The 72,089-nt window shown below is 32.1% G+C and overlaps 6 protein-coding genes and 1 long non-coding RNA gene across 9 annotated transcripts in view; 3 read left to right on the top strand and 4 right to left on the bottom strand.

Annotated features, from left to right (window-relative positions):
• Nucleotides 1-612, bottom strand: part of LOC131648438 (clavaminate synthase-like protein At3g21360) — a 2,447-nt gene extending 1,835 nt beyond the window's left edge. The window contains exon 1 of the mRNA XM_058918195.1: nt 1-612. This exon is cut by the window's left edge and continues 180 nt beyond it. Within this exon, the coding sequence (XP_058774178.1) occupies nt 1-572 (572 nt within the window). The 5' untranslated portion in view covers nt 573-612.
• A 2,747-nt stretch (nt 613-3,359) lies between these two features.
• Nucleotides 3,360-5,847, top strand: LOC131651552 (uncharacterized). Its single transcript, XM_058921210.1, has 13 exons — nt 3,360-3,427; nt 3,517-3,655; nt 3,767-3,836; nt 3,948-4,034; nt 4,116-4,206; nt 4,320-4,447; nt 4,567-4,660; nt 4,744-4,882; nt 4,998-5,119; nt 5,220-5,340; nt 5,421-5,591; nt 5,665-5,724; nt 5,821-5,847. Exons 1-13 carry the CDS (start codon nt 3,360-3,362, stop codon nt 5,845-5,847), a joined length of 1,317 nt encoding a protein of 438 aa, XP_058777193.1.
• Nucleotides 5,848-16,465: 10,618 nt separating this feature from the next.
• Nucleotides 16,466-17,379, top strand: LOC131651551 (uncharacterized). The gene is made up of 3 exons (XM_058921209.1): nt 16,466-16,775; nt 16,862-16,996; nt 17,096-17,379. Exons 1-3 carry the CDS (start codon nt 16,466-16,468, stop codon nt 17,377-17,379), a joined length of 729 nt encoding a protein of 242 aa, XP_058777192.1.
• A 4,746-nt stretch (nt 17,380-22,125) lies between these two features.
• On the bottom strand, nt 22,126-23,016 carry LOC131648437 (uncharacterized). 2 transcript variants are annotated; one of them, XR_009298150.1, is made up of 4 exons: nt 22,720-23,016; nt 22,566-22,616; nt 22,389-22,429; nt 22,126-22,299 (listed from the first exon to the last, which is right to left on the bottom strand). It is a non-coding gene; the product is annotated as an uncharacterized LOC131648437 (long non-coding RNA). The 2 variants fall into 2 exon arrangements; XR_009298149.1 differs by having other exon boundaries at nt 22,126-22,282; nt 22,720-23,011.
• A 325-nt stretch (nt 23,017-23,341) lies between these two features.
• Nucleotides 23,342-34,622, top strand: LOC131654173 (MMS19 nucleotide excision repair protein homolog). 2 transcript variants are annotated; one of them, XM_058924594.1, is made up of 20 exons: nt 23,342-23,585; nt 23,679-23,741; nt 23,868-23,922; nt 24,826-24,923; nt 25,491-25,649; nt 25,916-25,975; nt 26,845-27,033; nt 27,298-27,351; nt 28,551-28,637; nt 28,765-29,458; nt 30,825-31,204; nt 31,387-31,460; nt 31,668-31,773; nt 31,914-32,785; nt 32,981-33,056; nt 33,149-33,260; nt 33,469-33,545; nt 33,894-33,974; nt 34,128-34,207; nt 34,307-34,622. In XM_058924594.1, the coding sequence occupies exons 1-20, from the start codon at nt 23,514-23,516 to the stop codon at nt 34,341-34,343; spliced, it is 3,426 nt and encodes a 1,141-aa protein (XP_058780577.1). In that variant the 5' UTR covers nt 23,342-23,513; the 3' UTR covers nt 34,344-34,622. The 2 variants fall into 2 exon arrangements, with proteins under 2 accessions (XP_058780577.1, XP_058780578.1); XM_058924595.1 differs by lacking the exons at nt 23,342-23,585; nt 23,679-23,741 and having other exon boundaries at nt 23,905-23,922; nt 25,495-25,649.
• Nucleotides 34,623-36,599: 1,977 nt separating this feature from the next.
• Nucleotides 36,600-37,731, bottom strand: LOC131648436 (histidine-containing phosphotransfer protein 4-like). Its single transcript, XM_058918194.1, has 5 exons — nt 37,610-37,731; nt 37,382-37,512; nt 37,218-37,286; nt 37,068-37,139; nt 36,600-36,971 (listed from the first exon to the last, which is right to left on the bottom strand). The coding sequence occupies exons 1-5, from the start codon at nt 37,667-37,669 to the stop codon at nt 36,851-36,853; spliced, it is 453 nt and encodes a 150-aa protein (XP_058774177.1). The 5' UTR covers nt 37,670-37,731; the 3' UTR covers nt 36,600-36,850.
• A 9,953-nt stretch (nt 37,732-47,684) lies between these two features.
• LOC131651549 (uncharacterized) lies at nt 47,685-48,644 on the bottom strand. The gene has a single exon (XM_058921208.1). It carries the CDS (start codon nt 48,642-48,644, stop codon nt 47,685-47,687), a length of 960 nt encoding a protein of 319 aa, XP_058777191.1.
• Between the last annotated feature and the right edge of the window lie 23,445 nt (nt 48,645-72,089).

The raw sequence follows: 72,089 nt of genomic DNA, 5'->3' as shown, positions 1-72,089 counted from the left end.
ACAATCGGCGTTTCACCTCCGGCACCCGGCTCAACTTCACAGAAAAAGAACAACTTCGACGGAAACTGCGGAACCTGAGCCATCTCGTGATGAAACGGGATCTTCTGATCCGGCGGAGACTCGTTCGCGGTGAAGACACGGCCGATTACATTAGTCCGCGGCGCGGCGCCGCCGACGTAGGGAAGCTCGGGGTAGTCGAAGGCTTCGACGACGTCGTTGAAGTGGGAGGCGGTTTGGAGGGGGAGGCCTCGGAGAATGAGTGCGCCGGATTGGAGGAGGAGGGATTCGAGATAGGGTTTGTGGGTTTTGATAGAGTGTGTTGCGGTTAGAGGGAGTGTAGGTGAGGATGTGGTGGAGGGAGATAGTATGGTGGGAAAGCGAAGGCCGTTTGAGAGAAGCTTTTGCTCGGGGATTTGGATTTCTTGGAATGGTTGTTCTGTGGACATGGTTGAAGATGGGTTTTGGGAACGGTGGTGATGGTGGTGGTGATTCGGACTCTGATGAGTGTTTCTTTCACCTTGACGGAAATTGAGACCAGGTTCAGCAGCGCCAACGGCTATTGGACAAATCATCAGACGCGCAACACACGTGGGCTATATGACTTTTGACTAATTTAATATACAATTGTCTTAAGTAATGATATTGCGCGCTTTCTAATATACTACAAGGATTTTAGGATTGTGATTGTAAGTAACGCATTTACAACAACAATCTACATAATAACACAAAGATCTGTCTAATTATATATCTTTTCCAACCGTTGTTAAATGTTTTTTTTCATAGTAGTGAATTAAGAAACTTCACGCAGAATTTGAAGTGGCTTATGCAACTTTACTGAAACGCATTGTTGGTTAGAATATTAACACAAAGAGGTCTAGAAGGGGAGTTGAATAGACATTTTTCTTTAAAGACAAATTCAAAAAATTTTAAGTCTCGTATACGAAATCAAGGATTTTAAGAAGCGCGAAAGCAAAATACAAAAACAAGAGAGCTTAGAAGCATCTTAATAAATTAAACCAAATGAAATAATACATTAACATCATACTAAGTGCTTGATTGCTTCTAATGCAAGTCAATCACAAGAAAACTTAAGTCGCTTTAAACAAAGCGATTTAAATGATCTTCACATATATGTTCCATCGAAACATAATTGGATTCATGATAATTCAATAAGATTGATACACCACAGACCTAAGCTTATACATAAAATCTTTATAAGCATGGTCTAACTTATGTGGCCTACAATCAATACAACAATGCAACAACAAAACTAATGCATATTGGAAAATTAAAAGAGAGAGGGGAAGAAGAAAAGATACAAGGAGATATATAGTGGTTCGACGGTCGTCCTCGCTTTGCCTACTCCACTCTTTAATGGTGTTAAAACACCATTGAAAAATAATCACGATCTTTCACTATTTTGAAAATTTTGATACAAACATTTTGGTTACAACGAACTATTAAACGATAATTCTCTCTGTTGATGCAAACACTCAAATTGCAAACAAAAATAAGATCTTTAGAGATCTTGATCCAATAACCTCGTTATCTATAATAATCTACTCCAAGTATTTGTATGTGGCAATCCACTTCATCCCACTGATTTCTTGTCTAAGCGATTGCTATTAACTAAGCGTTGATTGAATAACTTCTAACTTTGTCTGTGAGCAATCTTTCTCCAACTCCACCAAAGATGAATAACTTCCAACTCTGGCTTGGAGTTACTTCTGTTAGTTTGTCGTATTGTTAGTGAGTCTTGCTCTGATTCTGTAACATTAGGATGTGACTTATTTCGTTATGTTTGAATTTCTTTTAAGTTAATTCCTTTGTTTTGTCGAAGTTAATAATTGATTTGTTGAATCGTTGGAGAATTATTGAGAGTTGAATAATACAACTCCTTTTGCTTATGTTATGGAAGTTGAAATTTATGAGACTAAATGTCTTGAGTTGCAATATTGTGTATATTTGTTTTAATGATGATTCCACTGCGATGATACCCTAAGTGGAGGTGAGCATGCGATGACAAATTCTAAATTGTTCTGATATAACCCGTGTTACGGAGCAAGCTATGTGTGATGGTGCGTGACACCTTAAGTGGTTGCATTGTGTTTAATTAAATTCTATGATAAATTATATTGTGGGGTTTAGGGTGTTACATTAGTGCTATCTACCTATCTGAAAATCATGTCCAACATCGTCGTACTAAACTCAATGACATGGACATTCACTTTGTTCGGGAAAAGGTCGCTTGTGGTTAAACCCGCGTTTTTCATGTTCCTTCCCGACACCATATTGTTGATATCTTTACCAAAGGCCTTCTTAGAGTTCTTTTTAATGATTTTCGGAACAGTCTAAGCGTCCGTCTGCCTCCCGCATACACTCTAGAGTGTGATGGAATTATTCTGTATTTATTTTTTAATCAAGGAAATATGTATTTGATCTGCTTGTAATGAAAAATACACATACAATTCATTTATCTTCAATTTGGGTTGGTTCCAACAGTGATTTTCTTGTCTCTATTGCCATACTATACGGGTGTTGTTTTGGAGTTCCCATATACCTTGAAGATTCATAGTGGTAAATTGACTCAACATTTTGATAGGAACAATGAAGTTGTTTTGGCCAAAATCTTTGGACATAATTGGTGTACTATTATTGTACCTTGGAATTGGATCCATCACTTTGCAACAAAATTAATTCAATCAAATTTAAGATCCAATAAGAGCAACTATGTTTTCTTGAATGGCTGCAGTGATATCTGTACACGTGCACTAAAAAAGGATAACAAAACATTGCAACGATAAATATACAATTTAGGGACAAAATTACTTATAAAGGGGTTGTAGTTCAGTTGACAATCGCATTTGTCTCATAATCTATGAGGTGTAGGGTTCAAACCTCTAATTAAAATATAAGATAGACAAAAAAAAATCTATTATTAATATATAAAAGCAATAGTACTTGGAATTTCCATTAAAAGCCCTCTGACAAAAGTACTAAAACTTTTCTTATTCCACGGGTATACAAGTTTTTTGTCAAAATAACACAATAATATTGATTTGGCATTTATTGTTGCTGATGTGCAAGTCTCTTATTTTTTGTTGGTATTTTATGTTTCATAATTGGTTTATTTATTTTCAAAATATACACGTTTTTACAATTACAAAAAGTAAATACCCTAATACCTACTATTAAATTAGAGTTGAATACCTATGGTTATTTCTTCATTGGATGGATAGGTTTTATTTCTTTGAAAACATCAATTCCTCCACTACCGAAAAAATCAATTACTCTTGCCCTTCCAGTTTTCTATATGTTTCTGCCAATACTATTTCTCACGTTATATATCACCAGTAACAATGGAAGACCACTATTCACTTTCTCTTTTACAGGTTTTCAATTCTTCTCCATTTTTGTTTTCCAATATGTACGATTTTTTATTTGTTATCTGTTTTGTGTCTTTTTTATTTAGGTTTTATAATGCCAAATCAAATGAAATCTGTTTTCTTTTTGCAGTCTTTTAAGCATTCACATGGCTCGCCCAATCGATTATGTGAAGGACATCAATGAGTCGAATGATTTGTGGAAGATTGTAGTTAGTTGTAAGCATATATGGTCTGTAACAAGTTCTTCAGACAAAGAACACATAGAGATGGTTTTAGTTTATTCGAAGGTGGTATTTTGTTCCCAAGTTCTATTGTTTATCTCTTACACACTGTGTTCTGCCTTATGATTAACAAATATTATTCTATTTCTTTTTTTGAAGCGTGATATGATTCAAGCCATTGTCTGTACTTATTTGGTTTCCAAATTCAAGTCCGAAATTGCAGCTGGAAGTTCTTAAAACATGCAGAATTTCAAAGTTTCGAAAAATGACTTCTCTTTTAAGTCGACGAATCATTCTTAGAAATTGGTTTTATGTGGATCAACTTCTGTTAAGAAAACAGACCTTCCTGACATTCCTGCTTACTACCTTAACCTTCTTAGATTGGATGCCATAGTTGAAGGAAGGTTTCAGTCTAATGTTTTGGTTGGTAAGTTAATTGTATTCTTTGTGATAGATTACTGAATTTTATGTAATATTATTGATTTCCTGATCATTTTATGTTTGTTAGATATTCTTGGAGGTATTACTGAGTTTTCTCAATCTCAAATAAATGGAGACAACAACAAAAACAGGGTTGTTTTTACAATTGCTGATACCAAGTACGCTAAGTTTCATTGACTGGTTATAATTATTTAATTGCATTTTATTTGTTTGTATACACAAATCGATTCCTATGAACATCCAAGTAACTATTTCGATTTATTTTCATCAGTAAATCTGATGTACAATGTACGCTTTGGGGTCAACTTGCGGTACAACTTTATGAATATTATAAGAATAATAAGGAAGATTCCAATATTGTCATTGTATTAATCATTACAAGGGTTAAAGAAGCTCAAGGTATTTATGTTATTAATTTCAACTACAATGTATGTCTTCCTTGATAATAGTATTTTGTTTTGATTCCCTTTCTTCCCTGTCTTATGTATGCATTTGCCTTAAAAATGGATTTCATGCAGGAGGTTTTCCTGTGAGTGTTTCCAACACGTGGAACGGAACGAAGTTGTTGATTAATGACCTTCGTTTTGATGAAGTTAAGAAACTGAAAGAAATGTAATCTTCCTTTGAGTTTATGACTTGTGCATTCAGTTTTCTTTCTAACTTGATGCAAACATTTTACCTTTTATATATTACAGTCTTGGAAATGATTTAGTGTTGTTATCAACATCAAGTCTGCAAGTTAAAGCAACCCAAAACTCATATTATTCTGACTTTGACAAATTTCTTTGGAAAGCTGAAATAATTAGTCTCTCTGAGATTACAAATCTGCAACATGTAAGAAATTATGATTATTATTTTTACATTATTCTTGTGTGATAATAATTTACATTTCCTTTTTTGGATAACTCTGTAAGAAACAACGTGTGTGACTGTTGCAACTCTTGATAAGTTTGAAGCTGGCCAGATGGGATGGTTTTATGATGGATGTGTGGAATGCACCCGAAGTGTGGCTCTAAAGGATGGAAAGCTGCAGTGTTATGCAACACATGTAAGCTCAGAGCCTGTGCCAAGGTATTGTTTATATCCTTTTGCTATTACCAATTGTTATTGTGTATAGTTGTAGTACATAATTTTAGGTGTATGTGCTCCTGATTGAGAATAAATGTTTTAGGTATAAGCTTGAAGTATTGGCTGTTGACGGTAATTCCAAGGCGAAGTTCATCTTTTGGGACACCGATTGCGTGAAGTTAATTGTAAAGTCTGCTCTTCAAATGAAAATGGATTTGATAGAGGTTGGTAATGTGATATAATTTGTTGTAATGTATGTATGTAAGTTTGAATTATTGGTGTATAATTGTTTCTATCGATATAGGCCAGTGATTACGATCCACTCGAATTCCCTTACGAACTTGATTCAATACTGAAAAAGGAGTTTGCAATTATAGCTGTATTTCAGCCTAAGAATGTCCGACTTTCTGTCATAGGCTTCAAAAATGATGAAGACTATCGTAAGAAAATTAAGGACAGTTTCAAAGGCGAGGAGGTAACCATATTATACTTCTTTTGATGCATTTACAATTTTCTTAAAATGTACTAACATTAGATGGTCTTTGCAGCACACATCAAAACTTGAAACACCTGATCCTTTGTCCCAGGATGATATAATCAGTTGGTCTGTAAGTATTTACTTAATTCTTAATGTTTTTTATTAAAATTTTTAAAACTGTACCATGTTTTAAGAGCTTTTTTTTTGTTTTCTATTTTCATGGCAGGAACCCGTATCTACATCTGCAGATTAAGATCCATCAAATGGAAATTTTGGGTTGACTCCGTCTAAGAGGTCTCTAACTGATGTAGTGGAAGATGTTGATAGTGTCCAACAATTCTCAACCAAGTTGACCAAAGATGTTAAAAAGGAGAAATAATTGGCTTCAGTTTTTTTAAACCATTAAGGATTATTCATGAACTTTTGAACACAAATATCTTATTGTTAATTTCATTAGTGGAAGTTCTTTACTCTGGATCCTGTACTAAGTATTTCATGATATTTTAGTTTTTTATTTTCGTTAATACCTTGCTCTGAATTATTTTTGCTTCTATGCTATCTACTACTGATTCTGATATGTGCAACAGTACTCTATTACGGTTTACAAATGAAATGAAATTGGATAACCAACTTTGATGCCATTGTTATCTAAAGTTAATATAATACATTTGAATATGAAATCTATCTACTTATTAATTCAATACATTTTTTGTCTAAATAGCAAAGATGAAAATATGTTTTGGTATAAACATCTCTCTAAAAAGCTCTCTAAAAACATCTCTAAACAGTTTTCTAAACAACTCTCAATCATCTATAACATACAACATGAATATAAGTTTTGCTAAACATAAGCTTCAAAACAACCAATTATATTACCTAAATGCAAACCGTTAGTTTCACACAAATACCACATTGTGAGTTTTTTTATTTATATGAACAAAGTGTTACCCATGACTCTATGATTCAACTTTTTTAAATACTAAACAGTTAGAAAACCTGTTGTAACAAACCTACTTCCAGTTTATAAATAAATTTTTTAACTACAAACCTACTGCAATCGTACATTAAATAAATTTTTTAAGAGTTGTCTAATTTGATCAATGTATTCTATGCTTTAAATTACAAATTAATTATTAGAAAACACTTTGTTATTTGTTTGATTTCAATCTTCATGAGTCTAATATCAAAACCATGAAGCTTAACATCCCTGATTTTATATTATTCAGCTATCTATTGACTTTACTTTTCTATTTATCACAGGTCCCTATCACTCTTCCTGTCACAAAACTTGCATACATATGTTAACATATATCCACAACACACTTCAATTGAGCGCTCTGACAGGTAATTCGCCCGTAAGTTACATTGATAATCTCATTGAAAAATATTATGAAAATTTACTTTGTATTTCATACATGGTCTTGACTGTGTGTTTGCAAACTTTAATTGAATCTTGATTTGATGACTTATACAATTTCTACCACTTGATACTTCCTAATTTCTTCATCTGAGTAAAGTTATTAACCAAAATCAATTGTCTATTGTTTTATCGTTTTAATTCAATTCCATATTTAACTTCCAAAGTATAATCAGGGATGTTACTTTAAACTTGATAAATTTGAAGGCTATGATCAATAACAATATAAAGGAAACTACTTACTACATTTAGATTAGCACAAACAAACCTTCATTGTGAATGTAAATTAAATAATTTTGACCATGTCCTAACATACCAACTTCAAAATTAAAACTGCCACCAACATCATTACATCACTAAAACAAAATAATATTTTTCATTCACCCTAAAGTATCATTAAACTAAATTCATAAGACATTATCATAAAATGTCATAATTTAAACAAAATATAGAACCTCCTGCATCATTTGAAACTGCCAAGACCTGACCACTATCTTTTAAACATTGTTATTTGCCCTTTTTCGGATGAGCCTCACATATAATATTTCCTGATCTGAATTATAGTCGAACACCAGCTTATCTCCAACCACCGATTTCTTTTCCTTTGAGTATGCATACCAACCATGTCCAACATACATCTCCACGTATTGTCTCTTTGATTTCAAAATCTCACAGTCATAAAAAGCCAAGTTGTCAAGGTCAAACAACTTGCATGCAATTGTGTCTGGTCTTAGAGCTTTCTTTATAACCTCCTGAAGAAATTGCTGCATAACAATTTGTTGTTGATAAAAATGTTAAGAATACTAAACATGCATAGTTTCACTGAAATCAGAAAATGTTTACATTACTTTACACTGCAGAAATCTTACCAAAACTTGATTTCCACGCTTCTGTGAATGGGTGATTATTTTTTCCCACGATATATCTTTCATCAGCTCTCCGTCATTGTTATTCACTTGAGAAGATTGACCAGCGTCAGGCTCTACTTTAACTTCCTTCAAAACAGCATCATGGTTGGCTCGAAAGGATTGCTCAACTTCATACTCTGCTTTCACTTCCTTCATCACATCATCAACTTTAGCCTTAGAGCCTTGGCCAACATCACCATCAGGTTCCACTTGCTTCATCACAGTGTTGGTGTTCCCCTCAGAGACCTCATCATCCTCAGCAGTCATACCTAATATTGCATTGATTTCTTCAGTGTCAAGAGATAAGAACCTGTGTACAAAGATATTAACCATTATATTATGCATATTAGTATAAGCGAATTTAGTTACACTTATAACAGATTGAAAACAAACAAAACTATGAAATTCTATGTAGATACCCATCACTAAATGAAGTAGATGATGACATTTTAACAAGGAGATGTTTTTTCACAACTCTTGGTTGGTATTTAAAGGACTGGATGTATTTTTGATGCAGCAAAGAATAGTAAACTCATACCTTTGATTTGATTTTGGAGTGAGCCACAAGAAGAAAAACTTTAAAGAAATCTTATAGGAATGGCCATGTAAATTGTGTTTGGCCTTTGAAGTGCATGCTCCTGTTGTTACAATTCATTATTTTTCCCATATTTGGTTTCCAATGTTAACCTATAATGATTTTATTTTTTCCCCATTAATTCTCTTTGGTTATTACTATTCTGCAGCAAGAAGTATTTATGGTTTCAAGGCAAAAAATTTATTGACATTCATTGGTTGTGGCCAAAATGTTTTATTATATGAATGTATATAAATTTATCAAGATTTATTGCACAATGGATATTAATTTGTTCAACATAGTATTGATGATGACCTATCGGCTAAAGACTATGCTTTAATAATCCTTTTTTACAGCTATCCCTTTGTAATAAAGGCTATACCATTATTATATTATGCATGTGTAGTGAATAGGCATGAACCCATTTGACATTTTCAATGATTAAATTTAATTAGGCATATTACAGTCATTTATGAGATTAAACAATTAATTGAGATACACTATTTTGGTTAATGAATGGTATAGCCTTTATCATATCTAACATTAACAATATCTGCAAGAAATATAAGCCACTATTCCACACTTCACTTGCTATCGACCATTTTCTTTTCAGGTAGAAGATTTCGTAAATTTCTAACATTCCTATTATGGAATCAGAAATATTTAAGAGGGGAAAAAATGCAGCATTGGCAAGGCGAAAAAGAAAACAAGTTCTTAATGAAAGAAGATTGAAAAGAAATAAAGTTGATGAGAACAGAACAAATTTTTTAGTATGTTTTAGTAGGTACAATCATCCATCCATTGACAACATCAGAACACCTCTATCTAACATCACTTCTTCAGTGATGAATGAAAGGAACCACATTTTGAATGAACAACCAAAAGGGAATGTTATCTCATATACACAAAGTAAGAACAACATGGTTGTGAATCAGTTTGATGAGCATAATCGTTGTTATGCTTCTACATTGAAGTCTTATATAACAACACCTCAATTTAGATCTTGCAGTTCCAAATCAACATGTACTATGGATGCTATGACCCCTAAACAGGTTCCTGCAGAAGCACGTCAACTAAGGAAGTCAATTATTCAACAGAAGAAATAACGGAAAAATCTCAACAATGGTAACATTGTCAACATCACTTCTTCTTGTGAGATTTTCCAGTCTCCTGTCAGTCTCAATACAAGCACACCTATAAGTGGTATAACTTTGTCCTTTCCTAATCAAGTGCACAAGAATTTTAATGTACAAGAAAGTGGATCAATCGTTTCTTCCAGAAAACAATTGAATGTTGATGTTATTCGATCTATGACAACCAATCTATTTAATACATTTTAAAATATTGATAATGGAAATGGGTCTTCATCCACAATCAATTACATACTACTACAAATGTTAACATGGAAACTGATAACTCACTTGAAGATGGTACAACAGATGAATCACTTAGTGATAGTGAATGTGAATTCATAAACGAAAATCCTGACTATGATACAACATCAAGTCTTAATGATGAAGAATATATTGATCCCAACTTTACGTCGCAGATTCTTCCCAATTCTGGTATGTATCATTGTAACACTTTATTTAATCATAAGACATAATAAATATGATTTTTTAGCTGGAACTAATTAGATACAATAGGCATATCATGAAACAAGTAAACATATATTTTCTTATGACTATATTATTCACTATAATGACTTCATTTGTTTTCTTTTGATTCAAATAGGCTACTCGAATATTGGTGATCCACTCATTGAATGCACACATTGTTTTCTTTTGAAGGATTTCGTTAAGGTATAATGTTGCCTCTAAGGCTATCCCTAGGATTATACGTCACACGTCTGCATTGCATACAAGGAGTTATAATACAAGGAGTCTCTCGCACACGCATGCATTTGCATTTTCATACATTTACATTTGCATTTCTATCTTCGCCCGCATCCACACTTTCCGTGCTAGCCAATTTCCTGAGACTCGTGAAAAAAAATCAAAAGGATCCTAAACTATGGAGAAAGGAGGATAAATTACTGGGGATGAGCTTGGTCACACAAATGAAAAAAAGGAATGCCTTTCACCATGCCTTCCGCATGCCCACGCCTTGTCGTAATAGGATTATAAATACAACAAAGGTTATCGTCGAGCAAGGATTAGTTCAACAAAAGAGTTCTCTCATAGATGCACTCAAGGGGTATCTAGTCATAAAGGGGTTCGTCTTAGAACATATCAAATTTACAAAGATGCTCTACGATAACTTGGGGGCAAGGGTCAGTCCAACTGGGGCAATACCCTGAACAAAGATGCCTATTTACAATGGAGGAAAGGCGACATATGTTAACTCCCCACCAAGGGACAAAAGGGTCATAGGTGATACTATCCTTAGGAAAAGCAAAAGAGGTTCAGTCAAAGGAAACTCATGAAGTTCCAATAGGACGAAAACCCACCGCTAACAATCTATTCCCGCAGGTTTGACGTGCCCAAGAAAATTCGAGGTTACCCTTTACTTCTACAAGTCTAGGAACTAAAGAGTAAAACAAGGTCAACGGATTTACAAAGGAGATTGTCCCTAGGATCAATAGGTTTTGTCATGCTCAGAATTTCAACCCTTACGGTCGCTAAGTGTTACTCAGGATAAAAGTTGTACCTTCGGATTAACAATTCTAATGGGATGACCATGCAGGTTTTGGAATCGATTCATTCGCTTCATTCATTCACTACTACGACTTTCCACTCGCACACTTCTATTCTACTTTAAATTTCAAATTTAGGATTATTAACAAACATAAAGGAGAATGACGAATCAAGACAACTGAATCTCGCTAAAAGTATGCTTTCAAGGAAAGACCGAGCCGAGGATGTACAGGCATTGTTTCAATTCCTAAACAGTGGAGATATAGGGATGTTAATCCCTCATCACCCCCTCGAGCCAGGAGTTGGATTTTGTTTCTACTTTTCAAATAAACCTTGATTTCAACCAAGGGCAGGGTAGATTTCGATTAATTCAATGGTGTATTTTGGTTGTCAAGAGAATCCGTCAATCCAAGCAAGGTTCAAGCATAAGGATCAAGCAAAGGTTCAAGCATATCTTCTTCCTCGCATTCATCCAAGATTGAGGAAACGATGGAGATAACGTTCACAACATCTTCTTCCTCAATATATCATTCAAGATCGAGGATGTATCAAAGACGAAGCTTGCAAATCAAAGTCGACATGGCAGTCACAACATTTCATATCCAAGGATCAAATCTCAAAAGGAGTATTCAAAAAGAAAGGGAGGAAAGCGCCCGCTAAGTCGAAATTGAAAATTTCATGAAAGAAAACAGAACTGACTTAGGCAAAAATCAGGGCATCCCGATGGATCAAATTCGAAGGAATTGGTTCATGCAAAAATAAGGGATAAAAACAAAAACAAAGGCGAAATACCAAGGATAATCTTGTGATTGCTGACTCATTAAAGCTTCCCATCAATGCTTGAATCTCTACAACACTTTTCATCTGTGCTTGGATCTTTACTAAGGCTTCTGCTCAACATCAAAACTGAGGCGTTTCTCTTGCAAACAAAGCACATTCATCGAATTAAGCGAATTTCTAGCATTTGGAGAACATCAAGGAGAAAGGGGTTGGGTTAAATAAATTTTGAGCCTTATATCTGTTGTTTCTTAAACCCTGCACCAAGGCCAAGTTACAACATTCAAAAGTCCTAATTGAGGCAAGGTTAACCACGAAAGCATATTAAGCAGGATTTTGTTATACTGACTCCTAGGTTTGTTAAAACTATTTCTAACCACTGTGCTTCTTCAAGCATTCATTTCTAATCATCCAGTCCTAATTCATAACGGACTTCGATTCCAAAACTTGCATACGCATTGCATTGGAGTTACTTCTCAAAGGGTACAACATCATCTACGAACATACACTTAGCACTCAAGGAGATCTCGAAATTGGTTAATCAAAAGCGATCATTTCTAATAAAGACTCTGGAATGAGGGAACCACATCCAGGGGGTTCTCCTAAACAGGGGCAAAATTTCAAGGATCACAGGGGCATACAATCAAACATCCTATTAACCAGGGGCATTCTTCCTAAGCTTCAGTCGACTTGGGGCACATCTCGAAGCAATAAACAGGGGCATGTCAAACATGGGAAGAACTCAAATTCAAAAGGATAGAACACTATGGATAGTTCTCCGTATCCTGGAAATCAAGGGCATACCCTTCAATATAAACGTCGAAACATACAACAAGGTTATTTCTCGGGGCACTCCCTTCATGGCTTGGAAATCATAGGCACCTTTTTCCAATAAACATTGGGGCATTGGATATCAAATCCATAAGGAAGAACCTCAAGGGGTTAAAAACGTGGAGAACTTCAAAAATTCAAAGGCGTGGAGTATTTCAAAAAAGGTCAAATCGGGGCAAGGCGCACAATTTAAGGAAAAGGCGCTCTCACACTTTACAACAACGAACGAATCTTTCTCCTAACTACGATCTTCAAAATTCAAAAACAGGTATTGGGAAATCACGCTAGCATCCAATAATCATCCAACATTAGCAAGCTATATACGCTTCGGTTATCAACAACCTATCATTGGAGCATCGTGCAAATACACATAAATCATGCATTACATACATTGGTAGTCTTCTTTAAGACATTCTTTTTTCAAGAACCTTTTTAGGTAGTCTTCTTTAAGACAGTCCTTTTCTAAGAACTTTTCTAGGTAGTCTTCTCTAAGACAATCATCGTCATGTCCAAGAACCTTTTTAGGTAGTCTTCTTTAAGACATTATTTTCTAAGAACCTTTCTAGGTAGCCTTCTTTAGGACAAATTGTCATCCTTTTTAGGAACCTCTTCAGGTAGTCCTCTTTAAGACAAATTGTCGTCCTTTCCAGGAACCTCTTCAGGTAGTCTTTTCTAAGACATTCGTAGTCCTTTTCTAAGAACCTTTTTAGGTAGTCTCTTTAGACATTTTTCAGCCTTTCCATGTAGTCTTCTTTAAGACATTTTATCCTTTCTAAGAACCTTTTCAGGTAGTATTCTTTAAGACAAATTTTCATATCTATTCCAGAAACCTTTTCATGTAGTCTTATATAAGACATTATTTCATTCCACTCATTACATCAATCAACATATGCATGAGCATAAGCATTATCTCATACATCAAAGCACCCAAGTAATTACTTTGGTGCTAAACCATACTATCCACCTGCTTCCCGGTAACCTTACCGATGACAGTAATCTTACTGTTGGTTTATTTCCAATCACCTGATTGATGCTTCCGGTAACCTTACCGATGGCAGTAACCTTGTTGTTGGTTTATTCCCAATCACCTGATTGACGCTTCCCGGTAACCTTACCGAAGACAGTAACCTTACTGTTGGTTTATTTCCAATCACCTGATTGATGCTTCCGGTAACCTTATCGATGACAGTAACCTTACTGTTGGTTTATTTCCAATCGCCTGATTGACGTTTCCCGGTAACCTTATCGATGATAGCAACCTTGTTGTTCATTTCACTCATAAAACATATACATACACATTAGCATATACATATCATCTAGCGCGTTCACATACTACAAAAGTTTAGTTTCCAACCCTCGTGTTGTGATAGGTGTGTTTTCCGACCCTCGAGTCGTAATTTTCCAACCCTCATGTTGAGATAGGTGTGTTTTCCGACCCTCGAGTCTTGAGTTTCCAACCCTCGTATTGTGATTGGTTTGTTTTCCGACCCTCGAGTCGTGAATATTTGACATGTTTTTTTTTCTCCGACCCTCGAGTCGTGAGTTTCCAAACAAGTGAATCTTTTTCATGCAGGCAAACGTACTAAAACTTTAGCAAACAATCTTCTATGCAGGTAAACTTGTCCGAACCAGGGCAAGTGGGTCCCATCGGTGCAGGTGAGCTTGCTAGAGCTATAGCAAGTGATCCTTTTGGGGATTAATCAAAACTACGATAGTAAGCAGGTATGGCTAACTGCGACGACTTACTAGAACGATAGTAAGTGGGTCATACCATCTACAAATAAGCTTACTCCAACTACGATAGTGAGTAGGTATGGCTAACTGCGACGACTTACTAGAACGATAGTAAGTGGGTCATACCATCTACGATAAGCTTACTCCAACTACGATAGTAAGTAGGTATGACTAACTGCGACGACTTACCAGAGCTATGGTAAGTGGGCCACACCATCTACGATAAACTTACTCAACCTACGATAGTGAGTGGGTATACCAACCGCGACGACTTACTAGAACTATAGTAAGTGGGTTACCTATAAACTGCAAACCCTTGCTAGCACCATAGCAAGTTAATTATCGTCTACACATCATTGGAAGACTTATTTGGGTTCCTCCAAGTAAAAGAGGCCATACCATTGGAAGACTTATTTGGGTTCCTCAAAGTACCAGTGAGTTGTATTACCTAAGAATGATGCTGACGGTTGCAAAGGGACCAACATGCTATGAGGATATAAAAAAGGTCGGTGGAATTGTTCGGGAAAGTTTTCGGGATGCATGTTTTGAAATGGGATTTCTTAATGATGATAAGGAATATGCTGCAGCCATTAATGAGGCGAAAGATTGGGGTTCAAAACATTTTTTGAGAAAGTTATTTGTCACTATGCTACTATCCAGTACAATTAATAGACCGCGTCATGTTTGGGAGAAAACTTGGAAGACGTAGTCTGACGGTATTCTTCACCGACAAATACAGGACAACAATATAAGAGGTTCATTGCATTTATTTATTTATTTCATACAAATTGCTTTTAAGATCATAATATTATATTAGTACGTCACTATTAACATCACTACATTTTCATGATGGCATAAGTATAACATGCAAGTTGCACATTCATTTTTAACATTGAGCAGTACCTTATGCCTACATGTTGTGCTTATATATTGTACTGCTTCTTTAATTCGTTAGGCGCACCTAAATTTTCATGCTGCTATGTATACAGACATGTTAAAACACACCTCAATTTTCATGTTGCTATCTCAATTTTCATGTATACAACCATGCCATCTCTGTTGATATAAATTTTTCTATGTTGCTGCAAATATAAGTATTAATTGGCAACATTAACAACTTATATACCAAATCATTCATTATTTTGCACTACTGCTTTAATTCGTCAAATACACCTCAATTACATTGTTGCTATGTATGCAACAATGGTAAAATATTTATATTATGTTAGTATGTAATAATAACATGTTATATAATCTATGTTTATATAAAATTTTCTTTTCTGGTGCAAATATAATTATGAATTGGTACCTTTATCAACTCTTATACCAAGTGTTGATTGGTGTATTTTTTTATAGATATGCAGTTAGCAGACGCTGAGTTGAAAAACTTGACACTCATTGAGATTGAGAATATGTTGCAATCCAATCGAAGAAGTTTGCATGAATTTAAGGATACGCCTTACCCTGATTCTTATGTCACACGTCACGTTGGCAATAGACTGATTTATGACGAACGTGATTATAATGCCGATACTGAGCGAGAAAACTTCAACAATCTCTTTCGTGCCCTTACAAGTGACTGTTTTTCTTTAGATTATGTGCTTTAGTCTCTTGACATTATTTGTTTTTAAATTTTTAGAAAGATAAATGTTTACATTTTATTTCATAGATGAACAACGTTGAATCTTCGAAACAATAATGGAAGCTGTCAGGAAACAAATAGGAGGGGTGTTTTTTTACATGGTTATGGAGGGACCAGTAAAACATTCATGTGGAGAACACTATCAAGTGCACTTCGTTCGAAGAAAAAAATTGTTCTTACTGTTGCTTCAAGTGGCATAGCTTCATTATTATTGCCAGGCGAAAGAACTGCTCATTCGAAGTTCAAATTACCTGTGCCAACACTTAATAACTCTACTTGCAATGTTGACAAAAACACCAAACATTCATAGTTATTTGAGGCAACCGATGTCATAATATGGGATGAAGCACCGATGGCTCATAAAAATTGTTTTGAGGCATTGGATAAAACACTTAAAGATGTCATGAGCAAGAAGGGTCTTGGGAATAAAATCTTTGGTGGCAAAGTAGTTGTATTTGGAGGAGATTTCAGGCAAATTCTTTCAGTTGTTCCAAGAGCAGGGCGTTCTGATATTCTTCATGCATCAATATGCTCCTCTTATATTTGGGACTATTGTCACGTCCTAACACTAATAAAAAACACGAGACTTCAGCAAGGAAGAGATGGTACAAGTTCTAAGGAAATAGCAGAGTTCTTAAAATGGATCTTAAATGTTGGGGATGGTAAGATATCTGGACCAAATGATGGATTGGTTGACATAGATATTCCTCGAGAACTATTAATACCAATTTTGAGGATCCTATCAAAGCTATTGTTGAAAGCACATATCCCAATTTGGTTCATGTATTCCAAGATGTTGCATATCTACAAGGAAAAGCGATTCTTGCCTCAACCATTGAAGTTGTGGATAAAATCAATCTTTATGTATTAGATCTAATACCAGGTAAAAAATATTTAACTTTCTTTTATTCATACATACAACAAAATAATGTTGAAGTTGAATTACCTAATGTTCATGTGTTATTGTTTGATTGCTTTTTAGGAGAAGAGAAAGAGTATCTTAGTTACGATTCAATTGATAGAACTAATACGAGTTATACGGAAGCTTATGAAGTGCTAACTCTGGAATTTCTTAGTAAACTACGAACACGAGGTCTACCAAATCATAGGATCAAGTTGAAAGTTGGTACCCCCATCATGCTGATGAGAAATTTGGACCAAAGTGACGGATTGTGCAATGGAACAAGATTAATTGTTACAAGATTAGCAAATTATGTCATTGAGGCAAAAATTATGTCTGGAAAGAACATAGGTAACATTTTTTAGATTCCTCAAATGTCTATGTCACCTTTTGAGTCGCTGTGGCCATTCAAGTTGATTATGAGACAATTCCCGAGCATTGTCTCTTACGCAATGACAATTAATAAATCACAAGGTCAATCACTTGATAGTGTCGGGTTATATTTGCCTTCTCCTGTTTTCAGTCATGGACAATTGTATGTTGCAATTTCAAGAGTTACTACCAAAAGTGGTCTTAAAATTTTAATACACGACAAGGAGAATGTCCCGTGCTCGACCACTACAAATGTTTTATACAAGGAGGTTTTCCAACCACTTTGTTAGAAGGTAATTTTGAAAAACCTATCTTTTTAACTATAAATGTCACACACTTGGTTTATTTATTTTTTTCAAAGTTTTGATAAATCAAAATCTTATTTTATGCATTTCACTATACAGGTATATGATGCAGGTTTTGATACTGACTGGTTTTATCATTTAAGCAGATAGCATTTGAAAATTGTACCATCTATATGTTTATTGTTTTATTTCAAAAGCCAAGAGTTAAGATGCATTATTACCTTTTTCATTGTTAACTATTAAGTTTTTGGATTTAACATTACTGAGTTTGGATTGCATTTTGGTTAAATTTAAATGTTTGATATATTTAAAGGAACTTTGCAAGTCATAATTAAGTACATGTAATGTGAAATCCCGACCAGACACGTGCACTAAAAAAGAATAATAAAACATTGCAACGATAAATATATAATTTAGGGACAAAATTACTAAAAGGGTTGTAGTTCAGTTGACAATCCCATTTGTCTCATAATCTATAAGGTGTAGGGTTCAAAGTTCAAACCTCTAACTAGTAACAAACCCGTGCGTTCGCACGGGTTCGGGTACGGGACGCGCATTTGTTTCAGATGTATATTTTTTAATAAAAAAAATTATATTAAAAGTAATTAATATTTTGTGGAAAAAAATAAGAACAATTGACATTAAATTGTGTCTAAAAAAAAGGAACAAAATTGAAATCACGAAAATTAAATTGTGTCTAAACAGCCTTTTGTAACTTCACGTTCCCGTTAATAATCAATATTTTGATCAGTAACTTCGTGTTCCCGTTAATATTAATATTTTGCTCAGTAACTTCATTCCTATTAATTTTAAAATATTTTGATCAATAACATGTTCCCGTTAATATTCTATATTTTGATCAGTAACTTCATGTTCATATCATGTTCCCATTTATATTCAATATTTTAATCAGTAACTTCAGGTTCCCGTTAATATTCAATATTGTGATCAGTAACTTCATGTTCCCGTTAATATTCATATTTTGATTAGTAACTTCATGTTCCCTTAATATTTAATATTCTAATCAGTAACTTTAGGTTCCCGTTAATATTCAATATTGTGATCAGTAACTTCATGTTCTAGTTAATATTCAATATTTTAACCAGTAACTTCTTGCTTTCGTTAATATTCAATATTGTGATTAGTAACTTCATGTGTCCGTTAATAAAAAATATTTTAATCAGTAACTTCAGGTTCCCGTTAATATTCGATATTTGATCAGTAACTTCATGTTCCCGTTAATGTTCAATATTATAATCAGTAACTTCATGTTCCCGTTAATATTCAATATTGTGATAAGTAACTTCATGTGCCCGTTAATAAAAAATATTTTAATCAGTAACTTCAGGTTCCCGTTAATATTCAATATTTGATCAGTAACTTCATGTTCCCGTTAATATTCAATATTATAATAAGTAACTTAATGTTCCCGTTAACATTCAATATTGTGATAAGTAACTTCATGTTCTTGTTATAAAAAATATTTTAATTAGTAACTTCAGGTTCCCGTTAATATTGAATATTGTGATCAGTAACTTCATGTTCCTGTTAATATTCAATATTTTAATCAGTAACTTCATGTTCTCATTAATATTCAATATTGTGATCAATAACTTCATGTCCCCGTTAATAAAAAATATTTTAATCAGTAACTTCAGGTTCCCGTTAATATTCAATATTGTGATCAGTAATTTCATGTTCCCGTTAATGTTCAATATTATAATAAGTAACTTCATGTTCCCGTTAATATTTAGTATTTTAATCAATAACTACATGTTCCCGTTAATATTCACATTATCATCATGAAAATTAAACACTTAATAAAATATATAAAACAAACACATATTTTGATAAAAAAAATAAAATTTAAGAAACATGAATTTAAAAAAAAAGGTGAGAATACCACATTTGATTTTAATATATGAATCATTTAATAACAGTATTAAATATATAATACATGATTCACAATTAAAGAATTTAAACTAAAATTATTTTAAATAATTTGAGTAAGTTATATTTTAAGAAGAAAAATAATAAATAATTTTCATTCAATGTTAAATATATAATACATATAACATATTGGTTTTGTAATCTTCCAATCTAAATTTAATACATATAATACGTATAACCGATTATATTAAATATATAATACATATAATAGATTGGTTATATGTAATACATATAATAAATATTCAATGTTTAATAATCTGAGTAATCAAAATTATTCAATTTTAACTTATATTTTCCAGTTTTAAGATCTTCTAATTTCTTTTGTGGAGAGATTGGTGAGAGTGATTGTTGCAAAATGACATTGACATATCATTTTAAATTTTGCAGGAATGAGAATTGATAGACAGGTAAGAGACAATTTCCAAGAAAAATATGACAACCTATTAATAGTAGCTAGACAACTATAGGAACTATAATTACTTTTGATTTTGAAATAAATTTTGATTAATAAAATTTATTTTAAACCAAATGTTAAAGTGTTGTGTGTGCCATAGATATTTTTTGGAATAAAACCAAAATAGATTGAAACAAAAAAACACAAATAGTGCTAACATTACAAATAAAAAACCAGATTAAACATACCAAGATTGAACAAACAGTAAAGAAGCTATAAAAATCTTTAATACTGATATTGTAGTTTAAGTGGATAAAATATTATTTTATTTTAATTAAATAATAAATTAGTAAATTTTGTTTAAAATTGAGAGGCCATTTTTTCTTTGTAGAAAATCATGTTTATTTTTTAAGAAATATGAAAGAGAATCATGTTTCTTATTTATCACCAAAGTGGAAGGAAAAATATTTTTTAGTAAGAATAGTGTGAGTCATTAAGAGATCTTTTAATAATCATTTATTATTTAATAATCATAAAATTATATATATATTATTTTTAATTTGCTTATTATTAGGATTTTAAATGTCACTCATTTATTCATATACACAAGCATTTATTTTCAGTATGAAATCAAAGATTTATTTGATAAATAGTATGAAATCAAAGTAAAAATAATCATTAAGCAAAACAATATGCAAATAAATATGAGAATACACATGAAACATAAAAATAGAAAAAATAAAATCAAACCAAACACACAAAAAATAAAAATCAAAGAGGATATCTGATAAAAAAAAAAGTATAAGAGAGAACAAAAACTTAGTACATAGTGTGCGTGTGTGTGGTCTAGCGGTGAATCACTTACATAAACATTCAAAATTGGTTGTTTTTTATCCACCTCTTCCCTAATTATTTCAAAATTGGGAAAAGAAAAAAACATGAAACGTGAATCACCTCTCCCTAATTTTCTTAAAATTGGTTATTTTTTATTTTAAAAAATAAAGTAGAAAACAATTAATAATGAATAAGAAAAAAGAGAGAAAATGGGAAGTAAAATCGTTCCCTTCCCTAAAAATTCTCTAAAGTGGTTTTTTTCAATTTATTATCTTTAAATTAATTTAAGTTTTATTATGAGCTTCAAAAATGGCAATAAAAGATCTATATTATCTTGAGAATGCATTATTTAATATTTTCTTTTTTTAATTATTCGTAGAGAGATTGCATTATTTAATATTTTCTTTTTTTAATTATTTTAAAATTATTTTTATATATGTTATTTTGATATGATAAATAAAATATACAATAGTGTTTTATTTGTCATCCCAAAAAAAGATAGAGGGGCATGGTGTTGTCAAAGTCATAGAGCCAATAGCATATCATAATATCTACTATATAGTAGCAGGTACCTATGTACTCAAGTGCATATCATAATATATAGCAGGTACCTATGTACTCAAGTGCATATCATAATATATAGTAGCAGGTACCTATGTACTCAAGTGTTTAAATTTTACTTATTTTTAATTGATAGCTTAGATACATACAAGAGTTTAATAGTGATATAGTACCCATGTAATTTAATTTTATTTCATTTTAAGTTTTCAAATTCTCCTTTGCTTAAAATACAGCTCCATGTGGTTATAACATCAAAGAATCAATTAAATTAAATTAAATGTGGTAGAGAAGAGAGAACATAAGTTCACTTTTTTCAACCATCTTAAAATAAAATCATAATATTTTGCTTAAATAAATAAAATTGGTTCACAATTAACTATCATTAATTGTCTTTTATTTTTGATAAAAAAATTAAATATAAATGGTCAATACTTTTTTAAAAGAGTAATATAAAAATGAAAAATAATGTCTTAATATATATATATATATATATATATATATATATATATATATATATATATATATATATATATATATATATATATATATTTCTATCATGTCTATTGAACTGTTAATAAAATTGTTTCATTTGATTGATATTCTTTTACTATTATAATATTATAATATACCTAGTAGTTAAGAATAAATTAAAGATGAGAGAATATGAAACAGTGTTAACATCATCAAACCTTCAATAGCAAAAAAAACCCAGCAACATTGAAATCAAAATCTAAAATTCAAAAAAAAAAAAACAAAAACCAACAACATGAGAGAATATGAAGAATCACAGAGATGAAGAAGTTAATAGACTTGTGTTGCTTCGTATTTATTCTTGCAGTTGAATCAGTAGATCTGAAAAATCATTCAATCTGAAATTTATAAAGATGATGAAAACAAATATAAAATTTATAGAAAAAAGATAAAATTAAAAGTTTAGGTGAAAAAGTGAAACCCTAACCCTGAAAACCATCTAAACACAGAAAAGCAACACCAAAAACTCTGAAAAAGAAAAACGGAGTCAGTAAACAAACATGTAAAACATATATGTAAAATTTAAGAAGAAGCATTGAAGAGAGAAGTGGGAGATTACACATAAACATAAAAATCAGAATTTTGGGGAAAAGGATTACAATACCAAATTCATCATTGACAATATTCAAAACTCTTCCAAGAAAGTCCTGCATGTCTGATTTACACCACCAAAAAAATAGAATCATATGCAAAATAAAGAAATTAAACAACTTTGATTAAAAGGGTTTCAAAAATCAAATCCGTGCAAAAGGATTTACCTCATGTAATTTAAAAAAATCGAAACATGATTCATCACCAACAAATTTGAAATGGAAATCATGTTGTAGGAGAAAGGATTAGAAAGAAAAGAAGGTTACATAGATAGGGTAGAAGTTTGGATAGAAAGATGAGAGAGAAATGAGTTTGTAAAATGAAAATTTTTATTTGAAATTTGAAAGAGTGTGGAGATGTGGAAAAGCAAGATGGTTCCAAATTAAAGAAAATGCAATGCTGGTTGTTAAGCCTATACACGTGGCTTAATATTGGGCAAGAAGGGCATTTTTGGTTTTTCCAGATCAGTTAACTTTCTTATATTGTAGATTATAAGATAGACAAAAAAAACATTATTAAATAGGAAGAATTAATAGGATAGCACACCTCAAAACTCAAACTTTCACCACTAGACCACACACCTGCTCAATTCCATTCTAATTGATCAATTCAAATATAATATAAAACATTAAAAATTTTAAAATCCTGAACCCAAAAGAAGCCCAAATTTTAAATTGTTTTTCCTTAAAGATTAACCAAATAAATTATAATAGTCGGTTTATTCAAAATGGAGGGTGGATCCCAAATAAATTGCTCAACGAAGGATAGACAAATTGTTTTTAATATTTCTTTCCTCGCATTTTCTCTCCCTCTACTTTATTTCCTTCCACTTCGTTTTAATCCCAACATACACCGTCTCTACACTACAGTTACGAATATCCTTAAACCCTAATATACTCCACTCTCACTTCCCCAAAACTCTGAATTTCTAAAACCTTCAATTCTCTTTCAATCATCATCAATGGCGGAAACCTCTCAATTGACTCGTCACATTGAATCCTACGTCGCCTCTTCCTCCACTCCAACTCACCAGGTTCACTCCCACTCCCCATTCTTCCATGGATATTAATTTGAACGAACACACCAATTTAACCGTTTCTCTGCTAATAATACTTGTGCCATGCAGGTTGCAAGCATGGACGCAATTGGATTATTGATAAAGACCAATGCTTTAACTCTAGAAGCACTTGTATGTGTTTCAAATTTATGAGAAAAAAAACAAAAATTGATTTTTTTCCCATTTTTTCATTCATGTTTGCTTAATTTATGTTTTTATTTATTGACTTAATTTGTTTTTGCTGTTTGTAAACTTTAGGTTATAGGGTTGGATATGTATTTGACTTCAACAGATGCAGTTATTCGGTCAAGAGGTATTTGTTGTTTATTTTGTAAACTTTAATTGCATATAACAATCTTTGTTAGATCATGAATGAGCTAGCAAAATTGAAGTTGTTGTGAATGATCTACATATATGTAGGGGGTTGTTTTATTCGAACTCATCACATAACCGATGTAGCATTTGATTGAATTCACTTTAGCTTGATTTGTATGCTAAAGTTTTGTACAAGTTAACAATTTATATGTGCTTGTGAAAATGTCTGTACTATCTATCATAGTAGTCAATCCCGGATAGCGGTGCGGAGCAATTGACCCCAAAAATAGGATAGTGAAATAGTGTATAGTGGGATGGCCGCTACTTGATCACTTTTGGACAAATTACATGAATAATAATTATAAACATAATAAGTGCCGAGCAAAGAACGAAGTGCAAAGAGAGGTGAGGGAGGAACTTTTGATTTTTTCTTTGGAACGAGTGAAGTGCACAAACGTCCGTGAAGGAAGGTTAGGGTTGAATCTCAATTCAAATTTGATTAAAAAACTCAAAATTACCCTTAAAACATTTTAAATTTAAGGGGTAATTTCAAATTTTCACAGGGGAAAAGGATAGCGGACAGAAACCGCTTTGGGGCGGGAACCGCTCCAACCCCCGCTACCCACCAATTACCCTATAGCGTCCGCTATAGTGTTCTCCACTGCTACGACTTCTCCCATAGCGGTCGGTTGGCCTCCGCTCCGCTCCACTATAGTGGGATAGCGGTGCTATTAGCCGCTATCAACTACTCTTCTATCAAATATCTATACGGGCCGAGAGATAGCATAAGAATAACATTCACATGTGCATTTGTGTGTGCATGGATGTAAAATTTAATAGTATGTATTTTGCTTTGGATTATGTACTTATCAGTGAATGGCTATTTGAAAATCTTCTTCAGGAATTCTTCTTCTGGCCGAGGTGCTTACTCGTATTCACTCAAAATATCTTAACAGTGAAACTATACACAGCTTGGTTGTGTTCTTCAAGGAAAGAATGGTCAGTATAAACATTTATTTTGCTACATGGCTTAGTTTTCTAAGTTTTTGTTTGGAGAATTTTTTTATTCTAGTTGGTTTCTGTCGATGGTTTTCTTATTCCCTCTGTTTATTCCCGCAATTCTTTTTCAATCTATATTTCTAAAATCCATACCTCAGAGATTGCATTCATGTTCCAAAGTTTGACTGGATAGAAATTGAGTTGAATCCGTTGTGGATCCTTTTTCATATTGTAATTACTACGACCCTTCCATACACATACCATACCGAGTCTGTGTATTGTGATACTCAATCCTTAATCTAGTCCATTTATTATTTTGAAAAAAATATATTGAATCTCTGCTGCATTAAATTAAGTCTGGTAGCTTTTCTTAGTTGTCTGAAGTTTTGATATTTATGAAATTCTTGTGCTTCAACCTTGAGCATTGCTGATTAAACTGGATTATGGATAGCTGTTCATTTTGAATTCATGAAGTGATGTGATTGATGATCTATAACCTATTTAATGATGTATAATTTCCCCATGATATTTTCTAAGATCAAACTATATAATATTATTTATAATCAGGCAGATTGGCAAGCAGTACGAGGTGCACTTGTGGGTTGCTTGGCATTGATACGGAGGAAAAGTGTTGTGGGTATGGTAACTGGTAGTGATGCCAAAGCTATTGCCCAATCTTTTTTACTGCACTTGCAAGTTCAATCTTTAGGACAGTATGACAGGAAGGTAAATTATTTAAGTTGCAAAAAGGCAAATAAATTTGATTCTTCTGTAAATTAATCTGTCTCAAAATTGATCTTAATGGCTTAATTTTCGTAATTAATCTTTCTCAAAGTTGATTGGTCATTGGTCCCTTCTCGGTAAATATTTGCTTGCGGTTATTATGCAATTGTCCCCCTCCCCCCCCCCCCCCCCCCCCCCCCCTTTTTAACTTCATGCAAGCTATATTCAGTAAACATCTAACCTTTAATTTCTCTGTTTTAATACTGCAGCTATGCTTTGAACTAATTGATTACCTGCTAGAACATCATGCCGATGCGGTTGCTTCATTGGTAGTCCTTGCTTCCCTAAACTTCTAATGAATAAAGCAAAAAAGGAAATATATTATGACTACGAGAAATGTATCATCAGATCTGTTTTATTTTAACATATAAGTGCCATTCCTTTTCCCTTCTGCTTCCACTTGTATATACAACTTACAATCAATCAGTTTCTCAGTATGGCTTTAACTGAAGAGAGCATAGTTATGATTTTGAATCAAATATAAGTTGGACTGGCCGTAGTACAGCCTATTCATTAGTGCTGCTGCATCTCATGTTTTGTCACCATGAAGATAATTATTATATACCATGTATATTGTCCATGTTGACTAGAATATCTTGTCCTCTTCTTCAACTATACTTTCCTTTTCTTCTCATGATTGTTTAAAGCAGACTGTATTATTAAGTGACTACTGTGTAGCTGCATATATCTACTTATTCCCTAATGCTTTATCACAGTCACTTTCATTATACAGTCACACTATATTTCAGGTAGAAAAAATATCAATTGCTATGTTTTAAATATGTGAATTCTAGAAATGCTAAACCATTTTCGTGAATGATTTGAATATAAAAGCGTAGCTTTCCATTTTTGCATAGAATGTTGGATTTACTCAATCTAATGTTTTTTTAATATACACACAAATATTGTTATGAATATGATATGACATAGTGAAGTATAAGAGCAGAGGGTAAGTTATCCAACTAAAAAGAACGAACATATAATGGTCAACGTACAACTAACACTCTATAATGGAGCTTGTGTGTACTCGTAATTATTCTTTATTTTAAGTTTTCTGCTTATGGCTCTCTTGTGACACCGGTGGGCTCATTTACTTTTCGGTAATCTTATAACACATTTGTTTTCGACTGTCTTGTAGGAGGAGGACCTTGTTTTTGGAATTTGTGAAGCCATAGATGCAGAAAAGGATCCAGAATGTTTAATGCTTGCTTTTCATATTGTCGAGTCTTTGGCACATATATATCCCGATCCATCTGGTCTACTAGCAAGCTTTGCTAAAGATATTTTTGATATTTTAGAACCTTACTTTCCTATTCACTTTACACATGTAAGCTTAAGTTTTCACATATATTTCTCAATTAAACATCTTCAATTTATGCATTCTGATTGCTATACATCACTTGGTCAATGACCATATAGGAGCCACACACTAGCAATTTGGTTTGTATGAATGCATCTACCTGTTTTTCACCTATGTGGCTATGTCATTCTATATTGAGTGGCAATGCTGAAAGATTCTGAAAGATGTGGAGTTTTTCCCAAAATATCTATTCTCACTGTTACTTTTTTGCAATCTTTTTTTCTTTACCAGCCAACAGGTGGGGAAACTCATGTGCAAAGAGATGACCTGTCAAGAACTCTGATGGTATGTGCAACTTTTGTCCAAACTTTGTGGTGCTTACAGTCATTGTATTTTCTTATAATTAGTCATTCAGTTATTAATGAGAACCTCTGAAATCTTAAACCATGTTATTCAGTTTTCATTTTGACTAATTTCTGGATGTGAAATTGAAGGTTAGAGCAGAACAGTTTTATGGTTTTCTTTGCTCTTCCCTACTTTTTTAACACAAACAGCTGTCGGCTGAAAATTGCTGGAATTCAATTTGAATGTTTTTTTTTTTGTTGTTGAAGAGATTGGAAAAATTAGGTTTACGGTCCTTTAAGTTTAACCTTTTTTTCTTCCAGATTGGTCCTTTGTAGAAAGTACTCTAATTTCAGAGCGTGTTTATTCCAAAGAAAAAGTGCTCCTTTAATAGGAGAGAGTACACGAAGACACTCCACAAGTTAAAAGAGTAACTTAAGGGATAAAATAAAATACGATAAAATAAAACCAAATAGCATTAAGGCTAATAATGATTAAATAATTCAACATCCTTTAAGTTTTATTTCTCCCGAGTTGGTCCTTTGTGTTCATGTTTTTTACACCGTCAAAGAATTAGGTAATCTGCCTCTAAGGTTTTTAGATTTGGGAATTTAGATTTAAAATTGAAGAAGTGTAAGTTAGAAGCTGCTACACTTGTTTCATACAGTGTTGTAGTGAGTACTCTGGGATTTTCAAATGTCAGTAGCCATGGGTGTTTCTTTGTTTTAAAGGTACATTGATTTAGAAGCGACTGTACAATCAATAGTTAGTCAGCTTTTGAACTAAACTTGTCAACTGCTTGTAACTTCATTGCTCTGGATTGACATCTGCATTTATTAGTGGCCTTTTGCATCACCTAGATTTAGGAGGGACATATACATATATATTAGATCGATGTGGTTGTCTTAAGAAATTTGTTGCTTATTGTTGCCCTTTTTAGGCTGATTCATTGTCCTTCTATTCTATTTTCTCTACCCAATAAAGGAAGCAAAATGCAAATATACATACATGTGTGCTGTGTGTACATGGGATTCACGTCATGCAACACAACATCATCCGTAAATGGAAGAGCATATTCGATATATCTCAGATGCAATTGAAATCTGATACATTATTATATATTTTACATATAAAAAATTGAGTATATATTTTTCCAGTTGTGTTTTATTTCATAATGAGCAAATTATTTTAATTTTCTGCAGCATGCATTCTCTTCTACACCAGTTTTTGAACCATTTGTTATTCCTCTGCTTCTTGAGAAACTTTCTTCTTCATTACTTTCAGCAAAGGTTAGTGTTTTTATACTATAATTATACATTTCATTCTAAATATTTGCATAATTACCATCACACTTTTTTTTTTTATAAAAAAAATCCATTTTATAGTTTCTCATGTGTTGATTTTCTATACATTCAGATTGATTCCTTACAATATCTTAGAGTTTGTTCCGTCAAGTATGGATCCGAGAGAATTGCAAAATATGCTAAGGCTATTTGGTCTTCATTAAAAGACACCGTAAATACTTACATGGGTGAGCCAGATTTGTCTTTTACTCTAGCACCCATAGATGGTATTGACTTTCCAAGGAATGAAGTTGTAATTGAAGCTCTGTCCCTCCTTCAAGAGCTTATTATGCAAAATAGCAGTCAGTTAATTAGCTTGATAATTGATGATGAGGATGTCAACTTTATTATCAATAACATTTCCTCTTATGAGATCTACGACACTATTTCTGCACAAGAAAAGAAGAAACTATATGCTATTGGTCGCATTCTCTATATTACTGCCAAGACTTCCATTCCTTCCTGCAATGCCGTGTTTCAAAGTCTTCTCTCAAGAATGATGGCTAATTTGGGATTTTCTGCTATTAACACCAATGGCTTGCAAAATGGTGGTATTTTTACCTCACAAAGAGTTAACTTCGGATTCCTCTATCTTTGTATAGAACTACTTGGAGGATGCAGGGAATTAGTTACTTTGTCTGAGGAAAAAAATGGGACATATCGCACCATACTTCATAGCTTCTCTGCTGTGCTATTTAATGCCTTTGGTTCAGTCTTAGCTGTAAGTGCTGACAGATGCCCCCCTGATCTTGATATATACATTGGAGGTGATTGCTCTTTTATTTATTTAGCTTAACATTTTCATCTACAAACAGTCTTTATTTCTTTTTGAGAATTTTAATTGTATTTTGTTAAGTGGCACTCCTCTTAAATAACGGTATCATGAACTCGTGACGTAAATATTTATTTTGATAAAAAGATGAAACTTTTTTAGTAAGAATGGGAGGAAAGCACTTTTGAGGAAAATCCGTCTGATAGAGTAATGAGAAAAAGGAAACAGCAAGGCAAAGTGGCTAAAAATTGCAACAAAGGTTTCCAATCTAATTAGAGATGAGGACCAAAGGGAAACCTAATCACATTCTTTTACCATGGCAAATCTAAGGATAAAGAGAACTTTGAAGAAAGGGTCTTCCTCTTTTATACAATAAACGGAGCAATTTTGAAAGTTGCTCACTTACAACCTCCTTATTACTGTCAAAAAGTTTAAAATATGTCATTCATACGAAAATACTCCAAAGTGAAAACTCTATGCCAGTGTTCCCCAAGATCGGCTAATTGGCTATTCCAACAAAAATTAGCCACATTGCAAATATAAGTGGGCTTCTGTTTTTGTCTTTCTGAGTTAGAACAGAACATTGACCAAAAAAGGTGATCTTGTATTGGATCTGCATTGTGTTTTGGATTTAGAAGTCTCTAAAAAAGAGTTTATCTTAGATGGACTTTAGGATTTTCCCGAGTTTGTCAAGGAGAAGACTGATATAATGAGTCATGTATTGCAAAAGGGATTAGAAATGAAAATTAGAGAGTGTTGGGGTAACACCTATAGTAGAGAAGATGGTGGAAAATAGACTTAGATCGTTTGAGCATGTAGAGAGAAGACCTATAGATTTTGTGGTAAGGAGAATATATCAGATGGAAAGAAATCAAACAATTAGAGGAAGATGAAGACCTAGGAAGACCATAAGAGAAGTTATTAAGAAAGATCTCGAGGTTAACAATTTGGATAGAAGCATGGTTCTGGATAGAATATTATGGCGCAAGTTGATCCATGTAGCTGACCCTACTTAGTGGGATAAGACTTGACTGTTGTTGTATATCACTTGGTGGTCAATACACAATACACAAACAAAATAATATGGAAGTTTTTGCAATAACCGTTGGAGGGAGGGAGGAGAGAGAAACAAAAGTCTCTTTATAGTTTGTTGATAAAATTTAGAGTTTCTCCTGTAATTCATTTATAGGAATAGGATTGTTTTGTCTTCTGATTTTTAACTTCAAACATGGAACAATTTTTTTATCCTGTCCAGTCTCTGCTTTGTAAATAAATCATTAAATCTGTTTGATTCACTGCCTTGTGACTTTATTATATTTTCACATTGCTGATTTCATTTTGCTTTTGATGTTGATATACAGTGAAGGGTTTGCTGATTCTGGCAATGTTTCATTTAGATGTTTTCCCAATACCAAAATCAACGTTTGAGAATATTTTGAAGAAATTCATGTCAATTATCATAGAGGACTTTGACAAAACAGTACTATGGAATGCCACATTAAAAGCATTATTTCATATTGGCTCGTTTGTTCAAAACTTCAGTGAGTCTGAGAAAGCTATGAGCTACAGGAGTTTAGTTGTAGATAAAATTATGGAACTGCTATCGCTTGATGATATTGCTCTACCTTTTTCACTCAAAGTAGAAGCATTATCTGATATAGGCATGACTGGCATGAAAAATATGCTTACAATTCTTCAAGGGCTGCAAGGAGCTATATTTGCCAATCTATCTGAGATCTATGTATGTATATATATAATAATTTCATTATCCTATTTGCCGTGTTCACGGCTTCATGTAATATGTCATCTCACTTTTAGAAAGTTCTTGGGCTTATTTAGTCACTGCCTGCTTTTTTTCTTTATTAATATTGCTTCTCTACTTATTTAGATATTATTGTAACTTTCTGGTATTTGTTCATCTAGGTCCATAAAAGTTTAAAGTCTTTAGAAACTGCTGTTCAGCTTTTGGAGTGCTATTCTTGCAAGCTACTTCCATGGTATTCACCTCTTCAGGGCTTACATATTATTTTCGCTTTGTTGTGACTATATGAGTTTCCTTTACCATGATATAATAATAGATGATATTCTGTATTCAAAATAATCGATTGACTAATAGTGCTTTCACTTTATCAACTGTTCACAATTTAATGCTATTCACAACAAAATTTCCGATGTATCTGATATTTTGAATTGAATCTGGGCAGGATCCATGAAAATGGGGGTGCAGAAAATTTTGTAGTGCAATTTGCTGTGGAGATTTGGAGCCAAGCCGGAAGTTGCATGGATTTTAATTCTCCATTTGAGGAAAAAGTAAATCTAACTGTGCCATTTGTGTATTAATGTTCCCTAAATTTTATGAATATAGTGAAAATCCAGTACCAATTGTTATTTAAATGCAACTAAGTCGACAGTTCAAGTAGTAATATTGATTTTTCCTGCTTGTACTGCAGGTTCTTCTTGATGCAATGATGACAGCGATGAAAGTTTCTGTTGGGTGTTGCTCGGTAGAGAGTCAAAATGTTATAATTCAAAAAGCTTATAGTATACTATTGTCACATACCAACTTTCAGCTTAATGAAGTAGAAAGATTGCCATTAACTCTGGGAAAATATGACATTTCCCCTAGGGGCGAAGGGATACTTTTATTATTTACATCAGTAATTATTGCACTTCGCCCTAAAACACTCATTCCAAATATTAGAGGGCTTCTGCATCTTTTTATAATAACCCTCCCCAGGGGTTTCGTTCCAGTTGCACAGGCTTTGGGTTCTATGGTCAACAAACTCATTTCAAAATCCAACGATACAGAGAAGTCTGGTGAATTTACCTTGGAAGAAGCACTTGATATTATATTCAACACAAAAATACAGTTCTCTAGTACTAATCCGTTGCAGAGATGTAATGGATCAAGTAATGGAAGTGAAATGGTTCTAACTGATTTTTGCCTGGGCATGACAAATGATAGATTACTTCAAACCAGTGCCATTTGTGGGCTCTCATGGATTGGGAAAGGTTTGCTACTGCGCGGTCACGAAAAGATCAAAGACATCACTATGATATTTACAGAGTGCTTAGTATCAGACAGAAAGAGTTCTTTGCCTTTAATTGAAGGTTCACATGAAAATACTGAAGAGCAGAAATGGGATCCTTTGACAAGGAAATGTGCTGCAGATGCTTTTCATGTTCTTATGAGTGATGCTGAAGTTTGTTTGAACAGAAAATTTCATGCCACTATACGGCCTCTATATAAGCAAAGGTTTTTCTCTTCCATGATGCCAATCTTTCTGCACTTGATCTCAAGATCCGATTCTTCATTGTCCAGGTAGATGTATTGCGCACTTTAAAACTAAAACTATTTTCCCTCCCCGTGGCATTTGTGAGTAGCTTTTTAACAGTAATAACTACTAGTCTGTGTTCATTGTCTAAAGTCGCCGTATACACAAAACAATACAGTAGTACTAAGTTGTAAATTAGCTATAACAGCTAACTTGGAGTTGTGCTATATCTACTATTTCAGATCTTTACTGTTACGAGCCTTTGCACATGTCATATCTGACACTCCACTGATTGTTATACTGAATGAAGCTAAAAAGGTTAGTGTCAAAATTTTTATCTATCAATCATTACTTATTTTATGTTTATCTTTCATCTAATGAAATTTTTTGTTCCCTTTTAAATTTCGCAGCTCATACCAGTTCTTCTTGATTGCTTGTCTATGTTGACAGAAGATATCCAAGATAAAGATATCTTGTATGGTCTGTTGCTAGTTTTATCTGGGATGTTGACAGAGAAAAATGGTAATTACAATGGCTGTAGTATTTAATTTATCTGATTTTCAAGCCTGTGGTTTATTCTGAATTTTAGGTTCTCATACCGTGATTCAATTTATTTTACCTTTTCATTGTTGTGTTGGGATGAAGATGATGACAATCATGTAAAATCTTTGGCAAGTAGAATGAATGGCCTTTAAATGCTGTCTTATATAAACTATGTTCATGCATGCAGGACACGAAGCTGTCATTGAGAATGCACATATTATCATCAATGGTCTAATTAAGCTTGTGGATTACCCTCATAAGACGGTATTAGAATTTCCTTGTATAGTTTATTTACTGCTAAGAAATGTTGACTTTAGTTGTGTTATAAAGCAACTTCACTGCCTCTTCAACATTTTACCAGCAAGACATGCCTGATCTCCTGGTTATTTCTGGCTGTAACTTAGATACTACAAAAACTCTTGCTCAGTTAAAACACGAATTGCTTCAAAAGAGCTTATGTTTCTCAAACTTATTCAATACTTAATGGTTCTGTGCTCAGTTTCCTGCCATAACCTTTAGACCCCTTATAACTTTATTGCAATTTTTTTAATTATTTAAAGCGATCAAAATTAATAATGTTAATGATGTATTTCTTTTACTCCCCTTGTGCAGCTTGTTCGGGAGACAGCTATTCAATGTCTTGTTGCATTATCTGAGCTTCCCCATGTGCGTATATATCCGTTGAGAATACAGGTTTGTCAAGCCTTTAGTTGCATTCAATCTCTTATTTGATTTACTTTGATCTAAATAAATTTCATATTATTAACTTCTATCTTTATTTTTTTGGAAACATTTGACTTTGAGCGCCTATTTGTTATTCTTCATACTATTCTTGTAAAATATCAGGTTCTACGGGCAATACCAAAGTGTCTTGATGATACAAAGAGATCTGTTCGCAATGAAGCTGTCAAATGTCGGCAAGCATGGTTAGTACTTCATATGTTTTAGGAATCCTTACAATTCTATCTGTTGCAGTTACTGTTATGTTTGCTTCTTCTACTCATATTTGCATGACCATTTGATAGGGCGTCTATTGCATCATCCCGGAGTCTTCAGTTATGAAGTTTTAAAGCAGCTACCGGAAATGCTTTTGAACGTTATTTATTAGAGATTCTTTCACCCAAAGTTTTGTAATCTAAATTTTACACTTGAATCATTGATTATTGATAGTATTTCTTGTAAATATCGAAGGTTGTAAGTTTTATTATGTATTTCTAGCAATTAGTTGAGTCGACTTTTATCTGATTAGATTCATGTAACTGTCTGTTGAAACATTTTGTATGACTGAAGGTGGATGAATATGGGAAAAATGAGTGAAATATAGAGATAAATTTGCTGCCATACATGCCTTACTCGTGACAAAATTATGCTATAATTTAAATTAGGGTCATTAAAATTGTGCTCATTGAAATTAAACTAATTTATTATTCTCTCTTTCATAATGATAAGTGTCATATTTAAATTATGCGTGATATTTAAGAAAATAATTAGATGCGTTGATTTTAATGATATAATTAGTACTATATTAAAAAATGTGTTGTTGAGTTGGATAGCAATGTTAAGGTTAATAACAATAATAAGGTTAATAACATGTTAATGAATTAAACTGAATTAAACTTAGATACAAGCAACATAAATTTATAATAAAATCACTCTGCAACTAAGTAAACATTTCCTGTAATTTATATAATTAGTACTATATTAAAAAATGTGTTGTTGAGTTGGATAGCAATGTTAAGGTTAATAACATGTTAATGAATTAAACTGAATTAAACTTAGATACAAGCTACATAAATTTATAATAAAATCACTCAGCAACTAAGTAAACATTTCCTGTAATTTGCAATTATTTCTGTTTCACATTTGAATTATCAGTTACATCGAGTGTTCATAAACATGTAGACATGACAACAAAACCTGGACCCGCTCCGAAGTTGATGGGGAAAACCTGTTTTGACTGGATTTGGGTTTTTCCGGATTACAAAATATAGAGATGTGTCGGGTAATGGGGACACTAGTATCCACTCCGAACCCGTCCCCGAACCCGTCCCATTTATTTCATTGTATTTATTATTATTTATTTTTGATAATTTAGAATATTAAATACGTGTTAATTAAAATATTTGAAATGTATCTATGAATTTTATTGAAATTGTTTCATTTTATTATTTATAAAATAATTTAATTTTGGAAAAAAAAACTATTTTTATTAAAAAATTTGATTTCACTAAATGAACGGTGGCGAGACGGGGATATCCGAACTCAACCCGAGTCCGTTTGGGTCGGATTTGAAATTCTCCATTCTCGTTTGGGTTTGGAGCGGGAAACGGGAAACGAAGTTTGTTTAGGGATTCGGATTTGAATTTGAGAGAGGTAATAACCGTCTCCGACCTGTTCCGTTGCCATCCTTATAAACATGTATTGCTAAAAGATAATGGGGGTTTGCAGGATTCGAGACTGATGAGACATAGCTTTTCATGATTGAATTGTGTGAGTCGGTGGGTTTGAATCTCTTAGCAAGACTATTTTACCAGCAATTCAATGTTGTGATTGGAAATCATAACAAAACCTGTATGGCAATACTTCAACATAGAGGGAACAACACAAATTATTATTTTTAACTTGCTCTTTATATGTACCATAGATTTAAGGGATATTTTAAGATGATAGAGAGTTGGTATATGATATTTTAGAAATGGTTTTTAGACAATCGATAGTAAATGATAACAATTGGTGCAAATTTTTTTTTTTTTATATTAAAATTCAGACCCCAAATAGCACATGTCTTCGCTCACATGACAGTGGCAGAAACAGCTACCGAACCATAACTTTGTCCAATAATCCAAAAGAAAAGAAAAGTGTTTTGATGAATGATTGAGGGCCAGTTTGTTTCAACTTTAAAAAAATGGATTTTTTCTTTGTATTTTTAAAAATAGATTTTCTAAAATCGTTTTTCAAAATATTACAAATTTTTTTATATTTTTCTTTATAAAATGAAACACTTAATTTGACATCCTATAACATAAACATGCATAATTGAAGATCAAAATTTAGTCAAAATCATAATTTTTTTAAAAAGTTGTATTTCAAAAACGATTTTTATGAAAATCTATTTGAAATAGCTTCAAAATTAAGTGATTTTTTGAAATTTTGATATTTAAATTTTTTCTCCATAAATAGATGAAATACCTAAAATCATATTTTAAGAATAACTATTCAAACAAATTTTTCATTTGAAGCTTTTATAAAAAATTTCTTTGTAAAATAAAATTTCGCAAAATTTGGTAACATTATAAAAATCATTTTTAAAAAAAGCCAAAACAAACGGGCTCAGAATAACATGATTGTACTCCTTGTAACATTATGCAACATAAGTTCCTCTGTATCAATCTATAAAGCTCCATAGCAGGATTCCTCCAACAACACTTTTTGATTAAAAAAAACATAGGATATAGACCTCATATATATTATTGGTGAATACTGAACATGTTTTGTTCTTCAGATTTTCTACAAAATTCACCAATTACATTTTCATGTCTTCAATATATCTATATATCTCTATAAGGTCTTTATTTTGGGCGACATGCTCTTTCAATAGGCCCAGCTTGCCTAGCTAGTTGAAAATAATTTTCAAGTTTCTTTCTCAATGCAACATATTCTTTCTTCATTTGTTGATAGCTCTTCCTACACCTGAATATATAACAACAACAACCATTGTTAAGAATCATATTCCATAAATAAATGACAGTGTAGGAATGAACATAGATTTAATGAAAGTTTCATTACCCTTCTGCATTTCCAGTTCTGCAATATTCTCTAATTAGAGTCGATTCTGCTTTCACCTTTTTCGCTCCAATGCTGTAAATCGTAATTTATTAAAATCATGTAAAACTAACCTCAGCTGATAATATATATAATATATATGTAACTATGTACCTTGAGCTGCTTCCTTTGAACTGATGCATGATTGTGTCTAGTTTGTTGAAATCCAATGGATTCCTCTCCCTGCCACAACCATACAAATGACACCAATTTAGTTTAAAATTACTCACAATTAATTTTACAAATCCTGATGGAGTTAATATATATAATAAACTTACAGTGTCTGTTCTAAGTTAGAGATAAGCCTAGATGAATCGCGGTAGTAAAGAGTCACAATTTCCTCAACAAAATTAGGATTAGCATCATCTTGCAGTTCTTCAAGTTGAATAAATTGTTCATCAAGAAGTCCCTGCATATTTGATTTGATTAGTTAGGTAACTAAGTAGCCATGAAGAGTACTATAATGTAGTAGAATACTACTGTAAGAACATTGTATATATATATACCTGATCAAAGAGTGACTGTTTCATTGCAGCAACTTGTCTGCGAGAATTGTTTCTGTCCATGTTGATATAATTATTTAGAAGAAGAAGAAGATGAAGGGACAAACAAGGAAGGAATAATAGTAGATGGAATTGAAATATAACATGATTTTGAAATGAAAGTGTGGGATGGTTTTTATAGGACCCAAAAAAGATGTCATGTCCTATCTTATCCTATGCTTATAATTATGCTACGCTATAGTGTGTATGAGAATCAAGTGATTGTGATTCAATCATGTAAAATTTGTCACTTTTTATGAAACTATACTTGAGAGAGTGAAATTTTAAATTTCAATCCATGTAACTTAAAAGGAATAACCAAGTATTCCCTTTAGATATTACTACATCGGTTTTTTATTTTAAGAAAAATATCTCATCCTATGGTTGGATGAGTCAGACAGGGTGCAAGTAAAAATTTAGCCTGCAAATAAGTGAAAGCAGGACTGGCGGAAGGGAGACGTAGACATCGTAACTTTTAAATCTAAAGGAAATATTTATGTTAATGTTTATATCTGTAAAAAAAATAGACGGACGGGACAAACATATTAGATGATGCGATTTTGAAATTTTGGCCAATTCTAAAAAAAGTGAGAGCAAACTAGACATGATGACAGACCGAGTTTGTTGTATCAAACTTATGCGATTTGTATACATTCAAATATATCAATCATTCAATAACTTTTTTTTATAATAAAGATCGAAGAGAATACATATTTTGTTATTACTTTTTTTTTTCAAATTTAAAATGAATGCCGTTTTATAATTTTTATACATATAAATTATATAAAAGTAGCATACTTGATATTTTTATTAAATTAACATCATTAGTTATTATATTAATACTAATATATATTTTGTTATTGAAAGGAATTTAGTATCACATTCAAACATAAAAGAAAGTCCAATTCCACTCAAGTATATGTTAATATATAATTACGTGCAATCAATTAAACAGGGGAAAGGTTTAACACTTTAATTAACACCATTAGCCATAAACAAAGTACTTGTACGGAAAGTGGGGGCCATTCTTTTTATATAATATTTAGAGAACATATATATAAAGAAAATGAATTGACATGCTAAATGGACTAACTTATGATTTCTTTTCAATCAAATTTTGGTTGGCATCTTTTAGCATTTAAAATGAAAAATGCATTAATATTTTGAAAACATTTGTTAAAAGATAATTTCAATTTGGTTTTTATTTTAAGATAATAACAAACATTCGTTTAAAATTTTATTTTATTTTATTATACTTGGTAAAAATTAGCTAAATATTGAAATACAAGAAAAATAATAATTCTAACTCAGGTTTATTGTGATGTATTAAATAGGTAAAATTTTGGCATATTATCTTTTTAAAAAGTATTGTGGTAGTCATTTTTTTTAATCAACTATAAAAATATTTAAAAATTAATCATTAAATTCATTGCTAATTAAATAAAAAATAACCTAATATATTTTGAAGAGTTAAAAATTAGAATAATTTTTTTAAAATTAAAAGACCAGAATAATCTCCAAAATTAACCGAATAAAAAAGATATTAGTCCTAAATTTTTTACTAACACTTCAAATATATCATGAATCTTAAGAGTGACACTCTTAATTAAACGTTTTATTATTTTTTTAATTCCTCTGAAATCACTATTTTAATTAAACGTTTTATTGTTTTAGCACGAGAATCAATTTCTATAATATTTTATAAGATGAGTAATTGGGCCCGTTTATATAATTTTTATAATGTTATATAATTTTGTTTGAAAAAAATTACAAAGAAATTTTTCATAAAAGTTTCAAATGAAAATTTGATTTGAATAGTTATTTTTAAAATATAATTTTAGGTATTTTATATTTTTATTAAAACTTTTTTTAGATATCTCAATTTCAAAAAAAAAATCACTTAATTTTCAAGATATTTCAAATAAGTTTTTATAAAAATTATTTTTGAAATACCACTTTTTAAAAAAAATTGCGATTTTGACTATATTTTGCTCTTTAATAATATTTGCTTATGTTATAGGATATCAAAAGTAATATTTCAATTTAAAAATAAAATAAATATAAAAACGTATAACATTTTAAAAAATAGTTTTGTAAAATCTATTTTTAAAAATACAACCTATAGTAAATTACTTTTGATGAGACACTGATTAATAAAAATTTTCATCATTCTTTTTAATATTTACTATTTTATAAAATAAAGAAATACAAATGAGTCTCCCACCTTAAAATCACATCTCATATTTCATCAAATAAAGAGTGAATAATAAAAAGATTTTTATTAGAAAGAGATGTTAACTTCTATCAGATAAATTATAAAATACACATGATATTACACAAATTAAAACACTATAACTTTGTCACTACACCAATCATTCAAATACAAACTATCATGTCTAAAAATGAGAAAGAAAGAAAGGTTATGGAAGGAAGACGAAGATGCATTAACATATTCCATCTCTGTTATTCGGATGCATAAAATGTACAGTAAGAAATTAATATTTAAAGGGATAAATTCTTGACCATTTTTATAAAATAAAAGGAGACATGCACATACTAAATTGAGATATATGCTTTGCACTCTCTCTCTCTCTGATTGCAACAAAAAGAAAACCAACTTAAATAAATTCCAAAAACATTATTATTGGGTATCGCATGAGACAAAGAATTTATCCTATAAAGTGCATGATCGTATAAATTACAAAGTTATGTCATAACAACAAAATAGAATCATTTTGTTAACAATTAAATAACTATTATGATATTTGTTTTATAAAAATAAATTTTAATAGAAGAGAAAAAATAGAAAATTTATTTCAAATGTCGAGTGTTTGAAATATCTTACCCTTTATCTACTTTATTCAATAATTATGGAAAAAGAAATCTCACTAAAAAAATAGGTAAGAGAAAAGTATCTTGAATCTTGATACATAATTATTAAATGTTAAAATCACTCTTTTTAGTATTCCGTAACAAACCACACTCATAAAACTTATATCATGATACATACAAGACATATATTGGCTGCATACATGATGCATTAAAAGTATTATCATTACAAGATAGAACTACTTGTCGGATTTAACCTCTCATAACGCGAAAACTATCTCAGAGTATTAAAGTTGTCTTATGTATTTAGAGGTTATATGTAGGCAGTAAATCATAGTTTAACTAAGACAAATTAAATAGAAGTTCTTTTTTGTCATGGTTTAACTATGATAAGTGTTTTATTAGACTCTTTTTAATCACAGTTTAAACATATCAAATTTTGAACCTTGTATTGTAGTTTGCCCTTAAAGATGACCCTACACAATATACAATTATGTGAAAGGTGAAATTACCTTGCAAAACATATCTTCAAAATTTTTGTGCATAGGATTTTAACCCCTTACAAAGTTGACATGTGTTTAACCCTTCACAAAACCTGACAAACATATGACGTTTTAGACTTTGTGAGGGGTAATACTTGACAAGGCACCGTAATATTTTAAATTTTATGGAAGTTATCCCTCGCAAATTTTTAAAATATTGTATAGAAAATATTTATTATAATTATATTATTTTAAGTATTAAAATAAAATATAATTATTTTAATATTTATAATAATATTATTATAATAAATAAACATTTTAATAATAAATAAATTTTCAGCTATAAAATTATAAAAATAAAATTCAAATAGAATTATAAAAATTTAAAAATAATTATTTCATAATTAAAATTCAAATAAAAATAATTAATACAATTATTCAAAACAAATATCATATAATCAATCATCTGAGATATCCCCCTTGCTCTCTTCTACATCATGCTGTCCTTGTCCACTAACTTCTCTGAATTTGCCTTCTTTGCCATATCCATGAAAACCTCCATATTCACCACCGAATGTTTGGTTCATCTATGATAGGGATGTCAACGGGACAGAGAATGTTCGGAGGATGCTTCCCCGCTCTCCGCCCCACCCCCAAAAATTTTCCCCGTCCCCATCCCCAATCTCTGTCACGGGGGAATATTTCCCCCTATCCCCACAGATCCCCACAGAGATCCATAGATATCAAATCTTAAAAAAATTTCTTTACTTTTTGATCAAAACTATAACACTAATATTTCGTTATTTTTTTTTTCCTTTTTTTAGAATTAAAAAAAATACAAAAGCACTTGCTTATTCTATTTTTTTTTCAATAAAAAAAATTAAATATTCAACCAAACTTGTTACTACAATGCATGCCCTTGTACAACCATGATGTAATGCCGCAATACATAAGCAAAAAATAACAGTAACCCCTTAGGAGATGATGAATGAGAAGACAGAGAGTTGAGAAAATAAAAGGAGGATATGACATGTACAAACACTAATGACTCTTCATTTTCTAATACATTAAATATATTTTTTTTTATAAAAAACACATGTTAAATTATATATGATTATATACTCCTTCCGACCTAAATTATAAGCAAATATTCTCTTTTTAGGTTCATTGAATAATGAATGTATGTGGTCTACATAAAAGACCAGATACATTCATTATTTAATGAACCTAAAAAGAGAATATTTGCTTATAATAATGGCCAGAGGGAGTATTAAATAAAATATAAAATATAAATAATATGTTCGGGGTCGGAGACTCCGTGGGGCGGAGGATGCTTTTCCAATCCCCGCCCCAAAGTGTCTTCAGAGGAACTTTTCCCTTCATCCCCGTCCCCACGGAGGAAAAAATCCCCAACTTCAGAGCTCCGAACAGATAATTCCCACAGGGATCTCCGTTAACAGATGCGAATTGACATCCCTAATCTTTTTTTTTGAACCAAAAATATATTAATTCAAAAAACTTTACAAACACGGCAATCCAAAGGATTCAGCCCAAACCTATCATCCTATAGCATTAAATTGGCTATATGCATACCAATTTCCCTAATTTTCCACCCTCTATACACTATATTATCAATAATTTTTTCTATGATATTCTTACTATAATTTTCTTTACTAAAAACAGTTGCATTCCTATACAACCATGCTTCATGTATAGTCTCAGTCACCACCAATTGGAGTAACCGAGTGTCATACCCCAAAATTTACCTCCCACACTTCTCTTATAACAAGGTTCAAGATTAAACTCCAAAGATCACCTGCTCAAGCAATCCCAAGATCCACAGTCAACTGATCCAAACTTAAAGATCAACTACCATCAAAGCATGATTCAAACTTCTAATCATTGATCAAATATCGAGTACATAAGTGTATATCCATCATTTGATCAAAATTTGATCATGATTTATCAGTAGAAACTCAGAGATGAACAAATACAAAAAGGTTCAGATTAGGGTTTCTCTAGTAAAAAGTCAACTCAACTTTGACTGATCATAACTTTCACATGGAGCATCAAAAATTCCCCACTCAAAGCCTATTTTGAAGGAAATTGGATTCTCTACAACTTTGTCTCTCACAAGCCAGGGCTAGAAATGCTTCATTTGAGAGGTACAAAGCAAAAGATTACAGGTCATTCTCAGGCATCCTTCAAAAGCAGTTTTTTTGTCAAAGAGGATATGATCAAGATAAAATCCCCAAATGGAAAATATGTTCCAAAGTGGCTTATAGAGGACCTCTTGAGGTTTCTAAAAAGTATTAGATCTCCCTCATAGCTTAAAAATTGAGTGAGATATGCTTGATCAAAGTTAAGGTGATTTTGGAGGGCCAAACATGAAAAAGGAGGGTTCAAATTGAGAAATCTTGCAAATGGGCCTATGTTTTTATGGTACAAACTTGATCCACAAGCCATTAGCTTGTCCAAAACAAAAGGGCACGAACTTTAGCATATTAATTGATTTAATATATTTTTTTATTTCATTTTATGATTTAATTAAGTATGAAAAATCAAATATTATGATAAAATATTCATATAGGCCAATTTCAATCAATATTAATGGCAAAATATGATATAATTTCGTGACAAACCAAATGAGAAAAGATTGATACATAATCTTGGCAAAAAAAAGAAACTTCTTATTCAAGAAATAAAAACAATTTCTCAAAGAAGCAAGATTGGATTCTAGTGGAGTTTTGGACCAAACTTTAACCTAATTCTACTCTACTATAAGTACATAACCTAAAGCATAGGATTAGGGGACGAAAATTCAGAGAGAGGCAAAGGTGCAAGAACAAAAAAAATCTTCAAGAAACTCAAATTCGACTTTGGCGAACTAAGAGGATTCAAGGAGATTCAAAGGCCCTAAAAGCTTCCTCAATTGATTCTGAAGGTGATCGGATCGGTACGCTGCTACAACACCCCCAGAATTACCTCAATTTTGTCAAAGTAAGTCACTTCAAACTTGGATTCGATTAGCGTATTATAGGCATTCTCATGATGATTTGATCGTATATTCTGGTTTGTCTTGATGCATTGGTTGTTTCTGGATTAATTATGTGGAGTTTGTGTGGTTAAAACTCGTTCTGCCATTAACGTCCTCATCGAGTTTTAGGGTTTGATTTTGGGGTTTTCGTTTAGGGGTTAAATTAGGGTTAATTAAGGGCATCATCAAACTCACAGGGTTTAGACGAAGAGAACTAGGGGATTGCGCCAGATTTCTTTGAATGTATGCCTTATTCGCTATTTTTGTGTTCTTGATTTGCTACGAAAAAATACATAGCTATTTCGTAGCTATTCTTTCTGGAATTTTACAGGTCTGATGGGGAAGATGATGATGTGTCCCCATCCGGTTCGCCCATTTAAAAGTTCGCGCGCGTTTTACTTTATCTTTCATTGTTTTGTATATTACTTATTGAACGCATGTTTCAGACAGATCAGCGTGTTTGGTTGGGTGGTTTGTATAGAGGTTGGTGATTGAAGGGGCGTGGGTTCGAACCTTCGCTCCATATTATTTTTTATGAAAACTTTGATTTCTTGATTCCATGCGCATATAATCCTGTGGTCCACCATGTGTCCTCAGATCTGGTCCCTTGAGTCATATTCCATCTGGATCCTACGTACCTGAATTATTCCCTATAACATGCACCCCAATTGTAACCACACCTGATCAGAACCTTAATAAAATTTAAATAAATTTTTAATTATTTGTTTTATTCTAATTGAAATATCTATTTTTAATATATATTAATTATATAATACCTATTTTTTTTAATAAAATAAATATATAATGATTATATTAAGGATTTTTAATTTGTTGTTCGTGCCGATTAAATCGATTAATCGCTATGGTCAACAATGATTTTAATTAAAATACTATTTAATTAAAATACAAATCAAATTATATTCGATTAAATGGTTGCAATTATCTTATTGATTGTGATGATTAATCCTCCCTTGCTCTAAATTTAATTTGTTATTATTTGTAATCGTATTAATCGGTTATGAGGGGTAACAATACAAAATAAAATTCACAAAAATAATAAAACACATTAATTCATTATTAGTGATAATCGAATCAATCGATTTGAATTGGTAATGGTGCAAAACCCCTAATCTCTTGACTATGGTGATCAAACCTATTGATCATTGCGGTTAATTGTGCCAAATCAGGGTTGTACGCCCGAATCTTAAAATATTTCTTAAATCCATTCAAAACTACAAAATCATCAAACTACGAAAGGCCATTCAAAAAGCCTCTAAAAAACATTTCTAATCAAATTCAATTCTAATGGCGTACAACCCTCCCCGAACTACGTAGACTCTGATCCTCCCTAAGGAGGTACGTAGGCACTTGGCAACAAGGCGAGTCCCCCTCTTTAAATTTCTAATCATATCAATACAATTCTGTTTGCCACCCTTCTTTATGAACCCTGCCATGAAACCCTGATCTTTGAAATATTAGCCTTTAGGAAAGGGTTGAGGGTGCCTAACACCTTCCCTCAACCTGATTATAATAACTTACCCTGAATCTCGTATCTGCGTAGGGTTTCCTATTCGCCCTTCAGAATAGGTGGCGACTCGAAGTTTAAATTTTTAGGCAGGTTGCTACACCGAGCCCTCCATCCTTTACCCTTAGTATGAGCAAGGAGCCATTGTATATCTTTGCTCCAAACATGAACCTGATGACAAGTACCAAGCCAATGCATAACTCCAGCCCAAATGCCAGCAATTTTAACACAAGAGAAGAACACATGATCTGCATTTTCTTCCTCTTGACCACACATACTGCACATCGAATCTCCAATAATTCCAAATCTACAAAGCCTCTCCTTTGTAGCTAAATGACCATGGCAAAGCAGCCATAAGGTAATTCTTGCTCTTGGCCGTGCAAGATTATGTTTCATCAGTCCCTGCCAACACACTCTTTGATTACTATCCATTAGCATATGGTAGACACTCCTCATAGAGAATTTCCCAGTATTCAGCATACGATCCCATTGCTGTTGGATCCTGTCCAGACTTCCCCTTTCTTTCAGAATTTTCTTCATCTTCCAAGTCCAATTCAGGCCTGCACTTATAGTCATGATATCTCTTCCTTTTACATAAATCTTATGGATCCATTGAATCCACAATCTGTCACTTTTGTTACAAATATCCCAAAGAAACTTCAATAAGGCAACTTGATTCCAGACATTCAAATTAAGCAAGCCAAGACCACCCTGTTTGATAGGACTGCATACTTTACTCCATGCAACAGGACTCTTCCTACTTTTGTCAGTTTTCCCTGTCCATAAGAAAATTCTGCAGATAGAATCTATACTTCTTAAGACAGCTTTAGGCAATGGAAAATTCAGCATCCAGTATTGTGCTATAGAGCCAATAACACTTCTAATCAATTGCATTCTACCTGCATAACTCAAAAGCTTGGAGGACCAATGTCTGACACGGCTAGTAATTCTATCAATGAGTGGAAGATAATGTTGTATACCAAGCTTACAACTATGGAGAGGCACTCCTAAATACTTGACTGGGAAAACACCATCATCAAAACCAGTAATAGTTCTGATCCTACTCTTGCTAGCCTCATCTAAGCTGCCATAGAAAGCCTTGCACTTCTTGGGATTAAAGATGAGCCCTGTTGAATCAGAAAATTGATTAAATGTATTCATCATAATGCTAACAGAATCCACATCACCCCTACAAAAAAGTAAAATATCATCAGCAAATGCAAGGTTAGTGATTGCCAGACTCTTGCATTTAGCATGGTGCTTAAACTCAGTGTTCTTTTGCATCTTCAACATACACCTATTGAGATATTCTATCATTATCACAAAAAGAAGAGGAGAGACAGGGTCACCCTGCCTAATGCCTCTCTTAGCCTGCATACTATCAGTGATAGCTCCATTAACCTTGAACACATAATTCACAGTGGAAACCAGATTCATAATCCAACCAACAAAGATGCTAGGAAAGCCCATCTCCTTCATAATGTCCTCTAATGATTTCCAATGAACCATATCATATGCTTTTTGGAGATCAATCTGAAACATACATCTAGTAGTACCATTCTTTCTACCATAGCCTTGAATGAGTTCAAAAGCCAAATGAATATGACTGTGAATATCTTGTTCAGCAAGGAAGGCAGCTTGGTTCTTGTTAATGACATCAGGTAACACTTTCCTCAATCTGCCAGTAAGAATCTTAGACACAATCTTTACAAAGACATTGCAGCCAGCAATGGGTCTATAGTCCTTTATATTCTTGGCACTGTCACCTTTAGGAATTAGAGTCACAATAGTGTTATTAAACTGCCTGTGCATACTACCAGTTCTAAAAAAATCATATACAGCAGCCCTAATATCATCTTTCATAAAGTGCCAACAATGTTTAAAGATCTTAGCATTAAAACCATCACTGCCTGAGGATTTATAGTCTCCAATACCCTTGATAGCATCATCAATCTCCTTGTGGGAAATCTGGCTGATAAGGAACTGTTTGTGATGTAAATCCAACTGGCTACCCTCCCTCATTGCTTCAACATCAATGTGTTTCACTCTCTTAGAGCAATCACCCATTAGGATACCATAGAATCTCATCACTTCCCTCTCAATGCCTTGCTGATCATCAATGATATCTCCCTTATCATTTTGCAAAAAACTGATACCACTCTTGTTTTATCTAGCTTTGAGATAAGCAAAGAAAAACTTTGAACTTTCATCACCATCTCTGATCCAGTTGATTTTGGTCCTTTGGATGAGTCTAGCAACCTCAAACTCATGATATATAATAAGATCAGCTGAAAGGCCTTTTATTTCCTCAATCAAATTACTACCATTCCTATTGGATGCAAGGGCAGCTTGAGCAGTATGAAGATTATCTCTGGTTTCCTTAATTTTAGTCTGGATATTCCCTACATTCTTGCTGAATTCCTTCACTGCATATTTCAACCTTTTAAGTTTCAACCATAGGGCCTGCATAAGTTCACCTCTAACAGGTTTCACCCATGAATTCTGAGCCATCTCCTGAAAACCCGCTACTTCCAAGAGGTAGTTGTTGAATTTAAATCTGTTATTTCTCATCTGCACTTTTGGACCTTTGACATACAACATTGAATGATCAGAAAGATTGGGAGGCAGAATATTCAGGACATGATCACTATACTTCAAGAACCACTCCACATTACATAACGCCCTATCAATCCTAGAATAAATTGTTCCAGCCACCTGACGATTTGACCAGGTATAATAATCTCCAACACTATCCATTTCAGACAGCTGGGTGATTTGCATCATATTCTCTAAGTCAGCATATTCTACAACTTGAACCAACTTCCCTCCAGTTCTATCTTGGGCAGTTAACACATTGTTAAAATCCCCTATAATACACCAAGGCCCAGTTTGCTTCGCATGGATATTCAGAATATTCTTCCAAAGTCTTCTTCTTAAGTCAAGCTGATTATGAGCATAGATCCCTGTCAACCAGAAAAGGAAATCACCCTTTAAAGAATAGACCCCACAGTGAAGGTGCTGACTTGAACACTCCATAAACCTCAACTCAATTTTACTATTATCCCAAGACATCCAAATTCTACCATTGGGATGTGAGCTATAGTTGTCAAAATAACTAGCAGTCATATTAAGTTGATCTCGCACCTTGTTTGCTTTAGACTCTTTTACTCTAGTCTCAACCAAAATACTAATAAAGGGCTTGATTCTTGAGAGGTGGGAGCTAACCTCTCTAATCTTCCCAATATTATTTAACCCCCTAACATTCTAAGAGGTTAACATGGTCCTCTATCTATAGATACTAGAGGCTCTCTCAATCCACCCAGTATCCCATAGACATTTTCACAAATCACCTGATTGGATGTACCAACAATCTCAATAGCTTTCCCTTTACCACTGCCTTGTTTGCCTATGAAAGTCCAAATAGTCTCATCAAATAAACCTACACTAGGAGCATCAGGTTGAGTAGTTACCTCAATAATGGATTCTTCTTTTGCCTCTGGTTGCACAACTTCAACAGCAGGTTTTCCTTTAGGTTGCCATTGTTTCTTCTTCTGCCTTGCCTCACAATTATGCCCAACTGCTTGGCATTTATCACAATACTTTGGCCTCCACTCATATTCCACTTTTTGAATTACAGTATGTCCTCCTTATCTTTGATTGCAATCTCTTCTAAGAGTTTTTGAGTGATATCAACTTCTACAAGAACTCTAGCATATGAAACTCTTAGCTTATTGAGTGACATCCCTAATCTTTGATAACATAAATTGTTCAAATTTTTGTGCGTGCTCATTTGAAACTCACAATGCTTCCTCGAACTCTATTATTTTCTCCTCATTTCATCCTCAAACTCTAATTATTTTTTTTCATTTTATCCATTTCGCTCTTTTTTGCTACTTCGCGTGATGCCTCATTATGTGCTAACTTTCTCACAATTTTTGACAGTTAATATTGGTGGACGAGACAATTCTTCTCCATCAACAGTTCTCATGCTCAAACACCTATCCCATGACTTATAATTTATGGCTAAAGGCCCATCACCATACATTCTCCTATTTTTCTTCTTCCCTCTATTAACCCATGTCCGTGACACTGGCATAAATCCATGAAAGAAAAATAAAACTGAAATTTTATTCCAACTCCAATTCAAAGCACATGAAGTTTCAATATATATATATATATATATATATATATATATATATATATATATATATATATATATATATACACATCAGTAAATAAATGAATTCCTAGTAAATATTTAATTAGTTAATGATACCAAATTATACTAATATTAACTAGAAATAAAAATTGAATACCAATTCCTAGTAAATATTTAATTAGTTAATGATACCAAATTATACTAATATTAACTAGAAATAAAAATTGAATACCATAACTATTGTTAAGACTCCCCCTCAAACTAGAATGTACATTGTTCATTCTAAGTTTGGCAGACAAAGAAGAAAAAGGACCATGGTCGAGTGCTTTTGTAAAAATATATGAAACTTGTTTCAAGGAGTGAATGGGTATTAGGTGATTGAATTTGGCTTGAACTTTGTCACAGATGATGTGGCAATCCATTTTGATGTGTTTTGTCTGTTCCTGGAAAACTGGGTTGTTGGCAATATGAATCGCAGTTCAGTTTTCATAGTAAATGTTGATGGGTTGAGAATGTTGAATACCAAGATCAAGGAAAAGGTGGAGAAGCCATTGGGCTTCACATGTTGCATTTGCTAATGCTCTGTATTTCACTTTTTAGGAAGTTCTTGATATTATGTGTTGTTTTTTACTTTTCTAACATATGAGGGATGTTCAGAGATAAAAATAGAATCTCGTTATTGATCATCGGGTTTCATGGAAGTACCCACATTCTGAATTAGTGAATACAATTAAATTGGTTGAATATTTAGTCTTGAAAAGTATCCCTTTTGCAGGTTCTGATTTAATGTATCGCAAAATTTTGAGAGCTATTTGTAGATGGATAATAATCGGGTTGGAGAGAAAGTGACTTGACCTGCAAACAACAAAACAAATACCTGGTTGCGTGTATGTTAAATAGAGAATCTTTCTAATTAGGCCAAGGAAAGAAGTAGGATTTAGAAGAATGGATGTGTCCGACTCAGAAATATGTTTGTGGCTAGGGTCCATAGGTGTTGGTGTAGGGTTGACACCTAAAATACTCGATTCTTGAAGTAAATCCATGTTATATTTTCTTTGACAAATAAACATGCTTTGGGAGGATCTAGCTACTTCGAAGCCTAAGAAATACTAAGTTTCTGAAATCTTTGATGCTAAATTTTGCATCCAATACCTGTTTTAAATAAGAAATGTCAATTATATTATTTCCAGCAATCATGAGATCATGCACATAAACAAGGACAACAATAAAAGAATTAGGTTTCTTTGTAGTGAAAAGGGAGTAATCGTACATAGATTGATTGAAACCTAATTCAGTTAGAATGGAAGTAAGTTTGTGGTTCTATTGTCTATTACCTTGTTTTTAAGCCATATTTGAAACAGTTTAATTTAAAATCAATGTTATTACTTGAGAATTTTAAAACAGGGGGGTTTCATGTAGACTTATTCATCTAAATTGCCACGTAAAAAGGTACTATTGATGTCTAAATGGTGTAGTACCAATTGTTTGTGGCAACTAGGGGTAAAAAAAGTCGAATGGTAGTTATTTTAACCACTGGACTAAAAGCTTTAAGATAATCTATTCCTTCTGTTTGGCTAAAGTCTTTAGCTAGTAACATAGCCTTATATCTTTCAATGGTCCCATTGACCATGATTTTACTTGAAAATCCATTTACATCTAATGGGTTTTTTATTTGGAGAGACAGGGACAAGATCCCAAGTGTTATTATTATTTAAGGATTGAAGCTCATTTCTAATGGCTTGTTTCCAATAAGAGTCAAAGAAAACCTTAGTATAATTAGTAGGTTCAATGATAAAAGGTAATTTAATGTTGAAGCATTTATGATTAGTAGATAAATTAGTGTAAGAAACTGCATTTTAAATGGAATAAATAATATTACTTGTATTAATCTTGTTAGTAGAATGAATGTTATCTTTGATGATCGTAACGATAATCTTGTAGGTAAGAAGGAGGTTTAGTTAATCTGCTGAATTTTCGGACTTGAGGGTTGGGGGGGGGGGGGGGGGGGGGGGGGGGGGGGGGAGATTGGTGAGTCTTAATATTGTTCAGAAGGTTCGATGCACTACGAAAAATTGTGTTAATTATGGCCGTTAAAATTGTCATATTGTGGCAATTTCAACATACATAATCATCAAAATCGGCGTTGTCCTAAATCGACGTAAATTTTGATGCCGCTAGGTAAAGTATGACGGTTTGTCATAAATAGCTGCACCAAACACCATAATTTTATATGTTTAAAATGTCAGTTCTCTTGTCGTAAATAATGGCATTTTGGACCGCCTTTATTTTCAATTTTTACTAAAAAAAATATTATTCTATGGTAGTTCACCCGCCACAATTTTATTTTGCTTTTAAAATAATTAAATCACAGCCATACTTTTTGTTTGGTAGTTTTCTTTAATTGTATTCATTTCTCAACTTCTTCTTATCAAAATGAATACTTCAACATTTTTATGTCAAAACATAATGCAATAAGTAAAATAGAAAATAAATGGAGTTAAGAAGTGAAAAAAATAATTATTTCCATAAAATATATAGATATAACTATCCAAATTACACTAACTTATTTTGACACAGAAGTTGTTTTTCCAAAAAAAAAACTACATACCAGCTAAAAAACTAAGTACTTAAATTGCCCAACATACAAATTTTTTAGGTGAACTAAGAACAAAAAAACCACTTAGATCCTTCACAAGTGTGTACAAAGTTCTTTCTTTTTTATATAAACAAACATTCTTTCATCTATAATCACTTCATGAACCTCCCTTTCTTTGTGCATAAGAAGAGCTCACATTTTCTTGAGCATTTGGTTCTCAATTTTTATGGTTTGTTCTACCCATAAATTCTTACTAACATCATATATTGTTTGTAACACCTGAGATCAAGAAGGCAAGGGAGTGGTTGTCGGTGCATGAGGCATGACAATGAGATACTGCTAAGGTTGAAGAGGGTTGGGAGTGGTCACCGAATTCACATCAGAATGAGAGGGATCCTGAGGCTGTGCAGGTATGGGACTTCATGGTTGAAGGACAACTTATAAGGATTTATCGGTACTACCTATACCAAAAGATGCATCTTCTTTTTGGTAGCCTAACTGATAAGAACTCAACAGTTAAACGTGATTGACTTGGAGTAATATTTTGATGGGTGACTTTCTGGGAAGATTCCCAAAAAGCGTGTGACTGAGGACAAAGCATGATGAAAAGACCCGTGTTACTTTGTGGGGTCAATCGGTAATCCTTAAAGCATCATGGGGCGTTATAAATGGTATCAGAGCGGACCTCTCCTATACGATGTGGTTCATGGACGAACCAAACGGAAGCTGGTGGACATGTAACATCTGAGGCCAACAAGGGCGAGGAATGGTTGTCGGTGCACAAGGCATGGCAATGAGACACTCCAGAGGGCAAAAAGTGGTCGCCGAATTCACATCAGAATGAGAGGGATCATGAGGCTGTGGAGGTATGAGACTGCATGTTTGAAGGAAAACTTATATGGATTGATTGATACTACCTATACCAACAAGATGCATCTTATTTTTCGTAGTCTAACTGATAAAAAACTGCATAGCTAAGCATGTTTGACTTGAAGTAGTATTTGGATGGGTGACCATTCGGGAAGTTTCCCAAAAAGCGTGTGAGTAAGGACAAATCTTGATGAAAAGACTCGTGTTAGTTTGTGGGGTCCGTCGATAATCCAAAAAGCAGTACGGGGCGTTACACTTTACCCCTGCAGCCTTAGCTGTTCACATAGAAAAAAATAATTTAAATACAACAAACACGTACTAGTTTATATCATAATCTCTGATTAATGGAAAAAAGGAAATAATTCTCACCATCATTTATTTGAGTATTGAAAATGTAAACATGTTTTGATTGACTTATTTGAGTTTATACAAAAATATCAATAAAAATTACTAAAATATCAATAAAAAGTATTGAAAATGTAAATATGATTGACTTATTTGAGTTTATCTATTGAGAGAGACTAATAGTACCTCTTCAGGATATGCTCAATCATCAAAATATAACTTTGGTTTATATCATAGGGTTGGATCAAATATAGGTTTCATCAGTGGTACTCCACTTGTTAGGATAATAAGAGCATATATACCTTGAATCGCATGAACAAGAGTTTCAACATCTCTTATATCATCAACAGGGGATGTGAATTCAATTTGAAACTAAACCTTTAACCGATAGCATTCTAAGGCTATTAAGTCTCTCTTCCACACTATGAGAATTCAAATCCACTGTTTCAGCCACTTAAGACTTTCCTTCTTACTAAGGGTCTGATTTTACTTAAAATATCTTTCAATCTTCTCTCAAATTATTACTTGTGGTGGATGGAGATAGCAAGAAGAAGACTCTGCGGCTAGGATTTTGTTGGATGAGAAAATGTCTTATATTTGAGGAGGATAATAGAGAGAAGCAAGGCAAATAAAATGGAAGTGCTAAAAAATATTAATGAAAAATTAAGTACGACCCACGTGAATGAATTGGAAAAAAAAAAAAAAACCTATTGTAATAACTGAACACTAATTAAAAGAAAAGAGAGGGAAATGGTGAAAAAATGAAGACAATTTTTTATTTTGGTCAATAAAGAATTGTTGTAATTATGACGGGTCAAACCACCTCTATACACGGTACATTACGACAATTCAAGAAACCGCTGTTATTTACGTGACTTGTGTTGTGGGGTTTTGAGTGGGTGTATTTGTGTTAGATGATAAGTTAAGGAAATCCTCTAAGAGGTAATCTTGTGGAGTAGGATGATTTATAAGTGAAGGTGTGGTGTTGGAGTGGAGCGGGTTAGTAGGTAGGGAACAATATTTTCAAAAAAAAAATGTCTTTAGAGATAATTTTTTTTTGAAGGTCAAAATGAACATTCCTTTTGACACCCTGTTGGTAACAAAAAAAAACACATTTCCTACTTCTAGGATCAAATTTATTCCTATCATGCTTAAGAGTGACAGCATAAACTAAACAACAAAAAACTTTTAACATACAATAGTCAGACATATTGTTATGCATGATGAAGTAAAAATAATTATAGTTTAAAAATTTAAAAGGAATTCTATTAATTAAGTAAACCGCATGGGTGAGGGCATGGGCCTTTATTTTTTTAGGGAGGTGCGAATAAAAAGTAAGGATCTAGCAAAATTTAAAAGATGTTGGTGTTTCCCCTCAACAATACCATTTTTTTCAAGGGTGTCAACATAAGAAGTTTGATGTTGAATATCTAGTTTAGCATAAAAATCTTCAAAAGAAAATTCTGTTTCATTATCAGATCTTATTGTTTTGACAGTTTTGTGGAACTGAGTTTGAATTAGAGTGATAAATGACTTAACATTGTTAGAGGTTTCAAATTTTAAGCGCATACAGTAAATAATATCTGCTATGATAATCTACAATAGTAAGAAAATATTTTTGACCAAGCATGGATGGGATGGAGTAAGGACCCCATATGTCTATGTGTATCAAATCAAAATAGCTAGAAGCATACACTACTATGGAAAACCCCTCTCACAACAGTTGGAAAAGAGATACCATCACGATTTACCAACCGTTGTGAGGTAGGGTATTGTTGTAAGTATGTTGTTTTCCACCACGGGTGTGTGACCGTTTTGTTATACTAGGTATCACACTACCTATCACAACGGTTGTAGTAAATGACCATTGTGTAATATATAAAGGTCATGAGTTTGATTCGCATCGATTGTATGGTATATAATATTTGGCACGCTACTTATCACCATTGTGTAATATATAATATTTGGCAGAGATTGTATTAGTAATTATAGAAAGTAATATCAAATCGATGAAAATTAAAATTAATACCATAACGTCCGTATACATGCTCCCTTTCACATCCATTGGTGCTTCTTTCTAATCATCTATCAATATACTGACTTTGCTACGTCCAAGGAACACAACATAACTCTTAAAAAGCGAAGAATAAGAACCATCACCTATCGAATATTCTACATTAAACTCGATCAAAAATTTGTTACTCGAGTAGCGGACTTTTGTTAATTTAGTCATCATTGTGACACCTCTTTATTTTATTTTTTATTTTTCGTCTATAGTTTGAGAATCATTTGTACGAGTTTCATTTGTATAAGTTTCATCGCTACTACATAAAGAAGAGATCATCTATCTTCAAAAACAAAAATAAAAGATTAATACAATTTTTTTAACCAAACAAATGTGATCATACACATTCAACAACAACATAACACTCAAGAACAACAACAACCAAAAACATAAACAAACTCTTTTCATATAAACTACCAACCTAGAACTTAATTCATAAGATATTTTGAAATGTATCTAATAGTTTATCAAACTATATGAATATTTCGTTAATCGACATATGGACATACTTGTTTTGAGGGACATGTAAACCAAAAAGAAGAAAACAATTTGATCCACGTATAACCATGAATACAAATATGTCTAATACACATTCAACAAAAAATAACAACAACAGTATCAAGATTCCTAAGCAAGTAAACAAGTCTATATAGATTTTGGAACATCAAGCCATCATATCTATTTACATATAGATGCTAAGTTATGGAACTCTTTTCATACAATCGGTCAACCTAGAACTTAATTCATAAAAGATTTTGATAAGTATCTAATAGTTTATCAAACTATATGAATATTTTGTTTATCGACATATGGACGTATTTGTTTTGATGGACATGTAAACCAAAAATAAAACACCAACAACAACATAAACAACACACTCTTTCATCTAACCCTATAATACTATTTCCACATATAACCATAAAAATATGCCTAATACACATTCAACAAATAACAACAACAAAAATTAATCCATTCTTAACCAAACAAATATGATCATACACATTCAACAACAACAACAACAACACCAACAATAATAACAACATTAACATTCAAGAACAACAACAAAAAACATTCAACATGAACAACATAGACATAAAACATTCAATATGAACAACATAGACATAAAACATTTAACATCAACACACAAACATAACCATCAACAAAAATGGAAAATGAAGTTTACTAGATGCATAGGGAAAAATTCATGTACCGGAAGCTTGATGGATAACTAAAAGAGATAAATAAATGTTATGAGATACTTCCTCCTCCTCCTCGACGGTTGTTGATCCAAGAACGATGAATTTGGTGTCGTCTTCTTCCTTGATGGTACGTAAGCCAAGAATGATGAAGTTGGTTGAGCGATGAAGCTCAAGATGACGTTGGTTGAAAATGGTTTGTTTCGTTAATGAATGATGAAGATGCATTTGATTGAAAATGGTGATGTTTCGTTTCTCAACGCTGAATGTTATGGTTGAAAATGGTTTCGCTAATGGAAATGAAAAAATGGCAACTGATGAGACAAGCTAGATGTGTTTCTTGAAAATGAATCAGGCATTCAACCACTGTCACATAAAAAAACCGTGGTGATATATGCTTTACTTAATGAAATTTTATAAAAAAGTGTCAGTTTTTAAGCATTTTAAAATTTTAAAATAAAATGAAAAATATATCACAACGGCTGAGTTAAACAACCATAGTGATATCAAATTATTTTTATTTAAAAATTAATCAAAACGAAAGACGCAACTAAATTATTGAAGAAAAATATATCACAACGGTTGGGTTAAACAATTGTAGTGATATCACATTTATTTTTTATTTAAAAACTAATCAAAACGAAAGGCGCAACTAACATATTGAAGAAATCACTAAATTATTGGCATTGATATTCGAAACCATGAAAGGTTGATATCACTACGGTTGGTCTAACCAACCGTGATAATATGTTAACAATTTTTAATTAAAAAATAAAAAAAGATGTTGGCTTCTGAGTTTAGAGATGTCATTAGAGTTCTAAGACTGTGGTAACATGCACATTGTTGTATATCCTTTCGTAGTAGTGATAAGACATACTATTAGAAAATATTAAAATTTAAAAAATTAATTATTTAGAATAATTAAATAAAATGACTAAATATAATAAATATTTAGTTGAATTTTTCTATAACATTCATCAACATACTCTTTGCAAATTAAACTTTCTCAAATTTTTTATTCAAAAGTATTTGTAATAACCTTAAAATTAATACATAATAAAAATAAAAACCGATATCTTTCCAGTAAAAAATAAAATAATAAAGCCTACGTTTCACACAAAAATTAACTATATCACAAAACTTATGAATATGAATAAAATATAGTTTTTCTATTACTAATACTATCACATATATATAACATTTTTTTGAGAGACATATAACATGTGTTTCTTTTATATATTTAAGAGGTGTTCTGCTCACAAAAGTGCTATTTAATTTGGAAGCACTCTAGTTTTTTCAATAAAAAAATAAAATAAATTGAAGAATTAAGTTTTTTATGTGAGGTTTTTTCTATAAGATTTAATATGAATATCTTTTGTTATAAAATTTCAAACATATTAAAATAAACTATTCTCATACCAATATATAAATTATTAATTTTTTTTATTCAGTTATATTATTCTAAACAAACAAAAGTTAGTTTAGGCAACGATATAAAGTGACAAATATATATATATATATATATATATATATATATATATATATATATATATATATATATATATATATATATATATATATATATATATATATATATATATATATATATATATATGTATAAATTAAGGTTTTTAATTTTGTAATATTTTTTTGCTTATTAATTTAGTTTTTTTAATTCTATTACAAGTACATGTTTATTTAACTCATAAGGGATTGCGATTGTCAGTCAAGATAACTCTCGAGTTCACTTTCATCATTTATTTATTTATTCTTGTGCCTAAAATTTAATATTAATATTAGTTCTCATCATACTTAAAATTTCTTAAGTAAATATATTTAATACTATATTTTATTATATTTTTTTTACATAAAAATAATTATAAAAATTTATTATTAATATAAATAACCTAAAAATAAAATCCAAATAAATAGAAGGAAAAAATTCTATAAACATACATAATTTTAAATGTGTATTAAAATTTTATAATTCACTTATTATCAACATTTAATCATTATTATTCAAAAACAATTTTGATATAAATTATTCAAACAATTTTAATGAATAAGAATCAATTCTACCTAGATGTATCAAATATAAATTTAATTCATTTTCATTTTCAATTCATTTTAATCAAACTCAATAATTAAGTATCTTTATGTTTTGATAAACAAGATCACAAACTATTAATTAGAAATTCATAAAAGAAAATATGATAGAATTATTTATTTATAAACTAAAGAAATAGCTATTGACTACTATCATTGACCTGTCATATGAAGATTCAAATTATAAGGAGAGGTGAGTTATTTTCAAATGAATTCACAAATGAATGGATGAATTATCAACTAAATGACTTCCAATTAAAATAGAAAACCAGAAAAGGTTTAAATGAGTGAAAAAATCGGCGTATAGTATAGGTACTACGCGATCCATTAGATTTGAATCAATTCATCAAAGAATGTAACCATAATCTATGAATGGGTAAAATATAATATATTTTCTTGTAAAATTTAAATTAAATAAATATATTTATTGATTGCAAAATTTTAGATTTAAATGCAATTTTATTCTTCGAATTTATAAATTAAAAATTTTGCTTGCTGGATTAAGTTTTGACTAAAGGAGGTTGCTAAATTAATAAAAAAAATTCATAGAATGATATTGGAGAAAATTATTTTAAAAAAACTAAATATTAACCCATAATTAAATATTTAGTTAAATAAGAAAAGAAAAGTGTGTCTTTTCCTTCTTTTCTTTTCATTTATTTTACTTTGGTTTTGGCCACCGTATTGTTCTTATTGTTTTTTTAATTAAATAAATATTTAATAATTTTGTAAATATTAAACTTGGCATTTAAATAGGTGCATATCATCGGGATAAGAAAATGTTGCGCTGTTACCCCTATTAACATAGTAAAAATTTCATTGTTGATGTAATTATTTTGAGTGATGTGAAAATGATGAATGGAAATAGGGGTGTAATCGGATCGGTTTGGACCGGTTTTTGGTTGAAAAAAGGTCCGAACCAATGATATTTCCATCGGTTTGGTTTGGTTCGGTTTTCAACATTTTTCAAAAATGGAACCGAACCAAACTAACCGGTTTGGTTCGGTTTGGTTTGGTTTGGTTGATCGGTTTACAATGTTTATTTTTTAAAATATTATATTCATCCGTATATTCTTCATTATCGTGTTTTTTGGTGTATTTTATACTATTATTTTTTTAAACATTATATTCATCTGTATATTCTCTCCATTATCGTATTTTTTGGTGTATTTTATACTATTATTTTTTAAAATAATTTATTTCATGCTATTTTGTTCAAACAAATTACAAGTTGCTCTTATTCCATACGAAATAGTGACATGATTTCCTTTGCATTATGAAATAATTTTCCTATCAAATATAAAAGTTAACACTTAGTATCATAAAGTTGGAAAGGGATTTCAAAGCTTAACATATAGAATATAACAAAACACACATTCATTAACATGTTTCACACCTCAAACACACATCAAAACTATTTTGTAACAAGATCTAAATGAGTTTTGATGAAGAAAAAGAAGAAAAAAAGGTACAAAAATATATGAAAATTAACAAAGAGAAATTGAATACGAAGAAGACGACCATAACATATCATAATGACAGTAGTGAAAGGAACAATAGTTGTGGGCAGCAAGAGCAGCAGTTTTGTGAAAGCATAACTTTTGTGACTTATGGTTTCTATTGTCTATGCTTTAGAGTTTGATTCTAGATATGTGTTTTGCTTAAAGGAAGGAAGTGTAAACAAAGATGGATAATGGTTGGACCGATAAAAAAATTGAGTTTAATGATGGGTAGAATAAAATATTTAGAGCGTCATTATTTTCATTGGTTCGGTTCATCGGATTGGCGGTTCCTAAAAACTAAATCCGAGAACCGAACCAAACCACATCGGTTTTTATTGGTTTGGTTCGGTTTTTGAACCAAACCAATAATAATCGATTTAATTTCGGTTTGGTTTGGTTTGGATTGTCGGTTTAATTGGATTTTTTTGACCCACTTACACCCCTAAATGGAAATATAATAATTACACATTTTTAAATATTTAAAATGTAAGAAAAAGAATGTAAAAATCACTTTAAAGGATTAAGTTGTTATAAAATTATTTTAAAAAGATCAATCGGTTATAATAAAATAATTCAAAGGACCCTTGAAGTAATTTTGTCTAAATAAATAATTTTTTAAAATAATTTTTAGGGAATTTTATTTGACAAGATCTTTTCAACTTGAGTTTATAGTGTATGATTTTTTCTATACAAAATTTATAGAATAAAAAATATTGTATAATCAGAATGTTGAAGAAGTTTATAACTTATTTTATTGGTTTATATTTTTTTCTATAAGTTAATTTAAATAATTTGTAATTGTTTTTCAAATTTACCTATGTTATTTGAGAAAAATTAAATATTAATTAAATAATTTTTATGTAATTTTATATTAATAAGTTGATTCAACCATTAATTATATCAAACACTATAAATTTAATAAAGTAATTTATTCGATAATATCAACTATATATTAGTATATAATCTATCCGCCAATGCGATTTGTAAGTATCAGACCAGGTTAATTTTTTTATCGAATCAATTAAATGATTTGTAAAAAATAAGGTATCAAAAGGAATAAAATTGTTGCCGACACACCTCAACAAAATAGTCTAGCAGAATACATGAATATAACCATTTTGGAGAGAGAACGATGCATATTGCTAGGATCTGGGTTACCAAAGAATTTTTTTGGGTGAAACTATTTTTACAACAACTTACTTGATTAGCCAACGTCTATTCATATTGAAATTCTATTTGATCAAAGCCAAGATGTCACACACCTAATGTTGATTCAATGTGTGAGACAAGATAGTCTGAATTAATAAATGAACAATTAAACATAATAGAATAAAAGACAGAAGGAATTTTTAATCCATTTTAGTGCAATAGTCACCTAGATCTGGAGAGAAGTAGCCCGGTGGTAATAAAGTTTAGTAAATAATACATAATGGTCTTATCAGGACAATTTCTAGGTCAAACTCTTTTTTTATTACTACCAGTGAATTTCAACTTAGGCTCCCCTTGAATATGAGATCCTCTCACTTCCACTCATACACTCTCTCAAGTGTTTAAAAGTATTTGCAATAATACAATGACAAACTTCATGAATACAAACCAAACTCTATATCTCAATAAACGGTGGCAAATTACATAAGACATAGTTTAACAAAAACAACGTACACCCCACCACTTGGCAAAACTACCTCTTTATATAGTAAACAATCATACTATAATACCCATTAGGGTTTCCAAAACAAATCCATAAAAGATCTGATCCGTTCCCAATAAGATCTTGCAGAATATGGACCAAAGTAAATCTTTCCAAAAATATCACACGTATAGGATTGAGAAAAACAAAGCCATTATGTCTCAACAACTTACATGATAAGACAAGAGACATCTTGTTGATACAAATAAGTCAATCCATATGCAATAACAAACATGAATAAACTTAAAGACATCTATGATAGTTTGGAGAAGAAAACCTTGTAAACTACTCGAATTTGATTTTTTTTTAAGCTTTGGTGTTTCTACACATCAAGCAAGACAAACTTGAATCTAGAGCCTTGAAGTGTTCATTGTTTATCTTGAAAGAGTGAAGGGTTGAAAATTATGGAAGATGGATCCTAGAGGACCAAAATTTATCATAAGAAGGGATACCCGTATGGGAACGAGGCATAAACACTTGAAGGTTAAAGAATAAAAACCATTTTGAAGAAGACTTAATTTGAAGTTGAGGTTCCTACTAGTGAAACTAGAAATTAGGTGATAGTCGAGACTCAAATATCAAGTACTATTGAAGGGAAATCTACAATGGCTCATAATTATCAGTTAGCTCATGGTAGAGTTAGGAGGGATATTGTACCACCTCATAAGTATGGTTATATTGATCGTATTTTGGTATAACTTAAATGTGAACAAATTACAAGGTTCAGAACTAAATACCTCTAGAGAATTATTAAAAGGAAAAATTTCATTAGTGAAGAATCTTATTTTGGAGCTTGTGAGACTACATAAGAAACAAAGGGTGGTTGGATGCAAGTGAATCTTAAAGAAGAAGGAAGGTATTTTAGGAATTGAAGAACCAAGTATTAATACAATATTTTTAGCAAAGGGTTATATTCATGTGGATATGAATGATTACAATGAAATATTTTCACTTGTGGTAAAACATTATTCTATAAGAGTACTTATTGCTATTATGAATCAATATAATCTTGAGTTGGAATAGATGAACGTTGAAGCTACTTTCTTACATGGAGACCTTGAAGAGACAATCAACATGGAGAAACCATAAGGTTTTATAGAAGATAGGGATAATGTATGCTCGTTGAAGAAATATTTGTACGGGTGGAAACAAATCTCAAGGCAATGGTATCATTGGTTGGATGCATTTCTTATTGAACATGGGTTTTTAAGAAGTAATTATGATAATTATGTATACATATTTAAGAGGAATGAAAAATTAATTCTCTACCTCCTCATGTATGTTTATAATGATGGAAAGCTCTAGCAAGATAGAGGTTTGTAATCTCAAGTATGTATTGAATGTTGAATTTGAGATTAAAGATCTTGATGAAGCTAAAAGAATCACAGGGATGGATATCATGAGGAGCCACAACCGCAAAAAGAGTGAATTGTTCTTATTTCAATTTAGTTACTTGAAGAAAGTGGTAGAGAAATTTAGAATGCAAGATGCTAAAATTGTTAATATACATTTGGGTCATCATACAAAGCTTTTAGTTAAGCAATACATTCAAACTGAGGAAGAGAAGAAGATACTTAAGAGTATTCCCTATGCTATCGGATTGTAAGAATTATGTTTGGGACATTTATAAGATGGATGGAAAATAAACAATTAGCGGTCCTGTTATCTACCACTCAAGCAAACTATATTGCCCTTGTTGAAGGGATCAAGGAAGCCATATGATTGAGATGCATGATTGGGAAGTTATTGATCACTCAAGAATGCGTAAAGATAAATTGTTATAGTCAAAGTTCCATTCATTTGACCAATTATCAAATTTATCATGAGAGGACAAACTACACTGATATTTATTTTCACTTTATAAGGGACATTATCATGTCAAATGAGATTTTGGTTCAAAAGGTGCCTTTAGAATATAATCCATTAGATATGTTAACCAAATCATTTCCAAAATCAAAGTTCAAGCACTGTATGGATTTGATCAAATTATTTGAAGAGTGATTAAGGCTTTGGGGAGAACAACAAAGTGATTGATGTTTAATTTGCATCACCATCGATTTAAACTTAAAGTGGAGATTTGTTGCAAAATTCCATTAAACATCAAGTGAGAAAAAGAGAGAAACAAACATGTTTCCATACTGCAAGTTTTCAGAAAGCGACAACTGTGGAGGTACTTCAATGAAACTAAGCGGACGTGGCATGCCAATTCAGTTCTCGAAATTGTTCAGTAATGAGTTATGTTTTGGTCCTAAATTCAATCTATAGGGTTTCAAAAATTATAAATATGGTTCTATCTCACTTTTTTGTTAATACCAGTTACATAAGATGTAGAATTCATAGTGAGAAACAATGATAAAAATTCTCATATTTTTATTCTCGGAGTTTGAGAGCTTTTGGAATTATCAAAGTGGTTTGAAAAACACTTTAAACAACCTTAACTTATCTGATTCATATATTGAGAGTTGGAGAGATTGAAAATAATTGGGTAAAAAAAATGCTTTATTTTTTAAAACATTAAAGGGTATTTTTTTGTGGAAAGAAACTTATATTTATAATCCAAAAAACAAGTACAACCAAGCGACCCAAAGGTCCAGCTACCAAAAGGACAAAAAGACCAAATCAAACCTATTATATCAAGGCATCATAAGATGACTAAGGTGATGTCTAAGTTTGGGATTAGCCCAATATATATAGGTAATGCAGTTAATAATACAATATACCAATGTATCACTATCAAGTCTATTGGCAAAACAAACAACATTTTTGTAGTTCCAACAACCATAGGCAATTTCAACTAGAGCACATTTAAACATAATATTTTCCCACCCTTTACTTCCCAATGAATTTCATCCTTCCATATAGAAGGTGTATTTCCATCTTCAAGCCAGTTGAGAATCCTTTTCCAAATAAGCTTCAAGTTCCCATAAGAGAAAAATAAGTGGCTAAGGGTTTATTGTTCATTAAAAAAACAACATCTATCATTTGTTATAAAACCAAATCTAGATAATCTCTCCTTGGTAGAAAGCTTTTCATGACATGCTGACCAAATTATGAAAATTGCACGAGGCCTTGCTTGATTCCACTGTAACAGTTTCCACCATACAACCTCTTGCTGTTGTGGAATAAGAGCCATATATAATTTCCTAGGTTGGAAGGTCTGTTTATTAATCAAGAGATTCCAAACCTGGGTTTCAAAATGTTCCTCAGGATCTAAAAACACAAATTCGAAATAGGCACAGTCATAATGTTGTCCTTCTTGATGTAGTAGATATGCATTCATTTGATCCAATGACTTCCCGTTTTACCACTGAGATTCTAGAGCAACTTGCCCAAGTTAGCTTGATTCCAAACCTCAAGAGAAATAATATTCAAACCACCTTGTTTCTTTGGAGTGCACACTTTATGCCAAGCAACTAAGGACTTCCTAGTGACCACTTATTATCCCTTAGAGAAGCCAGTCAGCCTTTGAATTTCCTCCTTAATTATTTGATCTACACTACCTAAGTACACTTGACATTTAGCTGGGTTAAAAGACAAACTCGTGGATTTGGAAATTGCCTCAAACCTTTGCATCAGAAGTTGGACATATATGGTGTCTCCTCTTGTGAAAAGTAGGACATCATCACCAAAACTAAGGTTTATGATGCTCGTTTTCTCAAATTTGGAATAGAAATTGAAATTGGGGTTGCTTTTTAGCTTTTTAAAGACCGTATACAAGTATTCCATTACTATCACAAAGAGAAGAGGTGATAGAGGATCACCTTGTCTCAAGCATCTCTTTGCTTTGAGGATTATAGTGTGCTCACCATTGACTTTGTATTGGTAAGAAACAGTAGAGACAATGAGCATTATCCAGTCAATAAAATGGTTTGGAAAGCTCATTTTTTTCAAAATGGTTTCCATTCCATTCAACCGAATCACAGGCTTTTTGGAGATCCATTTGGATCATGCATATAGGTGCGCCTTCTTTTGTATTATGCCCATTGATAAGCTCATAATCCAGGAGGATATGATCATGAATCTTTTGCCTTGGAACAAAGGCATCTTGACTGTTGTGGATAACACTATTAAGAACATTACCCAATTGCTAGTCATGATCCTGGGGATGATTTTGTATATAGTGGTACAATAGGAAATAGGCCTATAGACTTTCACCATCTCAGCATTACCCGTTTTAGAAATGAGAGTCACAATGGTGTTATTGATGGCTTTGTAGATCTTATTTTTAGTAAAGAATTCTTGGACAACTTCTATAACATTCTCTTTAGTTACATCCCACGTGGCCTTGAAAAATTTGGCATTATATCCATCTATTCATGGTGCAGTGATATCACTTATCCCTTTAAGAGCTTTTTTAATTTCATCTTCATCCATATGCCTTGTCAAGTAATCACTTTGATCTCTACTAATTTGCTTCCCTTGCCTAAGGGCTTAAATATATATTCCTTGCAAACATCTAGCAGAAGAGCAAACCAAATTGCCATAAAACATGAGAATTCCTTCCTCTATCTCATTCTGTTTATCAATAATCCCCCCTTAGTGTTCATTAAAGTTGTCATTTGTGTTTGCTTGAGTTTACTCTTTAAGGATGCATGAAAAAATGCATTGTTTCCATCTCCCAGTTTTAGCTTGTCAATTTTGAATCTCTGTTTTAGCACATGCTCCTCTAAATAACTCAGCTTTAGTAATGTTTCTGTGCACTTTTTTTGTATTTTCTATTTTCTTCTCATTCATTCTATCCAGGACTAGAGTTTGTTGTGCTTCTTTAAGCTTATCCTAGGTAGTCACAATTTGTTCTTGCATGCCATTAAAAGGTTTACGATGCCATTTGATTGTAGGTTGTAATCTTTGGAGTTTCTTCCAAAGAGCATACATGGAACTGCCTCTTAAAGGTTGACTCCAATTAGCTTTAACAATATCAATAAACCTTGCAGTAGAAGTTACTATATTCTAAAATTTAAAAGCTCTTCTCTTAACAGGTCCGATTTCTCGCTTTTGCAGGCATAACAAAACATGTTTTGAAACCCCTGGCTCCATGATCAAAAGAGTAGTATCCAAATTCTGTTGGTGCCATAACATGTTCCCAATAACCCTGTCAATTCTAGAATATATGATGCCATTAACCTGTTTGTTTGACCAAGTGAAATAGTCACCAACTTTTTCTTTCTCATACAAGTCAGTTTCTTCCACCCTCTCCACAAGGTCTAAGTATTCATTTTTATGCACAGGGTTGCCTCCAGTCCTATCTTGAGCTTGCAAGACATTATTGAAGTCTCCCGTCAAGAACCAAGGGCCAGAGATAGTAGCATGAATATTTAAAATCTCCTTCCATAAGGTTCTCCTTTGCTTTAGTGTGTTGAAACCATAGATAGTTGTGCACCAGGACTTAAAATCCCCATTAAGGAAGTAGATCCCACATTGGATGTATTGAGCTGCCACATTAATACAATGAACCTTTATTTTTAACTCATCCCATAGCAGCCAAATTCTGCCATTACTATTGTTAAAGTTGTATAGGGCAAGCAACACAAGATTATGAAATATTTATCCGAGAATTAACTTGTCCACATAGATGGTCGTTAAAATGTCATTTAACGGTTTCTATGCTTTCGACCTCGGGTTGTATGGGTTGAAAATAAAATAGAAAAATAAAATATATGAACATAAAATAAATACATTCTTAGGAGAGAATAATTTATCAGGCATGTAAGTATACTCACTCGTCAGAAACTTAAACCTATCTTTCAGTTGCACTCAACCTACAATATTCGTCATTACCATCACGTATCTCTCACATCAGTGTTCATCTCTGAAGCCCCTACGAGACCAATCACAACCATGGTTATCTCTAACACAAAGTTGTGAGAACATCCGTATTCTCGCGTCAGTGATCTCTCTCGCGCAACTCGGACATGAAAGCATTAAGTTTCGACACACAAGTGATTGTCAGCTCTAAATCTATCTCTAGAATTTAGAAACTAACATATATCCATCCCTAATCAGGATCCGTGAAGTTTATCTCTAAAGCAACACAAATCCCAAACATAAATGCAAAAATATTAGAGAAGATAACAATAATGATTTATAAAGCAGATTTTATACAACGCCATGAACGACAAATATACATAAGATTCGAGTAAATATACAAACAAAACCCAGCACAAAGGAAATACACAAAGAGGAGAATAAATAAACATAACATCTCACGAGTTATCAGTTCTGATTGATGAGTAATCCACCTCCGATCATCCAAATGCATGACCCAGTGTTGTTTTCTAAGCTAATCCTAACCTAAGAATGAAGTTGATGGAGTCAGGACACAAAACCTCCAAAACCATAACCTAGAAAATATGCAAAATGAGAAATATAAACACAACATCTGCGCAGGCTCGCTTAGCGAGCTCATTGGGCTAAGCGAGCTGCACTTTATTACAAAAATATCTAGTACAGTAAATGAAATTTCGCTTAGTGAGCTAACCGCGCTAAGCGAGCGTTGGAAAACACCGCGCCTCTGTTTGTGAAGCTCCCAGCGTGCTATAGCTTGGCTTAGGGAGCTTCTGCAAAATTTTCCTTATTTTGCTCCAAAACTGCGTATTCGAAGCCGTGCCTTTGACACTTTATTTCTCGAGGCTCCGATATGCATAAATACCTATAAAACAAAATAAAAACTATCAAACGATACATAAAACGAATCAAAACTCAATTATACAAATATTTACACAAAAGTTGGGATTTTATTACAAAAAGAAAAGAATATAATCGATAAGTGCCACAAATATATACTCAGAATAACAAAATTTTGGCACTTATCCATTATGACTACAATAGTTATCTACATATGCCCATCTTTGGCCTAGTTTATTTTTAATAGTGGTAACCTTTGTAGCTTTCACTCTTTTTTAATAAGGATAGCCATACCAGGCTTCAAATTATTGAGACGGACTCCAATATCCTGGCATTTTCCAGCATTATTCAACCCTATAATATTCCAGGAAATAATCATGTATCAGCAGTAGTAACCACCACAAGATCACTTCAAATTTTTAGTGCATCAAAATTGTTTTGACAATGTATATTTCCTTCATTATTTTGCTTTGGAGTTTCATATGCCATCATTTTGTTCTTTGCCTTTTTACTGTTGGTGACTTGTATCCAAGAGGAGCTGGCTTGTATAGTTGTATCTTTCACTTCCTCCTAAGGCTGAGCAGGTGTTGGCGATCTGGTGTTGGTATAACTTTCACTTTCCATTGTTTCACAAGTTTAGGTTTCTCATTATTGCATTGGTGACCTATTTTTTGACAGATCTGACAATACCTTTACTTCCATTCAAACTCAACCAACTGTTTTATCTTATTTCCTCTGTTGTCCTTTATGCTAACATGCTAACCTATTTTCCACAGGCTTTTAGGCCCCCAAAGGTATAATGGCAAATAGGGTAGCTTAACCCAAACTGGGACCGTGTGAATCATATCACCTTTAAAATTGAAATCAACACTCCATTCCTTAATGATCGTTGTCATATTCTGAAATATCCCTCCTCATGGTAGTAAAGATCAGGCAATATAACAAAATTCCGGTTCTTCACCATAAATTGCTTCACATTATTCATGCTAAGGTCTTTACCCAGAACATACATAATAAGAGTGGTCCCCCAAAATCTTAGCTCAGATTCGATGTCTCTCTCTTCGATCTCTAATTGAGTTTCGCTATCCATGATTTTTGGAGCACATAACTCGATAGTCATACCATTCAAAGGAGAGTAATTTCCATTAATTGCATCAACCCATAGCTTCTGCTGCTCTTTCGGAATCGGTTCTTTAGGTTTCTTCACGGTGAGCGATGGATTGTCTGCTAGGGTTTGGGCAATAAGTTTTTCTTTAATGATTTCCTCTGATGATTGTCCATCTCCTTCCTCAATAGTATGTTTGTCGGCTGTTACAATCTCCGAGCGTTGTTGGGTCGATGGCGAAGCCACCTTCTTCTTTCGCCTGCCTCGTCCTCGAGCCATAAACTTCCTATTAAATATTTTCTTAGAATTATCTTGTAATCTCTTGTAATAATTTTGAAGTATAGTAACTTGACGGTTATTCTCTCATAAAATTAATTTGATCTAATTGAATAAATAATTTTTTGGCTTAATTGCAATTTTAGTCCCCCTATTTTGTCTTTTTCTCGATTTTAGTCCTCCCATTTTTAAAACCACGATTTTGGTCCTCCTTATGAGTTTTCTATTGAAAAAGAGACAGGAATAGGGACTAATTTTGCAGAAAAAAGCAAAATAGGGGGACGAAAATTGCACAGAAAACTTAAAAAGGGGACTAAAATAGTGATTTTTAAAATAGAGGGATCAAAATCAAGAAAAAGACAAAATAGGAGGACTAAAGTTGCAATTAAGCCTAATTTTTTTTTCTATTTTTGCTTTTATATTTTTATGGCACTAAAATCATTTAATTGGTTATCATTATTCTATATCCCTCACATAATTTTTTTTTTTTTGGTATAATGGAACATTTCAGTTTTATAATAGATGTTTTATTTCAAAATTGGCCCACATAAAAGATTATAAGATAGAATAAGGTACTCTGGTGATCACTAGTAAGTAAGCAAAACTGCCAAACAAAAGAGAACTGTTATCGAATTAGTATGTTAGATTGAAATTCGTCTTAAACATATTAAAGAACATGATAATATTAAGAGTTTCACATTAAATAGATAAAATTATTTAATATTAAGTTATAATTTCCATACCTATAATTATTAGTTTTTATGAGGGACACTCTCACGTGTATAGATTCTATGTGTTTTTTTTAGTACTTTATCTTTTATAAAAAAAGTAAGACAATATAGGGTTTATGCGCTGAAGAACTTACTAGTAATAAAAAGAGAATGTTGTTGATTCCATGGAAAGACAAGTTCCATGATTTAAGTGGGATACTTATTTTATATTTTCATAAACTCTAGAACTACAATGAATAATATTATAATGAATATATATTTTTTCTTCACGCGTTTTTAAATTTTTTCCCATTGGTATATGTTAGATTATATTCACAAAATAGATGTGTGTCCGGACACTAAATAGTACTCCGTAAATAGTTTTATACACTTTTTTTCATTAGTATATCTTATAAATACATAAATAGATGTGTGTCCGGACACTAAGTAATCTAATATAGTACTCCATAAATAGTTTTATAGATTTTTTTTCATTGGTATATGTTAGATTATATTCACTTATAAATACGTAAATAGATGTGTGTCCGGACACTAAATAATTTAATATAGTACTCCGTAAATAGTCTTATAGATTTTTTCCATTGGTATATGTTAGATTATATTCACTTATAAATACATAAATAGATGTGTGTTCGGACACTAAATAATTTAATATAGTACTTCGTAAATAGTCTTATAGACTTTTTTTCACTGGTATATGTTAGATTATATTCACCTATAAATACAAAAATAGATGTGTGTCCGAACACTAAATCATTTAATATAGTACTCCGTAAATAGTCTCATAGACTTTTTTCATTGGCATATGTTAGATTATATTCACTTATAAATACGTAAATAGATATGTGTTTGGACACTAAATAATTTAGTATAGTACTCCGTAAATAGTCTTTTGGTTCTGGTAAGGTGACCTGTTTTTATTTTTCGTATATGTATCTTTACATTTGAAAATAAAGTTTTGTAAGTTAAATTTCATTTGATGTACTATCTACCAATTACTATTCAATTGACCAATCTACCTAATTTATCCTTTCATCCAAAAAAATTTACACTATAAAAAGGACAATTTTGTAACCTACTAATTAAACCACCTTTTCATTACAAACTACCCATAAAGCCCTTTGATAAATACAATATTTCACATTTCCCAATTCTCTACTATCATGTGTTCTCATTTTATTAGCTGGTTTATTTAAAATCATTTTAATTTTTCAGCTTTCTTTCTCTCCCTTATGTCAACTTTCTCTCTGTTTTTTATTTTTAAATCAATTAAAAAAAGTTGTGATTATATACATTTATATTAATT

This window comes from Vicia villosa, linkage group LG2 (genome assembly GCF_029867415.1).
Source record: "Vicia villosa cultivar HV-30 ecotype Madison, WI linkage group LG2, Vvil1.0, whole genome shotgun sequence".
Taxonomy (NCBI): domain Eukaryota; kingdom Viridiplantae; phylum Streptophyta; class Magnoliopsida; order Fabales; family Fabaceae; genus Vicia; species Vicia villosa.
The sequence above is the reverse complement of the archived record's forward strand: the minus strand, read 5'-3'. Positions and strand labels throughout refer to the sequence as shown.

Excerpts from the sequence above, each read along its gene's own strand:
- LOC131651551 (XM_058921209.1), top strand. The coding sequence starts at position 16,466 with ATGGCTCATAAAAATTGTTTTGAGGCATTGGATAAAACACTTAAAGAT. Across the intron at positions 16,776-16,861 it reads GATCTTAAATGTTGGGGATG|CTATTGTTGAAAGCACATAT; the intron begins GTAAGATATCTG and ends ATCCTATCAAAG. Across the intron at positions 16,997-17,095 it reads TGTATTAGATCTAATACCAG|GAGAAGAGAAAGAGTATCTT; the intron begins GTAAAAAATATT and ends ATTGCTTTTTAG.
- LOC131651549 (XM_058921208.1), bottom strand. The coding sequence starts at position 48,644 with ATGACTGCTAGTTATTTTGACAACTATAGCTCACATCCCAATGGTAGA.
- LOC131651552 (XM_058921210.1), top strand. The coding sequence starts at position 3,360 with ATGGAAGACCACTATTCACTTTCTCTTTTACAGGTTTTCAATTCTTCT. Across the intron at positions 3,656-3,766 it reads ACAAAGAACACATAGAGATG|CGTGATATGATTCAAGCCAT; the intron begins GTTTTAGTTTAT and ends CTTTTTTTGAAG. Across the intron at positions 4,448-4,566 it reads AAGGGTTAAAGAAGCTCAAG|GAGGTTTTCCTGTGAGTGTT; the intron begins GTATTTATGTTA and ends GATTTCATGCAG.
- LOC131654173 (XM_058924594.1), top strand. The coding sequence starts at position 23,514 with ATGGCGGAAACCTCTCAATTGACTCGTCACATTGAATCCTACGTCGCC. Across the intron at positions 28,638-28,764 it reads CTTCATTACTTTCAGCAAAG|ATTGATTCCTTACAATATCT; the intron begins GTTAGTGTTTTT and ends CTATACATTCAG. Across the intron at positions 33,975-34,127 it reads TATATCCGTTGAGAATACAG|GTTCTACGGGCAATACCAAA; the intron begins GTTTGTCAAGCC and ends GTAAAATATCAG.
- LOC131648436 (XM_058918194.1), bottom strand. The coding sequence starts at position 37,669 with ATGGACAGAAACAATTCTCGCAGACAAGTTGCTGCAATGAAACAGTCA. Across the intron at positions 37,140-37,217 it reads TTCAAAGGAAGCAGCTCAAG|CATTGGAGCGAAAAAGGTGA; the intron begins GTACATAGTTAC and ends TACGATTTACAG. Across the intron at positions 36,972-37,067 it reads AGAACTGGAAATGCAGAAGG|GTGTAGGAAGAGCTATCAAC; the intron begins GTAATGAAACTT and ends TTATATATTCAG.